This window comes from Elaeis guineensis, chromosome 1 (assembly GCF_000442705.2).
Source record: "Elaeis guineensis isolate ETL-2024a chromosome 1, EG11, whole genome shotgun sequence".
Classification (NCBI taxonomy): domain Eukaryota; kingdom Viridiplantae; phylum Streptophyta; class Magnoliopsida; order Arecales; family Arecaceae; genus Elaeis; species Elaeis guineensis.
In genome coordinates this window covers 1117374-1189462 of record NC_025993.2, presented here as the reverse complement: position 1 = coordinate 1189462, position 72089 = coordinate 1117374, and the positions used below count along the sequence as shown (strand labels likewise).

General features: G+C 36.8%; 4 protein-coding genes across 5 annotated transcripts; 1 reads left to right on the top strand and 3 right to left on the bottom strand.

The window, feature by feature from the left end:
- Window positions 1–21944: 21944 nt before the first annotated feature.
- LOC105035555 (protoporphyrinogen oxidase, chloroplastic) lies at window positions 21945–32358 on the bottom strand. The gene is given in 10 exon segments (XM_010911151.4): window positions 21945–22593; window positions 23238–23254; window positions 23257–23340; window positions 26023–26182; window positions 27344–27515; window positions 27794–27874; window positions 27966–28113; window positions 28873–28957; window positions 29049–29234; window positions 31946–32358. Coding segments are annotated over 10 exon segments (1599 nt in total). The 5' UTR covers window positions 32312–32358; the 3' UTR covers window positions 21945–22293.
- An 11289-nt stretch (window positions 32359–43647) lies between these two features.
- On the top strand, window positions 43648–47750 carry LOC105035562 (transcription factor PHYTOCHROME INTERACTING FACTOR-LIKE 15). Its single transcript, XM_073250673.1, is given in 9 exon segments — window positions 43648–44690; window positions 44830–45943; window positions 46026–46127; window positions 46227–46292; window positions 46393–46458; window positions 46558–47035; window positions 47038–47093; window positions 47255–47368; window positions 47451–47750. Coding segments are annotated over 9 exon segments (2121 nt in total). The 5' UTR covers window positions 43648–44601; the 3' UTR covers window positions 47487–47750.
- A 2745-nt stretch (window positions 47751–50495) lies between these two features.
- On the bottom strand, window positions 50496–53676 carry LOC105035568 (pentatricopeptide repeat-containing protein At3g16610-like). Its single transcript, XM_010911170.4, has one exon. It carries the CDS (start codon window positions 53402–53404, stop codon window positions 51095–51097), a length of 2310 nt encoding a protein of 769 aa, XP_010909472.2. The 5' UTR covers window positions 53405–53676; the 3' UTR covers window positions 50496–51094.
- An 850-nt stretch (window positions 53677–54526) lies between these two features.
- LOC105035575 (uncharacterized) lies at window positions 54527–63569 on the bottom strand. 2 transcript variants are annotated; one of them, XM_010911179.4, is made up of 8 exons: window positions 63250–63569; window positions 61383–61442; window positions 56780–56950; window positions 56510–56692; window positions 56244–56374; window positions 55349–55517; window positions 55130–55259; window positions 54527–54899 (listed from the first exon to the last, which is right to left on the bottom strand). In XM_010911179.4, exons 2-8 carry the CDS (start codon window positions 61395–61397, stop codon window positions 54697–54699), a joined length of 1002 nt encoding a protein of 333 aa, XP_010909481.2. In that variant the 5' UTR covers window positions 61398–61442; window positions 63250–63569; the 3' UTR covers window positions 54527–54696. The 2 variants fall into 2 exon arrangements, with proteins under 2 accessions (XP_010909481.2, XP_073106653.1); XM_073250552.1 differs by lacking the exon at window positions 63250–63569 and adding an exon at window positions 61761–63231.
- Window positions 63570–72089: the final 8520 nt, after the last annotated feature.

Sequence of the window (72089 nt, the reverse complement as noted above, 5' to 3'; positions counted from 1 at the left end):
AGCATGTATTCCGTGGACTCCTTGGATCTCTACAAGCTCTTTCTTTCCTTTCCATCTCCCATAATGTCAATATCAATCAATCAAAGCCTCTCGATTGATCAATCAAAAACAAGTAAGGTTGTCAGGTGGCCTTCAAGAAAATCATTAATGGGTAGAAATTATCAAAAACTGGGGAGCTTTTCCGGAGAAATTATCTCTCTACCTATGGATTTTAACTTGGAGACCTTTTTGGAGATTGTGAGTACAATGTATGCGAACTCCAAGTCAGCATGAGGACACGAGGGAGGGGGATGTCGGATGAATGCGGTTGGCATGAGAGGAATGGCCTTGTATGATGTGCACTAGAGTCCTAGTCCCCATGGGCCACTTTCCCTACATCTCATCACATTGCCTCCATAATCCCATACATTGGATTCTTTATTTCATCTTTCCAGCCCTTTGCAAGCCCAATAGAAAGGGGCAAGGACAAGCAAGCAGCCCCCTGCACTCAAACCCACTTTTCTTCCCTTCCAAGCTGTTAATTCCTAGTCAAGTCTCTCATCATAATGATGATGTCCAACCTCCCCTCCCTCGGTCCTTTTCACCCCTCCCACCCCTCTTAAGCTTTGATTTCACCAGTCGAGACTAAAGGATTGGATCGGAGTTCCCCAGAGAGACAACTTTCCCCATGGTGGGGCCTCTCTTGGATCCCACTTCCTGGCATCTGCTTTCGCGGACTCTGTTGGCATATCCCCTTGAGAATGTCTGGGTGATGTTTTTCCTGCACTGGACTTCTAGAAAAAGTGCATGTAGTTTGATTAAAATAATAATGACAATGGAGGTGTGGTTCTGCTACGAGTTCCATCCTCACACGCAAGACCTCCGACCCACTTGGTGATACCAATGTGACCGTGTTCTTCTAACTTGAGAAAAAAAAAAAAAAGTTAACCATGAAGTTGGGGTGCTGGTGGCAAGGCCAGTCACGTTCATACATTATGCATCGTTCGCAGTTCTTGGTCCAGACTTTGCCAAATCACACTCGATATCAATCCTAACAATATGATCTAAGATTAACTTTGCCAAATCACACTCAATATCAATCTGTTCTAGTACCCGAGGGAAAAAGATATCTAGTTAGAGGATGGACTCATGGTTACTAGTTTAATTTCATGGGCATACGCATGTGGAAGTCCAAAATTAATTTAGTGTCATGATAACAAATGTTTGGATTTCGTACTTTAATAAAAGTCGGGTGGCTTTTTAGCTTCCCTATTCCTCCAAAAAAAAAAAAAACACATAGTTGCTAAGTCAATGTGAAGGCAAAATTGTAGACAAAAAGCTTTACTTTATCAATTTGATACTTACATAGGTTGAAGCACTAACACAGGGTTGTCGGTATTGCTTTTAAGAGTTTTATCTTGGGTTGTATGTGCTCCTCTTCCCTTGCCATCCTAGTCAATGGTACTCCGATGATTTTCTTTCACTCCACAATCGGATTTCCCCAAGATTATCCTCTTTCTCCTTATATTTTTGTTCTCTATGCTGATGCCCTCTCTCGTGTTCTCCATACTGCAATCCAAAGTCAAGACCTTGATACATATACTCTTCCTTTATGGGCCCAACTAATATCCTCACTTACTCTTGACAAATGACTATTTCTTGCTAGGTTGGGCGATGGTATAGGAAGCCATGATCTTCATGAGAATTCTAAGGGATTATTGTACTGTCTCTGAGCAAAAAGTGAACCCACTAAAGTTGGTTATCTACTTTAGCCTAAAGATTAAACCTCATCGAAGGCAGACGATCAGGGAGTATTTGGGCATGGGAGTAGGTCAAAGTGTGGCACTACGTAGGGGTCCCGATCATGGGTCAGAGATTGTGGAGATCAAAGTATATTAAGATGAAGTAAAGCATTAGGGAGAGGATGGAGGGCTGGCAAGTCAAGTCGCTATCTATGATGGATCAAGTGATGTTGGTCCAATCAGCCTATGCTCTATGCCAATTGTGATGGCCCAGCCCATATAACAAACTCAGCCCACCAAATATGAGAAATATGATATAAATAATAAAATATGAGAAAGAGAGTTTCTCTCTCTTTCCTCTCTCTCTTCAGCCTGAACTAGTATTTTCTCTCTCTAAAATTGAACTTTCTCTCTCTATTTTCTCTCTCTAAAATTCTCTCTCTAGATTATTTCTTTCTCCTAAGATTTTTAGAATTTTGAGAAGAATGATGATGAATTTAAATGATTCTCATGATGAATTTTTGATCTGTGATCGTCGGACGGTACACCGACATCCACTTTGATCAGATCAGATATTTTTAGATTTTATTTATCATGATTTTATTGAATTGTTCACGTGATAATCTTAACATGATTTGATCTGATCGATCGAATTTGTTGAATCATATTATCTAAAGAATTCAAGATGAGTTTTCTCTCTCTAGAATTTTCTCTCTCTAAAATTTTTTCTCTATAAAATATTCTCTCTTTTGATTGATTCTCTCTCTAAAAAGGTTAGTGAATGAAGAAATTTCTTTTAATAGTCCTGATCTGATTCTAATGAAGAACCCTGATCCATGGTTGTCAAACAGCGTACTGGCATCCACTTTAATCAGACCATGAATCTTTATATTTGATCATCCATGATTTCGATCTAGCCATGACTTGATTTGATTATGTTGATTTCACCAATCAAGATATTGGATCAATCGTAATGTTGGATTGTGTCACCTGATCAATTCGAATTGTACCTCATAAATTTTCTCTCCTCTGATTTTCTCTCTCCACTTGATTTTATGAAATCGATGAAGAAATCTCGATCCTATCACTTCTTATCCGATTTGATCTGATAGTCAAATTTTAGATCGTTTAGGTCCTAATTAGATTTTGATTAGATGAAATTAGATGATCGGATCCAATCTAAACCGTTGAAATATGGTATTCGTATTCTTTCTAATTATTGAAATTGATTCTGTATAGGATTGTGGATATTTAATCATGGGATATCGCGATATAATCTACGAACAAAATTTTTGAAAAAAAATTTATAGAATTATGTAGATTTATTGGAATGCGTTCGAGGTAAGTAATGTTTCACTTTTTCTAGATTTATCGGCAAATTATAATATATTTTTCTGACATGATTTGTGAAACAATGCATGAATTAGATGAATGATATTTTGTTATGAAAATATCTTATTTGAAATGTTATGATGAAGCATGATTGAACATATTGATTCCATGATGTATTATATTGATTGATTTCGATACTACATGTTTATATGTTTTATTATCAAAATTAGAATAAGAAATATGATTTATGAAGAATTATGATATAAGAAATATGATGGATTGACAACCTGACTATGTAAAGGACCCTATCAATGGGGCATATACGTTGGCAATTGATTTGTCTTCAGGGTTTATGTCACCAGAGAAACCAGCGACAAACCGCCAGAGAGATCAGTGGTTCCGAAGGACTTTGCTACCAGATGATTCACAGCTCACCGCAAGAAGATACGCGGTGTTATGATCCTGCCATAGGAAAAATATGGTCATAGCTCATGGTTGATGAAAAAAATTTAAGAACGAAAGAAATTGAAATCTCGAAAGAAACTTGAATTTTCGAAAAAGAAATGAAATTGACATGAATTATGTTGCATAATTGAAATTGATTTCGAATTGATGAACTCTATATATTTATTTTCTATAAATGATTATTTACTTAAATACCTGATGAAATCTTTTGAGAAGTGATCATTGCTTACTGGGTTGTCTAGCTCATTACCTCATATTTTACTATTTTTACAGATGTTGAGGAATTAAGATGATACGAGATGTGAATGGAAGAGTGATCAGAAGCAGAATCTTCATACTTTTATTTTAGGTTGAAAGGCCTAATGAATTTGATGTAAAGCCTATGAATCATTGTTGAATTTATTGAGACATTAAAGAAAAAATTTAGGTCATTATATTTTGGATTCAAATTATTGACTAATTATTCCGCTGTTGTTTTAAAATAACATGATAAGATGCCTTGCATGCTTATGGGAAGAGTTTTCTATGAGTATGCGGCGGTTGTCATGACCCTCGATTCACAATCTCGAGTCGGGGGCGTGACAATTAAAGTGGTATCAGAGCATAAGTGGATAAATTATGAAACATAGAATCAGATATAGAATGGGTGTAAGTGGATAGACACCAGGGATATTATAGTGTAGATCTTTGATGATTGTAGTGGAGAAAATATTTATAAATTTTGATTAAATATTGTGATTATGTATGAAAGGATCACAAGAGATTGTAATATATAGAATTTGAAATATGATGGATGATCTATTGATCATGATATGATTAGTTAGATTTGGATCGAAAGTAATCACAAAAGGATTGACATAAAATTTTATTGTGCATTATGGTTATTAATTTGATCATTGATTATTCAAGTGAATCGTAAGTTCAAATTCGATGTGAGAATAATATTATGATATTACTTCTAGTTGAGAAGTTGACTATTATTGGCAAGATAAAGATTTGACGATAAAATATTGTTTCAGGATGGACTAAGAAAAAAAATCTTTTATGATGCTTGATTGGAATATTTATCGAAATTGAATTTGGTATGTGGATTATATATAAAGTGGCATATTAGGATGAATGCATTGCAAAGAAACCTATTTCTTATTGATGAAATCGATTATGAGGTTGTAGAATATTCATCATACTGGAATCTTGAATCATCATCCTTAGATCTAGATAATGGATCTTATTATGTCTCTTGGAGAGTACATGATGTATATAAAATTTTAATTTAAAGATTTCGTATCTAAGTTGATCAAGAGATTTTTTTATATTATTATTGAGGTTGTTAATAAAAAATTGATATCTTTAGATTAAGATAAAAGATCTGATTTATATTTATTTCAGATTAAGGGATCCATGTGAATTTACAATTTAGAAATTTTGGATTTAGGAATTGATAGGAGTTCCTTTGCTTTTGTTAACGAGGTCCCTAATTGAATCTATTATTAAATGGAGATTTGATTTTTGAAGCTTGTATGATTGTTATGAAAGGATATTTGATAGATATTGAAGATCCTGATGATAGAAATTTTAGAAAAAAAATAATGATTTAAAATTTTTATATATTCTGATTATATCCAAATTTGGTGGAGCATCGAAGAATTTTTTTTTTCATTGATTTGACTTATAAAGATTTTTTGGTTTGAAAATTATCGAATTGAATTGATATGAGAATTAAGATTTGATTCATATTGATTATAGTAAATCTATATGATGGTTCAAATATGATATTGGACTCAAGGGTTAATCAAAATTATTGTACACCAGTAAAAGTATGAATGAAAATCGAAAGTTAATTTTTGGCTTCAATTACAATTTAAAATTTTAGATCTTTTTTATTGATAAGATAAAAAAATAATTTGATCAAACTTTTTTTTTGGTGAACCTAAGAAATTTTGATTGTTAGATCAGAGTGCGCAGCGGAAGCATGATAATTTGGATTACTTTGAGTAAGTCAGGAATGTTGATCCTTTGAGTTAAAGAATTATGATAGATGATATAGTTTGATACAAAAAAAAATTTATTGATATCTGAAAGAATAATATTTAAAAAATTTTTGAATTATTTTAGATATCCTAATGTAATTTTTAAAAGTGGTGCTTCCACCTACTATGCTACAAAAATAATTAGCATCCTAATTCTAGGATGAGTGGACCTTTGATTTTTGATTTTTGATTTAGAATATCCTAAAATTAAATTTTATAATTCTCTATTTATTAGTAAGAATTTGAGATTGTTTATCGAATAATGATTTTGATCTTAGATTATTATACTCAAATATTTATCTCCAGGATATAATTAAATTTGAAGTTTGAACTCTTTTGATCATTATTATTTTTCTGACTGAATGAAAAAGATTGAGGTTATCTATTGATATTGATGATTGTTCTACAAAAGATAAATTAGAGTTATTTATAATTTAATTTGATAATGAATCGATTAATTAAGAGTTGTTAATTTTAGATAAAGTAAATTGATATACTTACTTAGAATAGAGACATTGATTTTGATTATAAGAAAAATAGAGTTTTGATTGAGATCAATTTTTGAGTTATTGAATGACTTAATGATAAAATTTGCTTCAAGAATTAGAATATTTAAGAGTTTGAGGTTTGAGTAAGAAAATTTCGATGACTAGAAATAGTGATATTGATTCAATCAACAATGGTGATATTGATCTTTATGAAATGACTTAATGATGAAGTTGTATTGAGAATTAAAATATCAAAAGTTCGAGAATGAGATTGAAATGATAAATCTTCAACCTTTGAAAGTACGAATAAGAAAAAATATTTTTGAATTTTGATTGATTGGGATATCATCAAATGATTCACATAAGTATATTTTTCCTAGCTTATGATGGGTTGAAATTAAGAGTGGTTAATATTTAAAATATATATATATATATATAAATAAATGAATGATGATGAATGAAGTTCTTATGCAAGAATAGAGATATTGACTTTCTTCTATTCACAAGAGATAGATTTGATTTTAATTTGAGCCGTGAGATATTGAATATTAATTTTTATAGGAAATGAGATCATAATTTTGAAATCTTGAAATATTAAAAATTTTTGAGATGTTGATCTTGATAAATAAGAAAATGAATGGTTCCGTTTTAGATAGATATTTGATGTACCAACTTTTTCTTTATGAAATGATTTAAGAATGAATTTACATCAAGAATTAGAATATTAAAATATTTATGGATGAGATTCAAGTAAGAAACTATGAAGACTCAAGCAAGAAAAATTTCGAGAACGAAAATTTTTTTAGAGGGAAAGAATGTGATGGCCCAGCCCATATAACAAACTCAGCCCACCAAAGCCCAAAAAAAAAAAAAAGAGAAGAAAACAGGGGAGAAGACTCCCAAAGGGGAGTCTTCTTCCTCCTCTCGTCGGCTCCCAATCGGAGTCAGAAACGAGCTCCCTTCGGCCCTATTTAAGGAGGAGATCCCTCCTCTCTCCCTTCCACCGAAGATCCTAAGCCCAGTCGGCGGCAATCGCCAGAAAACCACCGCGGAAGACTGACTTGTGCCTGTCCAATTTTCGTCGGAAAAGCCTCGCCGGCGTCGGAGGTAAGCCTCCTCTCCTTCCTCTCTTCTCCCCTTTCCTTCCCGTGTCGGTGTGCACGCTCGCCGGTGACCGAAGTCGTCGGATTTTGTTGCGGAAGAACCTCTATATTTTTGTCGTTTTTCTTTAATTTTCGACGTCGGTGGTCACCGCCGACCATCGGTTTGGCCCTCCTCCTACTGACGGCCGCCTCACGCTGGTTGCACCGTCGGCTGGCCAGCCAACAGGGGATTGTGAGATCTCCTGTTTCGGCCCAAAAGAACCCACGGGAAGAAGAAGAAAGAAGAAAAAGAAAAGAAGAAGAAGAAGAAGGAAAAGAAAAAGAAAAGAAAAAGAAGGAAAAAAAAAGAAAAAGAAAAGAAAAAGGAAAAAAAAAGAAAGAAGAAAAATAAAATAATAATAATATAATAATAATAAATAAGATTTTCTCTCCTCTCTTTCGTGAAGAAAAAGAAAAAAAAAAAAAGAAAGAAAAATAAAATAAAATAAATTAATAAATAATGATATAAATAATAAAATATGAGAAAGAGAGTTTCTTTCTCTTCCCTCTCTCTCTTCAGCCTGAACTAGTATTTTCTCTCTCTAGAATTGAACTTTCTCTCTCTACTTTCTCTCTCTAAAATCTTCTCTCTAGATTATTTCTCTCTCTTAAGATTTTTAAAATTTTGAGAAGAATGATGATGAATGTAAATGATTCTCATGATGGATTTTTGATCTGTGATCGTCGGACGATACACCGACATCCATTTTGATCAGATCAGGTATTTTTAGATTTTATTTTTCATGATTTTATTGAATTATCCATATGATAATCTTAACATGATTTAATCTGATCGATCGAATTTGTTGAATCATATTGTCTAAAGAATTCAAGATGAGTTTTCTCTCTCTAGAATTTTCTCTCTCTAAAATATTCTCTCTCTTGATTGATTCTCTCTCTAAAAAGGTTAGTGAATGAAGAAATTTTTTTTAATAGTCCTGATCTGATTCTAATGAAGAATCCTGATCCATGGTTGTCAGACAGCGTACTCGCACCCACCTTAATCAGACCATGAATCTTTAGATTTGATCATCCATGATTTCGATCTAGTCATTACTTGATTTGATCATGTTGATTTCACCAATCAAGATATTGGACCAATCGTAATGTTGGATTGTGTCATCTGATCAATTCGAATTGTACCTCATGAATTCTTTCTCCTCTGATTTTCTCTCTCCACTTGATTTTATGAAATCGATGAAGAAATTTTGATCCTATCACTTCTTATCCGATTTGATCTGATAGTCAAATTTTGGATCGTTTAGGTCCTAAGCCGTTGAAATATGGTATTTGTATTCTTTCTAATTATTGAAATTGATTCTGTATAGGATTGTGGATATTTGATCATGGAATATCGCGATATGATCTACGAACAGAATTTTTGAAAGAAAATTTATAGAATTATGTGGATTTATTGGAATGCATTTGAGGTAAGTAATGTTTCATTTTTTCTAGATTTATCGATAAATTATAATATATTTTTCTGACATGATTTGTGAAATGATGCATGAATTGGATGAATGATATTTTGTTATGAAAATATCTTATTTGAAATGTTATGATGAAGCATGATTGAACATATTGATTCCATGATGTATTATATTGATTGATTTCGATACTACATATTTATATATTTTATTATCGAAATTAGAATATGAAATATGATTTATGAAGAATTATGATATAAGAAACATGATGAATTGACAACCTGACTATGTAAAGGACCCTGCCAATGGGGGCATATACGTTGGCAATTGATTTGTCCTGAGAATTTATGTCGCTAGAGAAACCAGCGACAAACTGCCAGAGAGACCAGCGGTTCTAAAGGATTTTGCTGCCAGATGATTCGCAGCTCACCGCAAGAAGATACGCGGTATTATGACCCTGCCACAGAAAAAATGTGGTCATAGCTCATGGTTGACGAAAAAAATTTAAGAACGAAAGAAATTGAAATCTCGAAAGAAATTGAATTTTCGAAAAAGAAATGAAATTGGCATGAATTATGTTGCATAATTGAAATTGATTTCGAATTGATAAACTCTATATATTTATTTTCTATAAATGATTATTTACTTAAATGCCTGATGAAATCTGTTGAGAAGTGATCATTGCTTACTGGGCTGTCTAGCTCATTACCTTCTATTTTACTGTTTTTACAGATATTGAGGAATTAAAATGATACGAGATGTGAATGGAAGAGTGATCAGAAGCAGAATCTTCATACTTTTATTTTAGGTTGAAAGGCTTAATGAATTTGATGTAAAGCCTATGTGTCATTATTGAATTTATTGAGACATTAAAGAAAAAATTTAGGTCATTATATTTTGGATTCAAATTATTGACTAATTATTCTACTGTTGTTTTAAGATAATATGATAAGATGCCTTGCATGCTTATGGGAAGAGTTTTCTATGAGTATGCGGCGGTTGTCATGACTCTCGATTCACAATCTCGGATCGGGGCGTGACTAATCTACCTTATGTCCAGCACCATTCTACAAAGGGCCTCATTGTTGAAGCTAGAGCAGTTTCTTTGGGGGTTCTTGTGGAGCTTGCACAAGAGTAGAGGGGAAGTCCAGCTTATTGCCTAGGATGTTCTCTACTAGCCGATGGTGGCGATGGGTTGGGTATCTAGTTCTTGGTGGCCATGTGTGAGGTATTGATAGCTAGTCATTTTTTGTTGGAGCTAAGGAGTCTTTGAAGCCCAATAATGAGAGCTAATCACTATAAGAAATTTGACTTTTAACGACGAAATTTTAGCGACGAAATTTATTTCGTCACAAATAATTAAGCTTTTGCAACGAAATTTAAATTTCGTCCTCAAAAATCAGGTATTTGCGACGAAAAAAAATTCGTTGCAAAAAGTTATATCTTTTGCAACGAAAATTTTGTTTTTGTTGCTAGAAGTTGATATTTAGCGATAAAATTTTTTTTCGTTGTAAAAAATAATTTTTTTTACGATGAAAAATTTTTTTCGTAGCAAAAAAATATTTTTCTGCATTGAAAAAAAATTTTATCGCAAACAAAATTACATTGTTTGCGACAAAATTGATATTTCATTGCAAAAAATAAGAACTTTTTCGATCAATTTTATTTATATTTAGTGACGAAACTATTTCATCGTTAAATTTTATTTTATTAAAAAAATTTGAATATTTTGTGATGAAATTTTAATTTTCGTTGCTAGAAATCGATCTTTAGCGACGAAACTTTTTTTCATCACAAAAAAATTTTTTTTTTAGCGACGAAAAAATTTTTTGTTGCTAAATTTTTTTTTGCGACGAAAATAATTGCATTGTGAAAATTTTGATTTTGTGCAATGAATATTTATTTCGTTGTAAAAAATTTGATTTTTACGATAATTTTTTTATATTTGAATGAACTTAAATTTTTGTTGCAAAAAATTAATCATTTGGGATGAAAAAAATTTTATTGCAAAAAATATATTTTTTTATGATAAAATATTTACTTTTCGCAATGAATTGATTTCATCACTAAATATTTTTTAATTAAAAAAAAATACTTTGAAATAAGGCAAAAATTTACCCCAATTCAAAATAAACCTCTTGTTCTTTCCTTTGCCCACGCCGCCGCGGTCGTCAAAGATCTTTCTCCCTCCCCAATCTCCAGCGACAGTCCTCCCTCCTCGGTCATCGATCATCTTTCTCGGTAAGTGCTCTCCCTCCCCACCACCATCCTCTCTCTCTCCCTCCCCGCCACCGTCGAGCCCTCCCTCCCCACCACCGTCGTCGCTCGAGACCGCCCCCCGTCGTCGATTAAGCCCACCCCCCAGCGCACTGTCTCCCTCCCGCCTCGCACCCTCTCCTCCGCACACCATCCTATTTCTTTCTCTCCCTCTCGGTCTCTACTGTGTCACCACCGGTCGAGTCCTCCCTCCCCGCCACCATCATCGGTCGAGGCCTCCCTCCCCCATGGGCGGTGAAAAGCATCACTCCTCCGCCGCCACCACCTCCGGGAAGACGGGTAGGCCCTCTCCCAGTCCCCCCTTCACCGCAGAGGACCTCACGCTGTCCTCTCCCTCCTCGCCTCCGCCATCTCCCTCTCCCTCCACTTCCTCTCCGACTCCGACCTCCTCCTTCTCCCCTCCCAAACCCTGTCCCTCGAATCCTCCCTCTTCTCCACCTCCTTCTCCCTCTCTCGCCTCCTCTCCCTCCTTCCCTCCAGTTCCCTCCAATCCCTCGAAACCCTAAGCCTAGAGCCCTCTCCTTCATCTTCTTCCTCCTCTTCTACCCCTCTTCCGTCTCGCCCACGCTGCCCCCTTCCACGGCATCGCCCGCCGCTTCGGCCTCCCATCCCCCGCCACCGCCTGCCGTGCATTCTACCTAGTCTGCAAGGCTGTCGTTGCCGCCGATCGACCCCTCCCTACCCTGTCTCCCTCCCTCATTTACTTTCTCAGTCTCCCTCCCTTACTTTCTCTATCACTCTCCCTTACCTGGCTTGTTTGGTTTCGTAGGGGTGCTGCCATCGGACCACCACCACCATCGCCGGTTGCCGTCACCATCACTGCATAGCTGTCGGATTCACGGAAGAGTTGAAGGTGAGAACAATTTTTTTAATTTATATTTTTTTAATTTTTATTCTTTTTTTCAATTAATTTTAGCCATTAGAAGTAATTATTTATTATTTTAGTAATTAGATATAATGTTAGATATAATTATTTGTTTGATATAATTAATTTTAATCATTATTTAAAAATATTTTAAAAATAAAAATAATTATAATAATAATATATTAATTGTAGCATAACAAATTTATAAGTCTTAGAATTTTTGTTCAAGGATAGCATGCATAAACAAATATATTTTTTTTATGAAAAAAATATGGATGCTTTACACACTATTCTAGAATTGTCCTCATGGACAGTTTGGACACGTGAATAAATTTAATATTGCAACACATGTGCTTCTACATCGCAGAGTTTTGTCAGTATTTTCGATCATATTCTCTGGATACATAGCACAACTTTAATGCTTGTGTATCTGGAGAACTGCATTGAAATGCTGCCAAAATTTTTTTAGTATAGAAGACATGTATTGCAATATTAAATTTTTACATTCTTGAATGGAATAGGACCATCACCCTATAGGTAGGAGATATAAGACGTTAGTCAACTATTATTACATAAAATTGATTGTATAGTTTGCATCATAAATATGTAGGTATAGATCGTGGTTGGATGTCATTGCGTGATAAGTTCTGTCCCGAGTAAATTACGGGTGTGACGTCTTTTATGAATGTAGCATCCAATCATACTAAAGAAGATGGAAAAGCTCGTTGTCCATGTCATCGATGTAGGAATTTATTTTGGTGTACCTTATCGGACATTCAGAATCATTTATACGAACATGGTATAGATGTGACTTACAAGAGATGGACTTGTCATGGTGAAGATTTACCGACTAGCTCGAGCATGTTGTCCAGGAGTCCCATAAATCCATCGTCAGTCGGTGGATCATGCAGTCGTGAAAGACAAATACTCGATGCAGAAGATAGAGAAATTTTAGAGGATCTCCATCCGAAATTATTTGAAGTAAATGTAGAAGCGAGAGCAGAACATAAGCATCCCATTCTAAGACAAGAAGCTGAAGAGGACAGTAACATATCTATAAATGATAGATTCGAGCATCTATTAAGAGATGCACAAAGTGATGTTTATCTTAGTTGTAAGAAGTACTCTCTGTTGTCTGCCGTAATAAAGTTATTACACATGAAGATACTTGGTAAGTGGTCAAACAACTCGTTTAATTGGTTGCTCAAATTTTTGAAGGACTTACTACCAGAGGGAGAGTTACTTCCGTCAAGTCATTATGAAGCCAAAAAATTATTGAAATGACTCGGTTTGGGAGTCGATGACTTGGGCCTATGCTATGAAAAGATATATGCATGTCCGAATGATTGTGTTCTATTTTGGAAGGAAAAAAAAGATCTACAAGCATGTCCGATTTGTCATTCAAGCAGATGGAAAGAAAGTCGTGATAAGGATAAGAAGAAAAAGAAAATACCATGCAAGATTTTACGGTACTTTCCAATTACACCATGATTGCATCAATTGTTCATGTCGAGGCATACTGCTTGTGACATACGATGGCATAAGGAGAAAAATAATATCGACGACGATGTCATGAGACATCCATCAGATGGAGATGCGTGGAAACATTTTGATCGTGAACATCTATGGTTTGCAGCTGATTCACGAAATGTCAGGCTAGGGTTGGCAACAGACGGATTTAATCCATATGGTAATCTTAATACTACTTATAGTATGTGGCCTGTTATGGTATTTCTTTATAATTTACCACCATAGAAGTGCATGAAATCACCTTTTAATCTACTGGCCTTGTTGATCCCGGGTCCCCATGCCCCTGGAAGAGACATAGACATATTTTTAGAGCCGTTGATCGAAGAGTTACAATATTTGTGGGAAGAATGATGCAAAACGTATGATCATGTTGCAGGAGGCATCTTCGCATGCATGCAGCACTGCTTTGGACAGTTAACGATTTTTCTGCATATGGCGATATTTCTGGATGGTGCATGAAAGGGTATAAAGCATGCCCAACTTGTAATGATGATATTACATCGGACCGTATTGTGAAAAGATTTGTTTTACCGGCCATCGACGTTTCTTGCCAAATGATCATAGATGGAGGAGAAGTCTTAAGTTCAACGGCAAGCATGAATGATGTGTGCAGTCAAGATTCTGATCTACGGATAATATTTTAAATCAGTTACCCAACCTACAGGATATCATATTTGGTAAGGGTTTGGCCAGCCAAGTAGGGGTGCAAACAAGTATCGAAAATTGAAGAAAAAGGAGCAAGTTGTTTGATCTTCCATATTGGAAAATACTTCTTCTTCGACATAATCTTGACGTCATGCATATTGAAAAGAATATATTTGATAATGTATTTTATACCATTCTCAATATCGAAGGAAGAACGAAGGATACCGTGAAGGATCATCTTGACTTAGAGGATATGCGGATTAGAAAGGAATTACATTTGATTCGACGGGGGGATAGGCTGGTGAAGCCATTGGCATGTTATATACTGAATCGAAGAGAAAGAAATCAATTTCTTTCATATTTGAGATCAGTGAGGTTTCCTGATGGATACGCCTCAAACTTGAAACGGTGCATCAAGTCAAAAGATGGAAAGATCGTCGGGATGAAAAGTCATGATTGTCATGTCTTTTACAACATGTGCTCCCAGTTGGTTTGAGTGGATTGTTGCCGGATAATGTGTGTGATGCATTACTTGATCTGAAAACTTATTTTCGGGACTTATGTGCGAAGACATTGAGACGAAGTCAGATCGACGTATTAGAGAAGAAGATTATCATTACTCTCTGTAAGCTCGAGATGATATTCCCTCCCGCCTTCTTTGATATCATGGTGCATCTTTCTGTTCATCTTCCACATGAGGCTAGATTGGGTAGGCCAGTACATACAAGATGGATGTACCCAATTGAAAGGTAATTGCATGATATTGTAATATTTATTATTCATTATTATATTCTTATTATATGTGATATCAATTGATAATTTATTGAATATGGAGATGCGAGAATACAAGAGTGCCATCACTAACAAAGCACGGCCTGAAGGTTCAATAGCAGAGGCACATGTTATGAATGAATGTCTGACATTCTGCTCTATGTACCTTCGGAGAGTGGAGACCAAATTTACAAGGCCACAATGGAATATCGATGTTGACGAGATTCTAACCGATGGATTGTCCGTGTTCTCCAATGTTGCCCGACCATATGGTAAAAAAGATTTTCGAATATTGACACCACAAGAAATAGATGACATGCGTTGGTATGTGTTAAACAATTACGAGGAGATAGAAGCGTACATGATGTGAGTATATATATTTAATTTTTATTTATTGATATATCAATGAATGTATGTGGACTCTAAATTAAAATATACATGGTATTATTGTATCGCTTCAGTGAGCACGAAAATGAGCTCAGAAGAATCAATCCTACATTAGCAACGACACGACATAGGAATCAATTCGCATCATAGTTTGACGAACGGATAAGTTATGTTAATGTTCATCCATGATTAAAAGTTTGTTTATATAGTATTTATTTTGTTAAATTTAACCTGCTTATTGTTCTTTTAATTGTAGATAGCTCAACTACGTATAGATAATCCTAACTGTATCAATAATAACTTAGCTGCACTTGCACAAAATCTGACAGACGTGTATCAGTATATTTAGCATGCATAGTCAATGGTGTGCGGTTCTTAACAAAAAATTACGATCGCGATCGAACCACACAGAATTGTGGAATAAGCGTGGAGGGCAAGCACAAGGGTGAAATAATAGATTTTTTTGGTGTTCTGCATGAGGTTATAGAGTTGAGATATAGTGGTCTTCGACGGATTGTGTTATTCAAGTATCGATGATATGACTTAGGACGACACAGACCAATTGTTATAGATCCTCAACTCATCAATGTCCACACTAATCATGTATGGTACGAAAGTGATCCTTATATTTTTGCAAAGCAAGCGAGACTAGTGTGGTATATTAATGATAACAAAATGAAAGAGCCTTGGCGAGTTGCAATAAGGGCTCAGCATAGGCATTTGTTTGATCCCGCACTTTTCACATGTCCGAACGATAAAGATCTAGAGAATGAAGTCCGTACAATTATTGAAAATAAAGCATATCAAATGCAAGCACCAGATAACATATTAGTGCCGGATGATACGATTGACATAGGATAATTACAAAGAGACGACTATGAACCTGAGGATGTTTCTATTGTTGGATCGTCGATAAGGGCACGGACACGAGCACGATCCAATAATGACTTCATTAACGATGATGATGATAGCACTTCAAGGTCGAAGTCTTCTATGACTCCCGTCGAAAATGACTATATAGATACGAGTTCAGAATCTGAGAATAATAATATTATATGAATAAGTAATTCAATTTATTTTTTTTTGTTACATCATGTAATACTTGAGTTTTTTTTATTACGTGCTGATTTAAATTATTTTAATCATTGTAGCATCATGACTGGTCCTGGACGTAGACGTTCACGGGGTAGGCAGCAGGCTCCGCTTGATGATACACATCTTCACTTTAGCATTTTGCATGATGAGTCAAAGGATTTAGATGAGACTCAGTTGTCTGAGTCCACAGAGCAGACTAGTACTCAACTAGAGCTTGCCCAGTCGGAGGTCATGGCACCGCAGCATCATCTCCTTACAGGTATATCTCTATCAATTTATAAACCATATTTTTTTTTTGTTATATGCATTTAGTGATACATGATATATGTTCATTTCATCAATTTTTACATGCAGGAACACAGCATCGACGTGCAGTGCGTGGTCCTCGTAGGGGTTTTGTTTTGAAAAAATATGTGCATACGCACAATGAAAAGCCGAAGGTACAGATATTTTGAGATCATCCAGTTGGCACAGAGGCTAGTATCGTCGCAAATGAGATCAGTTTGTATATGTGGAATCATTTTCTATGGACTGCTGAAAGTTTCAAGCATGTAGCTTCTCGATACCGTGATGCTCTAGTCTCTCACATCAAGGTAAGAATTAAATTTGGATGTCTTGCATATCATTACATGATCCATATTATTTTTGGTTATATAAATAAATTTTTTATTATATGAATAATTTCATGTATTTGCTTTTTGGTATGATGACTGTGTAAGATAATATTGACTTCGAAGATTGCACCGATGAAAAAGTGATGGCATGTATTCTCAAAATGACTGCAAATAGATATAGAGATCGACGATGTAGGCTTCATAAATACTGCAATGAGCTGTAGGCGAAGGGGATTGATCCTGTGACCCAGCCATACAGAAATTGGGCTAGGTCTAGTGACGATTGACGGTGGTTATGTGAGCATTTTGGAAGTGAGGCATTTCAGGTATGTCTAGTGTTTCAAGTTATTTTAATTTTGTTATGTCCTTTATTGGTTATAATTGTATGTATTTTGTAGTAACGATCGGAGGCGAATAAGGTGAATAGGAGTAAGATTGATTCTATTCACACGCAAAGAAGTGTCTCTTTTGCATAGGGAATGAAGAGGATGGTATGTAACTATATTTACAATCATACTTTGTAACTTCTTATTAAATATTTATATTATTTTGATTTTTTTTTTTTTGAATAGGGACTATCCAGAGTCGACGCCTATGCTAAATTCTATCAAAATAAGAGTGACGAGTTCGTGATCAAGGAGGCGAGGCAGCATCATGTAAGTATCATTACTCTACATTTTGAATACTTTTAAAGAGTTTGAAAAAAATTTATGATTTTATTTGATTTATTGTGAAGAAAAAAATGTTACAATTGAGAGAGTAGGCGATAAGGGAGGTTGGATCTGACGGTGATACTGGATCGCAGCAGGTTTGTTTGATGACAAATGATACGATTTTGGATACCATCCTTAGGTGGCAGCTAGGATCTGATCATAGCATGCGGTCCAAAAAATCATGCAGTTCGTCATCCGGTCGGTCTGATGATGCATCGGTGCCAGAGATAGTTAGGATATCCATGAGCATGATGCAAGATCAGATTAATTACTGGATGAATCGTAGTCAAATGCTCGAGAGGATAGTAGCTGCGATGGCGGAACGGCTCGGTATTGATACTTCTGAGTTAGCACCTCTAGAGTCACATGATGCCGCCTTTGCACCACCATCGCGACACATATCGGGTTAGGGATCGATGCCTGAAGAAGGGAATGGGGCCAACAAGTCAGATCTTACCTAGTTTGTAGTTTTTTTAAATTTAAAATGGTGTATGGACTTATATTTTTGCATATGACAACGATGGTTATGAAACTTTTTGTTACTTAAAATTGATATTTTGAATTAGAATATTTCTATTGTGTTAATATATTGTTATGTAAAATATGTTTGATCTGAGAATTTGTATTTGAGCAGATTTTTTTTGATAAAAAAATAAAAATTAAATTTTTTATCTAAAATTTAATTTAGCGATGAAATATTAATTTCGTTGTAAAAAAAAAATTGTGAACCCAAAAAAATAAAATTTTTATTATACATTGCGATGAAATTTTTTATTTCATTACTAATTTTGCGATAAAAAAATAGTTTCGTCGCTAAAAATTTTAATTTTTTGCGATAAAATTTTTATTTTGTCGTAATTATTGTGATGAAATTTTTATTTCTTTGCCATTATCGCGATGAAATTTTAATTTCATCGCAATTATAGCAACGAATATTTTATTTCATCATAATTATCGTGATGAAATTTTTATGATAAATTATTTTTGCGACGAATTTCATCGCCATGTTTTACGATGAATTTATTTTTTATCATAAAAATTACGACGAAAGAAAAGTTTCGTCTAAAAAATAAGAGGATATTTTTTTTTAATCACTATATTTAGCGACAAAATTATTTTCGTCGCTAATATTTGTGATGAAATTCAATTTTCATCATTAAGATAAAAAAATTAAAAAATAAAAAATTATTTTTTACGATGAAATTATTTTTCGTTGTAATTTTAGCGACGAAAATTTAAGCTCTTGCGATAAAATTTTTTCATCGCTAATACAGTGAATACTTCGTCGTCTAGGTTTACTATTTTTTGCGATGAAATAAAATCGTTTCGTCGCTAAGGTCTTTTGCTATGAGACTTTCTCTACAAATTTTTAGCGACGATAAATTTCGTCGCAAATACTATTAGCGACGAAAATATGATTTTTAGCGATGAAAAAATTTTATCACAAAAAATTAAATTTGTTGTAGTGTAAGTATGGGTATTAGACCATTGGAGCTGATATCGTGCCCCCAAAAGTAGCTCTTTTCTGTAGCAGGACATATGTGCTCATGTACTAGAGGTTTTTTCTTATACTAGGTGGCTGATTGGTGATAGGTGAATAGTGGATGTTTTATCAGATGCATGGTTAATTGACCTCTTGCTTGTTCAAAGGCCGATCTTGATCTGTATAGAGGAGATGATGGGTGGTCAAGTCAATGATTTTCTTTACCCTAGGGAAGAGAGGTAGAACACTGACTTAGTGAACCATTTGTTTAGAGCTTAGTTGGTAGAGCGGATTCTAAATCTATCGATTCTGATCTAAGAGTATTAGGATGTGAGAGTTTGGAGATCTACCTATAGTTCCAAGGCACCGTTCAAGGATTTATATGAGCTATATAAAAGGAAGCTACCTAAGAGACTGGAGGCATATTAGATTTGGAGACTTCTAGTACATCCGAGTGTTAGCCTCTTCCTTTGGAATGTGACATGCTACCGGAGTATTGAGGGAGTGAAAGATGAATATTCCTCTAACATGCCTATGCTGCAAGGGTGACACAGAGACAGTCATGCACATGTTGTTCTAATAACCGAGGGCTATGCCGGTGTGGAGCCTCATTATGTTTACTCAGGGGTATGCATTAGTTCATGCTCTCCTTTAGCTACTACAGAGGAGTATATGTGGTGATTCCTTCACATCTTGGGGCATCATAGCAGCGTACATGGCTTTTTGAATCTAGCTAACTAGGAATTGCTAGGTGTTTGAGGGTAGAAGACAATTAGCTAGATTCATCTTGGAGAGAATTTTGATTTAGGTTGTAGAGATCATCAGTCTCTTCTCCGACAAAGTGACTTTGACAAATCAGGACATCTCGGACTCCCTCCTACTCATGGAATGAGCCACATGATCTTCATCACTTGGGAGGTCCCATCTTTGACCTTTCTTATAGTCAACTTCAACGTTAACTTAACTGGTGGTAGCAATAGTGCTGGTTTTATGATCCGTGGCCTAAATGTGGGCTTTGTGGTGGCAGCAGGGAACCATTTTTTTGACACCTTGGTTTCTGAAGCCGAGCTGAGGGTGGGCAAGCATCATTTATGGATGGTGAGTCCTTCGAGCTAATCGATTGATTGTTGAGGGGAGACTTAATCACAGTCATAAGGTGGATCCAGGATTAGGTGGAGGCGACTCACAGCCATCCATTGCTATGTGATATTCAGATGATTTTGAGGGGTTGTGCCTCACTAGCCATCCAATATGTCTACCATGAGGTGAGCAATGGCAATGGATTGGATTGCTTCCTTCACGGTGCAACATTTGGATGTCGTCCTATGGACTGATGTGACGACTGTTCTAGAAATTTTCAAAAATATTTTATTTTTTGATTTATTGTATGTGCTTATACAAGATTTGTATGAATTATCTATTTTCACCACAAAAAAAATATATATATCTTGAAATAGTATCTGCCTCAATAAAGATTGATTTTTTTATAAAATCTATTTTATGTTTCGATGGAATTGATAACTTTGATCGGACAAACTCAAGCATATGCAAGATTAAATATTTTTTTAAAAACAACAAAGACCATTTTCTTTACAAAAAAAACAAAGACTACTTCAGATAATAATAAAAATTTGCTGGAGAAAAAAAGATCATCATGAGATTCAAAATTTTCAGTGGAGATCTATTATTTTCATAGTTAAACTTTTTATTTTGTTTGACAGTTTCTCTTATTGCACATTACATGTGGGAACCGTGGCTTGCACTAGTGATTACACTCCTCTACTTGTCTGGTTCTAAATTTGATTTTTGTATGATGCATCTTTAAAAATATGATCATACACTATATATATATATATATATATATATATATATATATATATATATATATATATATATAGATCATTAGATCTCGATCCAACAGCTTGTATTGTGTGGAGACTAGGGCTTAGATGCTGCCGTGGTTCTCTCTTGGTGCCCCCAAATCCCCCATTTCTCGCATTTTGCCCCCCCACCGACCATTCTTCTCTCAAAAGTCAAACGTTTAACTTTTGGATTGCTCTTCCCTACCTCGATCCTTCAAGCACCTTCAAGATGAAACTTGCAAGTAATTCTTCTACCCCTCCTCTTCTTGTTTCCTGACAGTTGTGATGGTGATTTAGCTCAGCCTTCCTGGCTCGTGATGAGCTCAGCCTGACCGGTCGAATAGAGTTTCAAGCCAAGCTTGAGCTCCTGGTCAGCAAAAAGTCGGACTCCACCATGTGGGTGGGTCACAACCTAGCATACGACAGATGAGAAAGCTTAACATCTGAACCAGCAGCGTAAGCACCTACCCCAGGTGGATTACAACTTTCTCATACTTCCAGCTATCAGGTCTCAATTCAGGAGCGAAAGGACCACAAATTTCAGCAACTTTCTCGTAACTGAATCCATGCCTGCACCTTGCAAATTTTCAAAAAGTGACGGTTGGTCTAATAAATTTAATAGATCTAACCTTGAACTTGATGACTCTTCTACCTAGCTCACACTCTAATGCATAACATGTGCTCCTTTAGAGACTTCTTAAAAGTATTCTACTTTATCTTCAATAATTCTTATTCATCAGTCCTTGTTTTACTCGGCCTGCGATCCAAATCCAAAACCCTCTTCTTACCCACAACTCATACCTTAGCTTAGGCTTAACATGGTCCATATCATTGCTTGATATATTAGCAAAATTAATTTCAATTGTGCACCGCGAATAAATTTCTGCCATGCATTAGAACAACGTTCTCAGATGGATTATCTATTTTCATCCACTATCTTTGAAATTGAAAAAAAAGAGGAATCTATTCAATTTGCCGCGGTTCACAAAGAGTATCCACTCTTTTTGGTAGGCAAATATTCAGGCATCATTTATGCCAAAAGAACATTGATGGTGACAAGGAAAATAAAGAAAAGCTAAAATGACTATCAAGGGGTGCTCGGTGAAATTGGTCTTTCATGCGCATACGATGTTGAAGTTAAGATAAGAATTACAAATACAAAATAAACCCTCAAGAGGAACTTGTACGAAAGTTCCACCTATTATTTTGGAATTCAAGTCGAACTACAGAGTCTTCTCAAAAAAGAAAAATAAATAAGAAAAAGAGAGAGAGAAGAAAGCAAAACTAAAAAGAATACAGAACAGCAATCCTGAGTCTCATAAGTTGACCATAGAAATCTTATGACAAAAAACAGAAGTAAAACGAAAAAACTAAAAGAGAATGTTTTCTCGAGGGCTGCTGCCACAACTGACTTCGAAATGTCGACTCTGTAGTCTGTATCGTTGGTCACTTGAATGCACGCGTGGCTAAAAACTCCGATACTTGAGAGGCACTCTCATATGCACCCTCTACACATCGGCCCAAGGCAACACCTGCCACATAGTTGCCTCCAAGAAAAAATCCCTCATAACCATCTTTGTGGAGGGCATTCTTTGCAGCTTCAAGATGGTCGAGATGACCGACCAAGAATTGAGGTATGGCCTGTGGCCAAACTCTCACACCAAGAACCTGGGGTTCCTCAGCACTTGGATTTATCAGAATTTTTCTAAGGTCACGGTCAACTGCTTCCACCAGTTCACTCTCAGTCTTCAAGCATGAAATATGAAAATTAGCAAGGATGTCAATTTGCCTTTTTTTTTTTTGTGTGTGTGTGATGTGTGTGTGTGATGCGTGTGTGTGCATGTGCGCACAAAATTAACGAATACAAACATGAGAACAAAGAGGACAAATCCTGAAAAAAGATGGAACAGCCAGTCATACTTCACCATTCAGATACAGGATCACTTGCTCTCATATAAAACGGTGATAATGTGAGAAATATTTTTTTGTTGAAAATATAGAAAATAAAGTTCCTTGGAGGCAGAAGTAACAAGCAATATCCAACAACATATAGATGTATGAAAATAGCGTATGAAGAGAACTAGAGGAATATAACCATATGAGGTGTATGTGGAAAGTTTTCAGTATGAGAAATTTGTGCACCTTGTGTAAGTATGCAAAAATAGCAGTAAGAAAATGTGCAGTCAGACATCTTAGACTAGATAGCCATGTCCGCTACAAATATTTCTATCCATGGAAAATCCATTCAAGGATTTTTGTGCTTAAGAACGTCATCAACCTAGTAACTTATATCTTCTATAAATTAGATTTTGCATCTGCAATGGATGATCAACGCAGTTAAGGACATCTTAATATAACTTGAAAATGACACAGCTAGATGGACGGATTACCTTGGAAATGATTCCATATTAGTAGCACCTCCAATGTAGTTCAGAAGCAATACTCTTCCAGGGGGAGCTCGATTGGGAAAGAGTGATGAACTATAGATTGTTCCTGTATGGCAACACGAGGATGTAATATCATATCTCAGAAGTCTCGAAGCAATGACAGTGCATTTAAGTACAAGGAAAAGGAAAAAAGAACAAGTGGTATCCTGTCCTAGTCTTGATTAAAGGAAAAATGTAGAAACATAACACAATGAGGTTGCCAGTTTAAACCTAAGCCTTCATGCAGATTGTGCAGCATGTATGCTTCAGATATATGAAATGATGAAAGCAAAGATAGACAAGAGAAGAAATAATTTTTTGCCACCTAATCCAAGTACAAATTCTAGTTGGACTATTTAAAGAACTTGATTAACTCTTGCACAGTAAGTCTGCAATTTTAAGCAGCTATTGTTCATACATCTGTAAGTCTCAAATCATTTTTCCTAAAAATATGGAATTCTCCATTCTAGAATTTGGGAAACTCATGCGCCCAACGATATATAGTTCTTGACCAACAGCATTTAGAATATTGAGTGATGCCTAGGAGGTCACAAGCATTATGAACATCGATAGAATCTCCACTAGCATAACATAAATCACGGTTTTAAGTTTCAGCAGAAAGTCCAAAAATCAGAGGTCGAACAATTTGGTCTTGCTTGGAAGCAAGCCAAAACTATACTCTTTTTTTTTTTTTTTTCCAAACATATTTTACTCAAAATTTTACCAATTAACGATACCAAGCATTTAGATGCTTTGTTGCAAGAGATTATGAGAAAGGTATTTATACAAGGTTTTTAAGATTTTTTTTGAGCATTTCTGAGAGACTTTTTTTAAAAGGAAATAGGTGGGTTTGTGGATTAGATTGGGCTCCTGAATACTGAATTTACAAAAATTTAAGCCCAAATTTGTGATATGAGCTCAATTATCCACTATAGGATTCCAAGTTTCAAAACCCAAAAGAGTTTTAACCTTGAACTATATTTCTCAAACCATCTCTACAAATTTAGCACATCAATGTTTTCATGTACAAATTCTGGGAATCGATCATCAAGTTTTTTTTTGAATTTTTACTTATTTTAATGAAAATATGAGTTTATTGAACATATTTCTTGCTTCTTGTAAACTTAAAATATCTCAAGTTGAGACCTCGTAGCCTTGTGCTATTTTATTGACATTTATTTCGTCATATGTATGATTATAAACAAACAATTGAATGATACACACCAAAAAATGACATGGTAAATGCATTCTGATATTTTTATTCTTTATTATTCATATTTGATTAATAATTTCAGCCTGAAACAATTAATACAATACATTTTAAAATTGGGAGACAAACATAATATACATTAACGTGATGTTTACAAATTTTCTGGTTTTATTTCATTAATTTTTGAATTTTTAAGAATTATTTTTAGCTTTCTTAACCAAAACTTCGGAACCTGAATTGGAACCATTGAAGCTGTTAAAATCAAAACTAAATCGACTTCCCAGAAACCAAAACCAATGTCAAGCAGTTAATCCTTGCCATAAATATCTGATATACTGCAATACTAGCAGGATACAAGGGGAAAATAAGACTGATATGAGTGCAAAATAGCCAAACTAAACAACGCAATGGCCACAGCTATAAGCAGTTTCTAGAGATAATAAAGTCCTGGTGATAAATTTCTGGAATGGAAGTAATTTTTTTTTAACAAGGATATAGTGCGTCTTAAAGACAAAACTTGAAAGATGAATTTCAGTTCTATATTATACTTGAAAAAGATAGAATTCCTAAGCAGATAGATCTAAAGATTGCAAATTCCAAGTAAATAAGCATAAACACATAGGATCTTTTTGGATGCCTGTCTTCCCTGTTTGTGCAATAATATTCTAATGCTTGGGAAGTTTGACTTGGGGTAGAAAGTGGTAGATGTTAGCAGAATGAAGGGCGCCAATCTTGTTATCTAAAGACTTATTTTTAGGTGCCAGAACCAAAGAAAATAGGGGAAGCGGACATTTTAAAAACTTTCAATGTAAGGAAGCACTTAAGGAGCAGATGTAGGTTCGAATTTCTAGGGAGTTCCCAAAACAGGTTCATTACATAGGTTGAAAGTTTTTTCTACTAATGATTTATCTGAGATTGAAATCCATCTGAAAGTTTTCCAAAAAAATTGAAAATATAAGGACCAGAAGACTAGTGATGTTCCCCAATTTAAAGTATAAAGAAAAGCATCATCTGCCAATTTAAAGTAAAAGGACCTAAAACTACCTAAGACCCATCCACCATAGCTATCAATTTATTTCCATAAAATAATTGCTTCAAAAGCTTGACATTGCTTCTATATGGAAGTCTCAATGATCTTGGTATAACAATATGGCAAACGTTCCTAAATGACTGAAATTTCCTTTTCTTGGGACTATATTACATGCTTTCCACAGTCATAAACAGAAAAACATTTAAACTTTATCACCTTCCAGTGGATCTGATTGCACATAAGTAAATAAAGCAGATACACTTTATGAATTCAAAAAGATTTAGAAAAAAAAAAAAAGAGAGAGAGAGAATGCCTAGATTGTAGTACAAATCATTATAGAGACAAATCTGCAGCAAAATTTTTGAACTTGAATATATGAACAGGAACGACTGATATAACTATGGCTAATTGGCTATAGCAGATAAAACGGACATATTTACTAGAAAATTTAAGAAGCATTAAGATATAAATGCATCACTGGTGGTACAAGTAACATAGAGGAATTGTACCTAATGTCTCCAATCCTTGACTGCGTGGATGTAACTGGCCAAACCCCTTAAGCTCACCATCTATCAAGCATTCTTTACGAATTGCTTCCTTTGAGTATGAAATAGAAACTGCTGCAACTGGAGGGTAATAAAACTTTGACAGAGAATCTGCAGCATCACTCTGGCAGGAATCACAAGAATAAAATTCAAAAGTTTTTTTGCTAACAGTGAGCTTTCAAGCAGTAATTGGTGAAAACTTAAGTCATAGCCCTCTGTTTGACTTCAGCTAGGATGCATCTGAACTTAAGTAAGTTATAGCCCTCTGTATGACTCCAGCTAGGATACATCTGAAGTGATTGCCGTAACTTATTCATGCATGATACAAGTTCTACAGTTTAGCAGCCAAAATCAATTATACTCGATTATAAAGTAACATGTTCAACTGGTAGCATAAGAGACACCGTATTGTATAAAGACAAGGAATTTCAGTCACATTTGGGAATGAATAAGTTACTGAGGTCAAGAACTCCCCTTCAGAGAATTGAAATGACTACTTAAAAAGGTCTCCCTCTATGTTAAGCTGCAGTACTTATCCTTTCTCTCTGCAGACCCCTTAAAAAAAATCACCAGATGCGACAAGAGACCTATTAAGTGAACATGCAGACAATGGTTTTCTACAGAGTGCAGTATGCAATTTTTCACTCAGCAGAACATCTAAAATGGAAGAAAAAAGCCACAATATATTATGGATGGTAGTTTCTAAATGTTCAGTTTAAGCATGCTTATATAAATATCATGGTTGTTGCTTCTAAATTACTACTGAACACCACATAGGCATTAGCAGTTACAAAAATAAGCAGCAAGAAGTCTAATAACAAAATCCTTTCATCTAGATGATGGTCACAGATGTCAACTATTCAGAGATCCTAACTGGCCAGAAATAAAAAAGTCAAAATAAGATTCTGCATGATCAAAAGAAAAAGATAAATATTGGACTTTAAAATATTAGTTGGCATTTATCTGCAAGGAAAGAAAAGATGAAATATTAAACTGAGGACACTGCCACAGGATTCAGAACAATAAGATATAAGCATCAGCTACATGTTATTGCTTCTTATATATCATGAACCTGCAACATGGCTATTGCAAGTTGTGTAATAAATGACAAGCAGATACCATGCTTCAGAGTTTCCAAAAATGATGCAAGTGTTATCAAGGTAACTAATGACTACTCGAAGTATAAATGTGTTTATTCAGGAAACTATTTTCTTAATGAGAAAAGTGGCGGGACAATTTTACAACCACATTGATTCTGAAACATAATTCAACATGGAATACATACAGAAATAGGCCGTAACAAACTGCTAGCAATATAAGATGGAATCGTCAGGACAACACTTCTGGTCTGCACTGCAATCAATCCATCTGGTGTTTCATATGTTAACATATACCCCTGGCCGTCCAATTTCTCAATGCTTGTAAGTTTCCATGATAGTTTGACTTTGCTACCCAACCTGGAAATAGAAGGAAAGTTAAGAGATTTTGTGTGTGAGGTCATCAACATAAATTTCTGTAGTTAAGTTAGATGCCGCAAGACCTTGAACCCAAGATAGTTCTTGACCCATTAGTCTGCGGACCAAGAATACACTTTTTGTGAAGACTAAACTTAAAAAGCATCACTATTTTTAATTAAATAGGTGTATGGACAAGTTTAAATTCTGTTAGGCATTGGTAACATTAATATTACAATTAACATGAGTGCAGAAAGATATGGATAGCACAACAGACATACCTAGAAAAGATGGCATTAGGTAGCATGGCAAGCCCTTTACTAAAAGATGCAACAGTCTGCCCTTTTGGTTTCGGCAGGCGTCTACATATTAGCCAGCAGATGACTAGAACATTGAGTAACTCATCAAATTAAGATATAAAAAATATTCAACTTTGGTAATTCAATATCTTACGGATCTCTAGGTGGTTTGGGACTTTTGTTCTTCTCCTGAATTGCCTTTATAGTTCCACCAATAATACTACCACCATTCTGCTCTAGCCTCCAAACCTTTCCAAAAGCTGCTTTCATACTAAGCTTTGCAGGATCACCAGCATATACACCTGCATGCGAAGTTATTCTGCACCAGAATGAAAAATGAAAGCATTCACCCAAGAATATAAAAGCTGTGTTGCATAATCTTAAGTAGTTGATAATACAAATGACTGGAGGAAATGGTATCACCAAAAAGGGAATTAGGCCGTTGGTACCTAGACATTTGTAAACTCAGACTATTTATAGAGACCCTTTTTTTATAAGTCTGGTGTTCAACAAAAACAGACATTGCAATCATCAACTTAGCGATGCCCCAGAATCACACCCCACCAATGTTAGTTCTGAGTGATCTTCCCTCCCTCTCTCTCTCTTTCTTTCACAGACACAAAAAATAAAATAAAAAAATAAAATAAAAAATAAAGGTCTTAAAGGAAAAATGCTAATAAATGCAATGGAAGCATGTACACACAGCTAAAGAACTGGAAGCTTCTGCACAACATTTAATATTGTGGTCAGATGCAGATAAAATTCTCAAGACCAGGTGAGCAATGAAAAGAAAAGAGCGATCATATATGAAAACGTGGAACAGATGTATAAAAGGAAATACATAATTCAAAACGGTCATTGGGAAGAAGATTTCTCAAAGCGGCAGATGTCAAATTTACAAGCATAAAGAATGACTAGGGAAATCCCACAATAGTAAATTAACTAATTTAACCATTTTCCTGAAATCTATATTGCCATACCACAGAAACAGTATTTTACACTTTCTAACACAAACATTCTGTACATGCATCTGATAAAATATATAAGCACATTTTGTGAACCTGAACAAAATGGCTCTATCAGGCGTTCAAAAACCTCATCTCCAAGATTACGGCGCACAAAGTCTTCAACCGATTCCTCATGACCCTGAAACCTTTGTAAAACACTGGAAATGAGGGGCAATCTAGCACAAATGAATAATCCAAAGCATGTATAAAAAGGAAAGGGAAGGACAAACTGGTGGAGGAGGCCGAATGCCGATAGCACCAAGTCCAGCCCTCAGTTTACCAGCAAAGCTCATCAAGTCAAAGAAAGGCAAGTCAGTTGGCTTAGAAGGTACTGGCCTCAAATTTCCATTCCACAAAACAAAACGTGGAGCATTTGGATCACCAAACACAAGATCATCCTTTAAACCACTATCCACCTGCAACAACAATGTGAGCAAGTTGCACCAATTAGCTTTATAAAACTTTACAGTGTGCAGAGAATGGATCTAGCAAATTATAATTAGCCTATGCAGGCATTATGAGGATGTCAGCAGCCACCTAAACAAAGCTTCAACTTTTCTAGATCCCCAACAAAAAGGATTCAGTAAAGGATTCAATCAAGTTCAGTGTCATGTAAAGATCACATAGAGCCAAAATTTGACAGTGCAGATGATAAGAGAAGACCAGCCCATTGATGATGGTCTTGCTGGCTGGAATCTTCCATCTTGGGTGCTACCCACATCTGAACCTCTCCATAATTTGACTTCCACACCAAATGTAATTCTTCTAGAGTTATGATTTCTCACTCCTGCACTTGAAGTGACACCTGCCCCTGGTTAAGTGATGAATATTCGTTTCTACAAGAAGTTCATTTTTCTATCAAAAGTGTGGTGTATGGGTTGACCTCATAGCAGAATGGCTCTTCTCCGGGCTTCCACTATCTCAGTACTGGCTTACTGTGCATCATCAACCCAACTCAGCACCATCCTTGCTCGCTAACTTGGCAAAGGTCCTTGAGCTCCATCTCAGGGCTTCTGGTGCTTCCTCATGATGGCTCTCTATGCTCTAGTTCAGTACTTCCCTCCACAATGTTGTGATCACCGTACTTGTCTCCGGTAAGGCTTAGACACCATTACCCTTTATCTGATCTTGATGCTATGCTCTCCCCCAAAAATTGTTTGCTTGATAGGTCTGATTCATCTCAGGAATTTGTGGCTTTCTCCCCTGATTTTGTTTTTGCCATTTGTGGGTTCGACCATGAAGTTTCGGATGACTGTGGGTTTAATGAACAAGTTTGGATGTCTATGGGTTTGATGATGGGATTTTGAATGTCTTATTGATGGTTTTTGGCCCATTGCCCATTGCAGTAGCACATTTTTGATATTTTTGTATACCTGATGATGATCAGCTCTTTATGCTTGGCATCAGGTTAGCAGCCATGATGATTCACTTATGTTGTAAATCCTTCTACTATATGCCCCAGAAAAGAAAGACTCTTGGCATACATTTTCCCGGAATTAGTTTATATTCAGTTGTATTTTAAGCATCAATAGATTTAGTGTACCATTTCTGTTTTTTATAGCAATCTGGTATAGTTTTCCTGCTGGTGTACCCAACGTATGCATGGCATAATTTGTTAGAAATACGCTTTCGGTTCATAACTGGCATAGATGCAACACCTGATAATTTATTTACATATAGCTATATTAAACTATCTCTAATTCCCATTCCTAATTTATATGACATTAAGCATATTCAAATGCAGGTAGTATTTATTATCAATTTACCATTATATGCATTACTAAAAGATTATTGTGCAAGGCTGCTGATCTGACAGGTGGGAACCAAATAATTCTATGTTTATACGTGTAGCAATTTTGTCATAGAAAAGGAAATGGACTCCCTCTATAGGCCAAGGGGATCGGACATGGGAGTTCATGCTTTTGGGGGGTGGATGGGGGGTGTGGGGTGCTGGTGGCTCTTCATATTTCTACAATGTACAGCCTCTATGCTTGGTCATTTGCCAACAGCTAGTAGAGGCTCAATTCTATATATAGAACATAAAAATCTACTTATTCCCTCAAATTATTCTGCAACGTCATGGCAGCACATCCCCCACCCCACCACAACAAAAAAAATAAAAATAAAAATAATCCACCAACCAAACACCATAAATTCTTTAACTCACGGAATAAATCCTATACCCTCTACATTACCCAGATTGTTATTTCTCATTCCCTCAAAAAGTTATTCTGCAACCAAAAACTACCTATGAGCCTAAAAGGTAATTATAGCAGCAACACCTGATTGTCTGAAATTACAAGAATTGTTATCCCTGAATAGACTTGGCATGATCATCTCAGGTATGAAAAAGATGAAATATAGATACCATGCTCAGCAAAATGCAGGAGACGAATGAGATTTGAAATTCTAATTTATCTCTAAATATGTTGAAGTATAGAGATGCGGGCATGAATAAGGGAAGAAGATAATATTGATATTCGAACTATTAAGAACAAATTATGAAAAAAAAAAAGTCAATCACTTGGTATGAAGACTAATTGTCCTGAGATCAGTAAAGTTCCTCTGAATTAGGGAACATGAAAGAATAGGCACAGAATTGACGGCCGCCTTCACATTGTTCTTCTAAGATAAACATGACATCAGAAATTGCATATTCACAATGGAGAACAAACAAGGATGGTATAATGCTAAAGTATGATGCTAGGGTATGCAAGCTCATGTGTCATATCGATTAGAACATTGCAACATCGATCAAGGATCATATCCGATGAACTCGTTAGACTCAAAAATAATGCTAAATTTGAACAGTGAATCTTAACCTAGAAATTTTAGTTAACTTTTCAAATTGCCCAAAGCAAAATGATTCATGCTACGTCAAAGGCCTCTAATACACATACATATATGTATGGTGACTAGTTTGGATAGTTGTATAGGATTGTTGCAATTTCGAGAGAGAGGCACTAATTATTTTCTCCAGCAATTAGCTCAAATATTTCTAGAAAAACCTTATAATTAGCTCAAATCATAAGACGATTCCTTTTTTTCTCGCAATTGCATCGTTCCTAACAACATCGGGGACTAGCGAATAAGAAAGAAAGAAAGAAAAGAAATTGGAGCTACGTACGGCCATGGAGAGGACGGGATCGGAGGGCTGGAAGCTGTTGGGGCCTTCCTCCCAGAGGTACCCGTCACGCTCGACGGTGGTGATATTGCCGCCCACCCGGTCTCGCGCCTCCGTCACCAGCACCTCCCCCCGCCCATGCCGCGTCGCCAGCGCCTGCGCCGTGCACAGCCCGCTGATCCCCCCGCCCACCACCACGCACTCCGCCGTCAGGCGGTCCCCCACCGCCGCCTCCGCTTCGCCGCCGGCCACGGCGCGGTCGCTGGCGACGGAGCACCGGATCCGACGGCGAGGGCATCGGCCGCCGATAGGCTTGGCCGAGAAGGGGAGTGCCGCGGCGGTGGAGAGGGTGGAAGCCGCCATTGCCATCGCGATTCGAGAAGCGACGCCAGGGGGAAGCGGCCTGTTATCTGATGCCTGGCCGCAGGATTTTCTCCTCTCGCAATCGCATGATCCGTTACTTGGGCCCGGGTAGTGCTTTGAAATTCGTGTTGGTGCAGGTAATTACATTCTTGCCAGGAAAAAAAAAAGGGTATATAAGTAACATAATTATCAAGCCTTTTGTACAGCAGCCAATATATAATGGGATTGCAATCCCATTCACGATTAACATGGAAACATATTATTCCTGTATTGCTATATTTGTGTATACAAATATTAATATTAAGAGTAAATAATGCATCTAATATAAAAGTTTTGTAAAGTAGCATTTTCACGTTCTGTTGTTTGTATTCTCCAAAAAAAAAAAAAAAAAAATCTTTTATTTCAATTTACTATTATTAAAAATAATAATAAAATTCAAATCCATAGATATTCGATTCGATTGGGCCAGATAATCAATATGTTTATGATTTTGAGCCAAATTTGGATACAATTCGAATACTTAAATTTGGATTTGGATCAAAACTGGGTAGTTATGCATTCGACCTTATATCCAATCCGAAATCGGTCTGAATTATTTTAATATTTTAAAAATATATATTATATTAAATATATTTTATTAAGACAGTTTAAATTTTATTTTGATTGAATATAGAACTAAGTATTGTTAAATTTTATTTGTTTAAGATGGGTATGATTTATAGAATGGTAGTATGGCTTTAGAGTTGACAGAAATGAAAAAAAAATATTTAATATGACTCAATTGGGTTCGGAATGAATAAATTCAAATTATCCGATATCCCATTAAGATGGGTTTGGACAAAAAAAAATTCAATCCCGATAGTATTTGAGCCAGATTTAAATAATTTATTAGATATATGAATTTAAATTTGGATAGTTAGAAATTCATCTTGGATTTGGCCCAATGCTATCCCTAATTATTATAATGGTTTAGATGGTGGAGGACCATATTATGTGATTAGGGTAATACTACAGGCAACTAATTATGTATATAAGAAAAATTCACTTGCCAGAGTTGTTAGCATCCTCAGGATTCATGCCACTCACGCGAGAGGTTTTGATTATGAAGTTGCCAAGCCAATATTTTGTTGGCTTGATGAATTTTTCTATATATAACAAATATTTTTTATCCGATTAGACACACTTAAGAAGAAAACAGAACAAGAAGATCTGTTGAAGAGACTCTTCCTTTGTTCGGAAGAATAGAAGATCCAGAAAAATAGATAAAGGAAGAATCGAGTGAATGGAAAAAAAAAAAAAAATTCACTTTTACTTAAAGAGACATACTATAAAGATAGCTAGTTACGAAGATTCTTATCTGATTCTATCAAATAATGAGAATGAGAAAAAAGAAGAAAAAATAAAAGGCTTATTTTATTTAAAAATCTCTTATGACTTTTCTTGAAGCAGTATTAAGGATTCATTTTCGGCCTCTTGTTTCATTTTCTTTTTCGAACGCTGATTATTACTTGCCAAGAAATAGTTGTGTAGGTTTCCGTAGACTATTGATCTTGTGTTAAGGGGTGAGATTTTATTGATCTTGCATGATTTATATTCACCCAAACACACAATGAATGGCTTAGATCCATTAGTAATTTATTGCATTCCTTCCACTAAAATTTAGAATTTAAACAAAAGTTGATAGAACGTTAGATTAGATTGGGGGACAATCCAACAGGCGTAGCCCATTCAAGATAATATTTGATCGCTTGAATTCAATCTGAACTCATTTATACCTTCTTGGGCTGAGCTTGGACTTGATGTCTGGTACCAAATGAACCGGACCACGTGAGGCCCAACCCGAGCTGTCTAATGAGCATATCCAAGAGCAATGTTGAAGGACATAATAATGAGATCGATACATATGTTATTGCATACCGACAAAATAAATATGTTATTGAGAAAATAGACCTCTTACACCCTCCTTTTGGAACAAAATTCATATGGGGCGGATTTCATAATATGTCACATTTTTTTTAATATTAATTTTAAAAATAAATCTAAAAATTAAAAAAAAATTACTAATGAAATTATTAGTCTCGTGATTAAAATACTCTCTTTCTTCTTCATTTTTTCAGCATACAGTAATATATACTATATGACCATATGATAGATATTAAATACATAACCAGATGATATATATTGTAAACTTTTTTGATACGCATTCAGCAACGATCCAAAATACACCTACAGCTAAATTGATATATAGTTTATCGAACTTAGTATTCACTAGTATATAATATATAACTAGTTAATATACACCTATCAAAATATTCATCCAACATCCCAATACACATCTCTAGATAAACTGATATATAGTTTGCAAAACATAACATTCATCAGTATACAACACATCAGCAAATAATACATATTAGATGACTTATTGATATATACCGTAAGCTTTTTTGATACACACTTAGCAACGACCCAATATACACATTGAGGCCATTCTCCTCTTCCAAATCTTTTTTTTTCTAAAATTTTGCATCTAAAAATTCACAAAAACTGTATATTAATTTACTTAGAGGTGTGTATTAGAACGTCGGATGAATATTATACTAGATATATATCGACTAGCCATATACTGTGTACTAATGGATATTAAGTTTGATAAATTATGTATCAATTTATCTATAAGTATGTATTGGATTGTTGCTAGGTATGTATCAAAAAAGCTTATAGTATATATCAATAAGCCGTTTAGTATGCATCATTTGTTCATATACTGTGCACTGATAAATGCTATGTTTTGAAAATTGTGTATCGTTTTACCTACAAATGTGTATTGAGACATTGGATGAATATTTTACTAGGTGTATATCAACTAGTCATATACTCTGTATTGGTGAAATTAAATTCAGTAAATTATGTATCAATTTAGTTGTAGGTGTGTATAGAATCGTTGTTTGGGTATATATCACAAAAGCGTATAGTATGTATCACTTGACTATATATTTAATGTGTATTATATAGTAATATAATATATATCGCTACATGCTGTGATAATATAATATGTATCGCTACATGCTGAAAATGTAAAAAAAAAAAGAATATCTTAATCATAGAACTAATAACTTCGTTAATAAAAAAATTTTTAACTTTTAAACTTATTTTTTAAAATTATTATTAAGAGAAACGTGATATACTATGAAGGCCACCCCATATGATATTTTATAGTGTCCACCCCATATGATTTTTATTCCTTCTTTTTTGTGGAGGAGACACAATGTTCAATTCTAAATATTTTCACTAATCTATACAAATATATTAATGAAAAATTTAGTGATCCCCAGTATCGCACATCCACAATGTCACGTGTTACAAATATAAGATGCCACATGTCGTACATTAAATGATCTACTGATTTTATTTTATGGCTGAACCCATTTAAGAAATAGGAAAAAGTTTCCATATATACAAATATAAAGTTTCCATATGCCATTACATAGATACAAAGATGTGCTAAAAGTTTCTGTTGGGTATAAAATAATCCTAGCCGAAGTTCGTAAGAGGTCGATCCTCGCAGGGCTCTTCTGACTTCCAACCTCGTGCGATGTCTTTCTAAACTTCCCCGACCTTCCGAGCTTCCACAGTACCGTCCGGACTCCTCCAGCAGTCGGCCTTCCATAGTGTCCTCCAGATTCCTCCAACGATCGACTTTACTCTGAGCTTCTTCCGGACTTCGTCAATGTCTGTGTTTCTCCAGCAACAGGACTTCTACAATAACCGGATTCCATCCAAGTTTCTACAGCGGTCGACCGCTTTCCGAATTTCATCCGAGCTCCTACAAGAATCGGATTCCGTCCGAACTTCTGCAGCGGTTGGATTTCGGACGAACTTCTACAACGGATGGGCTCCAGCAGCCGGATTTCTACTCCAAACTCCTATTGCAAGCAGACTTCATCTGAGCTTCTACAATGAGCGGTCTCCATCCGGCATTCCACGACAATCGATCTCCATCCGAACTTCTACAATGAGCGGTCTTCATCCAAGCTTCCATGACAATCGATCTCCATCCGAACTTCTACAATGAGCGGTCTTCATCCGAGCTTCCACGGCAACCGGTCTTCATCCGAACTTCTACAATAAGCGGCCTCCTTTCGGACTCCTACAAGAACCGGACTCCGTCCGAACTTCTACAATAGAATTGAATTCCAGACTCCTCCATCGATCGACCTTCCACAGTGTCCTCAAGACTCCTCCAGCGGACGAACTTCTATAATGCCTTTCGAACTCCACTATCGATCGACCTTCTGCTGGATTCCTCATGAAATCGGATCTTTTCAGTGGACAGTCTTCAGACGAGCTTCTACATCAGACAAATTGCAGACGGACTTCTCTAGCAATCGGACTCCTGCCGGACTTCTCCAACAGAAAGTTTCCGTCCGAGCTTCTACAGTAGATGACTTCCGCCTGCAGCATCAACACCTAAGGCACCCAATCACAGTTAACCCGTCAGTAACCTCGAAAATATCCGAGCTTCTCTTAAATTGCTGAGACAGAGAGATATTTCGCTCCATATCAGACGTCCCAATCGAGCTTCAGCCATCCGGCCCGAACTCTCTGGCAAGTCACAACAACGGACACTACCCCACTCTCTATAACAGCCTCCACGTGGCCCCACCACTTTCCGACAAGTCACGACAACGGACACTACCCCACTCTTTGTAACAGCCTCCACGTGACCCCACCACTCTCCGGCAAGTCGCGATAACGGATACTACCCCACTCTCTGTAACAGACTCCACGTGGCCCCACCACTCTCCAGCAAGTCGCGACAACGGACACCATTCCACTCTCCATAACAAACTTCACGTGGTCCTGAACGGCCCACTACCAGGCAGTTATGGACGTCGCTGTCAAGCGTTACGCTCTCCCGTCTATAAAAGAGACCCACCAGATACGTTCTCCTCTAAACTCAAAACTCTATCTCGAAACTCAGCTAAAATCTCATTCGAGTGCTCCATTTCTGTTGAAGCAGAGTACTGACTTGAGCGTCAGAGCACCTCCAACTCCGATTTAGACTTTTTTGCAGGTTCCGACGGCAGCCGCGATCCCCTCGACTCCAGCTTCTCCGGCATCGATGAAATTCTGCACCAATAATTTTTATTTAATATTAAAAAAAAAAATATATATATATATATATATATATATATATATATATATGCTATGAATCCACTTTGTGGCAGAGATATGGATATGCTATGAATCCACTTTGTGGCAGAGATATGGAAGACAAGAGCCAGACATTGAGTTGCAGGACAGGACTGTTTTCAATGGAGTGATTTTTAGATAATCCTCCTAATTGATGGTCAGGAGGAATAAAATTTTTGAACTATGGGATAATATGCTATTTGAGAGGTACTTAACGAATTTAGATAAGAAGTCAGACGTGCTGGTTACGCGTGAATTAGAGCGAGGCGCAAGAAAAGAAATGCACAGGAAAGCCGCGATCCACTGTAGTATACATGCATATAATATGATAAATGTACACTCAATTTAAAGAAGTGCACTTCCCTTTATTTTAGTCAAAGTAATAATTTGGTTTGGAAGATTCGAGACGAGCAACCCCATACTATTTGAGGTTTGGTTTAATATTAAAATAGATAATTAGACAACTAAAAAAATAATATTTATCATATGCGATGGCTCAACCGGACTGAAACGATATGAGACGTGGCACCAACTCCCAGGCCATGGTCGTCGTCGTTCCAAAACGCAGTCAGGCTTGCCTCCAAAAAAGCCCATTTACGGCTCGGTGCTGGGCCCAACTTGAATTGGCTCGACGTGGGCCAAGCTGCTTGGCTCGACGTGAAAGTCATGGTGGAAGAAGAAGATTAATGAATAATGATATCAATTATTTCATACTCTCATGTGCATTGCATGCCAACTTTCAAAAAAACTTTTTGAGGGGTCAAAGTTAGCAACCAAGTTTGACGTTCCAATTTATTATTTGGGCAAATTATCTTTCTCTGAGGAAAATAAGTTATGGCAGTCTTTGTTGTTCCCATCGAACAGTTCGAACAAGTCATATCATTCTTCCTTGAATAATCTTGGATGTGATTGAAATACATGAATGGATTCATGTGATGATCTTGTTCCATCATTAAAACAATGGATGGAGAATAACTAAACCTATTATTGGAAGCAAAGCTACCCGGATCCCTCAATCTAGAGTGATCTTGCCAAAAAAAGCAGAATAATCTTTTCTTTCTTTCTTTTGGGTAATGCGGAACAATCTTTTAGGCTTCTAAGAATCTGCCGGATAAAAATTACGCTGCATAAGCTTCTAAGAATCTTTGTTGAAGGGGTATAACTAAAATTCTTTTTTATAGGTTATTCTCTTATCTTTGAGCACTAAATCACATTCAAAACTTCCTTTTCAAGCCCTCGAAGCAATGGAGGATCTGCCGGTGATGCCAAAATGAGCATCGAAACAGGTCCCACACCAACTCCTGCAATAATGTATAAATCCAGAATCTGACAATGCCTGGACTGATAATAATTCCTTGTTCTCGTGCCTTAATTGAACAGTGCACTATGCGTAAAAATTTTTGATCTACGGTATTCTGAGACAAGCATAAGGTTTCAAACGACACTAATCAATATAGTTAACCATGGGAAAAGAGTGTTTAATTCCAATTTTCAGTTTGGTCATTCTTTTCTCAATTCTTAATCGCTGAACAACGAAGAATCATAATTTTTTTTATGAAAAGAGAAAATCAAAGAAAATCACACCAAATTTATCAAATAAATATTTTTTTATGTGTAATTTACTAAAATTCCAAGAGAGAAGAATGAAGATGAAGGAATCCAAACTTACAACAAATTAATAGGTGAAGGAAGGTGCATCAAATTGATCATAGGTGCAAGGGAGAACAATTTGAAAATTTAATGATAGCCACTATTCGTAGAGAAGCAAGGCTATCAGTTATGTTAACTTCAAAGTATCTTTTCTTCTTAGGTTGCGTTTGGTGCATCGCCAGATAATTTTGAAAGATAATTTAAATTGCCTTCAAGATAAATTACAATCATTAAATTATCAGTAATGTTGATTACTATGTTTGATACATGTAGGTAATATTGTAGTAAAATTACTGAAGATCTTGATTGACATGTTCGGTATGACAATCAAATTATCGATAATATGAAATTAAATTTCTAAAATACCCCCTTAATCTTATAATAATAATAATATAATATAATATATTATTACATATAATGATATTTATATAATTATTATAATATAATATATTTTAATATACTATATTATAATATTACATTATGATATTATTATATATATTATATCATTTTAATAATATAATATATTATACTATATATTATATATAATAATATTATATTATATATTATGTTATATTAATAAAAGATATTCTTATACTATATTATATATTAATATTAATATATTATAATATAATAGTATAACAATATAATTAATATATTGTTATATAGAATAATATTTATATAATATACATAACAATATATTAATATGATATATAATATTATATGATAATATAATAATAAATTATTATAATATAATATTATATACTATGTTATTATATATAATAATATTATGTTATATACTATATTATATTAATATAAGATATGAATATAATATTAATGATATTTTTATAATTAATATAATATAATATAATATATTTAATATAGTATAATATAATATTATAATATAATAAACAATTATAACATAATTTATTATATTGTTTTAAGATAATATACTAATATAATATATTATACTATATTATTATATATAATATTATATTATATATTATGTTATATTAATAAAAGATATTATTAAAATATATTATAATATTCATCTATTAATATATTACAATATATTTTAATATAATAATAAATAATAATATTATATAATATTAATGATATTTATATATTTAATTTAATATAATATTTTTAATATAGTATATTATAATATTATAATAAAGTATAAAATATTATTTTATTTTAATATAGTATACTAATATAATGTACTATACTATATTATTATATATTATGTTATATTAATAAAGATATTATTATAAATATTATAATATTAATATATTAATGTATTACAATATATGATAATATAATATAACAATATAATTAATATATTGTTATATAGAATAATATTTATATAATATATATTACAATATATTAATATAATATATAATAATATATGATAATATAATAATAAATTATTATAATATAGTATAATATACTATATTATATTAATATAAGATATTAATATAATATAATATATTATTATAATATATTATAATAATAATCAAATAATATATAGTAGTATAATATTGTAATAATATAATATAACATAATTTATTATTATATATAATAGGATTTATATAATATATATTATCATATTCTATATTATTGTAATATAATATGGTTACTATAAAATATAATAATAATAGGATAATAGTATATTATATTATAATATATTATATCATATTATTATATATAATAAGGGGAGGGTGAGAGTCGTCGAGGAAGGGGGTGGAGGGATGGATTTTGTGTGATTTTTTTTTTTGAGGGATAATTTTGTTTAAAATTTCTTTTGCAATATTACTAAATAAGTGGTAATCTGAATAGTCATCTCTCTCAAAGACAATCTAGATTGTCACCTAAAAAGCATATCAAATACAGTAATCTGATGGGCCCATTTTAAATTATCAGCAATTTGGATAGATTGCCGGCTGTCAGACGCAACCTTAGAATTTTTCTTTCATTAATTGCTATATTGATTTGGGTTAAGTGCTTCAAAGATATGGTGCTTGACGTTTATGTTTGGTTCCTTTGGCAACAGTTTAATCCATCATTGTTGTGCATCTGTTGTCATATTTCAATGTTGTCGGTCCCCATGTTCCAAGGGGACCACTTGTTGCAACGTTTCCAAATCTTGCAAAATCTTTGGTTGCACTCTGTCAGACAGCGATGGTTTCAATTTGATATTTATATTGACTTGGTAAAAAATACTTCAAAAGCACACTCTCTTAAATTAGCTTTCTGCGCTTGTTTCGCATCTTGGCTTCTAAGCAGATGAAGGATTAACACTCTTAGAAATAATGGATTGAAGTTTCAAAGATTAAATGCATAAAGTTCATCACTCTCCTTCACGGGGCAAAAAAAAAAAAAAAAAAAAAAACCTCAAAACCGATGCTGTTGAAGTATGAATTACTTACTATTTATGTAGTAGTTGTAACATTATGACCACAGCTTTTATTCCTCTTTCTGAAGCCGACCCACCTAAACTTTTTTTGGAAGGTTGACTCACCAATGCTAAAGCCATGCTGTGTCTTTTCAGAAATTCTCTTTCCATGAAAGGAGCAGAGCACCAAAAATATGCAGGAAAGGAGTTTTTAACTTGTACCAAGATAAGTATGTCTAGCACATCCCAGCCAAAGGGAACTGGGACTTTTCTTTGGTAGGTAGGTAAGGATTGGTATCGCTCATCGCCAGAAATGCTTGGACCGCAAGGGATGGTGACGATTGATTTGCTTGTTTGCTGTTGGTTTTAAATGGCCGGTGACAACTCCCACCACCCTCTCCCCTCCATGATTCCTTTAATCAATGCCTAATCTTTGGGCCAGGCCCAGTTCTGAAGTAGGAGGACTCGAGGCTGCTTCCACCACGCTGTTCGAAGTCCCACACCACAGTGCCTTCGGTCCCACACGCAACCATGTCTCCATTGGATGCATGAATTGGTGATGAGGCAAATCATTATCCTTGGTGTCCAGTAGTGCTGTGGAACAGAGACTTCCACAGCTGGCCATCTCTCTACCGCCTCTCTTCTGGTCATTGGAACTAAAGATTCTTGAGGAAAATGGCGAGTCCGGAGTGCATGACCACATGATCTCCAAGACCTGTAGCATGTAACTCGGCATGTCGATAAATGGCTGATGGACGGCCATGAATGGAGATTCCTCTCACCAAGACTTCTCTCTAGGACAAACAACCTAAGGACATTTCACGTCATAAAGTTGGAAGAAGATAAAAAGGGAGCTGGTCCACCTATGCACTCCTGTCTTCTCTCAGTTCTATGATATCTGGGGGACATATATACATGCATCAGGATGACATGATGTCATGTGAAGTGCAAATGCTATCTTCATTTCAGTCACTGTTTCTATTTGTCTTGCTTTAAGGCCTCCATGCTCTCTGGGCCTCAAACATATCTCTCCCCGAACTTCCATCCAGACAGCCTTTTCCTTTCTCTTATCCTCAGGACCATCCAACACTTAAAGACTAAAAAGTGGTTTTCAGGTCACTTGTTCTCTCCTTTCCTTGCACAAGTATGATAGGACAAAAATTTGGAGGGATAAAGTAGCTTATTTGCCCTAATGAAAGCGTTTTAGCTGGAACATTTGTTACAGCATCATGCAACATGTACTGCTGTAAGGAGTAGCCTTTGTGGTTGGACTCCCTCCTTCTGAACAGGGGTGTTCCACAATCAAATCTGAGTGACATTTGATTGGTTAATGTTGACATAGATTGATATGATGATTCAATCATTCTTTGAATCTAGTTTAGATGCAATTTATTTTGGTATAGATTTGTATCTGCTAAATAACCAGTCCATAACGCAAAGGAAACACAAGAAGAAAGAAAGAAACAGAACTGTTTTAAGTCCACAAAGTTGCTTCATTTTTCATCTTTTATCTATTGGCAAGCCTGATTGCTAACCCTACAAAGCGATCGAAAGAGTTAGCCGCTGAGGATCAGATTGGTATAACAAACGCCAAGGACCAGAAGAATACAAAAAGCCCGAATCTTTAAGGCATGTATTGACTTAAGGGCGACGCGTCTTGAGCCCTTCCATTTTACTTGGGCGGTGCCTCTTGTTTGAGGTGTATCGCGAGTCCCTCTCTAAATATTATATATCCAGCTCCATACCCAAAGAAACAAACCATAGTGCCACGTATACAGCTTACTGATCCTTCCAACAATCTAGCCTTTTTTAGGAATTAAAAGCTACTTAAACTATTCAATCAAAAAAAAAAAAAAAGGAAAAAGAAAAAGAAAAAGAAAAAGCTACTTGAACTATATGATTATATTAATGCAGGTCAATCTCTTTCTTTAATCTAATAATGATAGTAGTACAAGTTGACACTTCATAGCAGATGCTAGGGATAAAGGATCTCACAACAAGAATATATTTAATATATTTAATCTCTCCAGGGTAGCTTTCATTTTAATATGGCCAGAAGATCTTATCTCTTGTCCAAGAAACTCGCTGGCATTAGCAGTGCCAGCAAGCAATCCGGGCCACGGGATGGAAACCTTTGATTAATCCCCCAGCCAGTCAATTCAATAGAATGAAACGGGAAACCAAGTGCAGCATGTCTTAGGCATAGTTGATGGTCTTCTAAGCCATATAGCCGCTTTATCGGCAAAAAAAAGGCCATATAACTGCTTTATCCTCCCCTGCTGCCAGACTTTGGCCACCTTCTTCGGGAGGCTTTGGATCAAACGCTCCGTTGGAAATGGCGCTCGGGGATTTCAATAAAGAAAAGTCTTTGGGGATTTCAATAAAGATAAGTTTTAAGTTTTTGCTGCAGTTGAGCGTACTCTGAACGCCACTTGGTTCAAATCCAAAAGATTTTTGCTGGAAGAAGCTGTCTGAAGCCACAGGAGATGGCTTCATGGAAGTTCGTTTCTCTTTATTCGAATCTTTTTGCAATTTGTGGGCGCCTATGGTGATAGTTGTTGGAGTTGTTCCGCAAATTGAGCTGCCTTGATTGGTTGTATCAGGTGTTAATGAACGATTTTTTTTTTTTTTTTGAGGAACAAGTATCTAGGAGTCAGAAAAATTTTTTGTTTGGGTTTCTGTTACCGCTTGTTTGAATTCTCAAAAGCTTCCAAGTTTTGGTTCCGACTGGTTTTGATTTCGTTTCTTAATCTTAGCTAGGAGATTGGTCACTAAAATGATACTGGATTTCACTTGGTTGGTGGTTGGAATGGACAAGGAGCAATTTTGTTGCAAAATGGCTCAAATATAGAATTATAAAATTCCGTGCTTTGGAGAAAAAAAGGAAAAAAACGATGACTTTTATCAGTCTCTGTTCTTCAAGGTGTGACTAGAATGCGATCTTATAGATAATTCTGAGAAGTGGGTCTAAAAATTTTCGCATCAAAGTTTTAAGCCTCTTCTTTATGGTCCCCCCTTAGCTCAAGTGTCCATCTGAGTGTGTCGTCTTGTTCAATCCATCATGCCGCTCTCTGAGTTCCATCAGACAAGAAAAGTTGATACTAGCCAATCCAAGATGACCAATTGCTCATCTGATCTGCCTTCTTTTATGTAAGCATGCTCGCCTTATATATTACCTGGTAAATAGTGAAGCTTTTTCATTTACTTTTTGTTGGATGAGTGTTCCTGGTTTCATTCTGTTGATGTATGCTGATCTTTTCTGATTTTGATCCATGGCTGTTGAACAAAGGCCCGACAGTGAATTCGTCGAACTGCTGTGGGAGAATGGTCAGATCGTGATGCATGGCCAGTCCAACAGGCCTAGGAAGAGCTTCTTCTCCACCACCTTCTCTAGAGCTCAGGAGAAGGATAGCAGAGATGCCGTTATCTCGAAGACCGGACAGATCGAAGCTATGGATCCATTGGTGAATGATTTCTCTCCCACCGAGGCCTCGGGTAATGCAGGTTTGAATGCTCAGGATGATGATACCGTCCCCTGGATTAATTACTCGATCGAGGATTCTCTTCAAAACGATTACTGCCAAGATTACATGCTGGAATTCCCAGGGGCGAGCCTGAATTCTGTGTCTACTCATACCGAAACCGTGCTCGCGGATAGAAGCCATGGTTTCACTCAGACTTCCGCAAAGAGTTCACGTAACGTGGAACATGGGCGCACTTGTGAACAGCTTGCAGGAGGCTCGGATCCTAGCCGGATTAAGTGCAGCCAGTTGTTTCAGTTGTCGCCGGAACGGCGGAGTTCGGCCCCGAGTATGAAGTCGAGGGCGACAGAGTTGAGCACCAGAGCAACCAGTAGTACGCACCATGGTCTGGCTGGGTATTTGCTGAGCTCGAGGCTGGAAAAGCAAGGTCTTGCTAGTTCTACGTTGTCACAGTCAAGCGGTAGCATTGGTTTGACGAACTTCTCTCATTTCTCCGGACCTGCTGCACTGGCCAAAGCCAACCTCCTGAGTCTCGATAGGTTGAGAAACAATGAGAAAGCTTCCACCACCACCAGTAGCAACCCGATGGAGTCCACCAGTGGTTTCTTAGCAACTCCAGGGTTGGCTTCAGCGGCACCCAAAGTAGAGCGGAGATCAACTACAAAGCCTCAACAGGAAAGGGTCTCGGTCGAGAAGCCAGATGCCGATCATGATGGCAATGTGCATAACAATAATAGCATAGTGCCCGACTGCGTTAAGCGTCAGAGCTCAGGAAGGAATGAGACCGAAAAGGGTCCTGAAGCAGCTGTAGCATCTTCTTCTGTGTGTTCGGGCAACGGTGCTGGGGCAGCATCTAATGATCCTAAACACAGAGCGAAAAGGAAAAATTATGAAGGAGAAGAATCCGGTAACCAGAGTGAAGTAAGTCAAAAGAATCATAGATGCGTACTGCATTCTTCTACTTGGATTGTTGTGCTTAGAATCTGTTTAAATTTCTATGTAGGATCATGAGGATGAGTCTATGGGCCTAAAGAAGTCTGCTACTGTGCGAGGCACAAGCACAAAGCGAAGCCGTGCTGCAGAAGTGCATAATTTGTCTGAAAGAGTGAGTTTGGATGCAACTAACCTGCTGACTCGAATAATCCTTCTTAGTTTGGATTCATAACTTAGATGAAGAATGCCTGATATCTGAACTAATGAACAGAGGCGAAGGGATAGGATTAACGAGAAAATGCGTGCACTTCAAGAGCTCATACCCAACTGCAATAAGGTACAATTTTTGTCCATCTAATTTAGTGTTCATGTTTTTTAATGCAGTGGTGAATTTTGAAAGAGGTTGCCTGATTGATTTCGAATAACACTTTTACAAGGTGGACAAGGCTTCAATGCTCGACGAGGCCATCGAGTATCTTAAATCTCTCCAGCTTCAAGTCCAGGTGAATATTTTGGCCCTTTCTCCCCTTAAACATTTTTTTTTTTTTTTTCTTTTGGTTGGCTAGATTCTCAATGTAATCCTTTGTTTTGAAAATTTTCAGTTCTTGACGCAGATCATGTCAATGGGAAGTGGGTCATGCATGCTCCCCTTGATTCCACCGGCTGGTATTCAACAGCACATGCGCATGCCTCCCATGGCACATTTATCACAGATGGGTGTAGGCATGGGAATGGGCATGAGATTAGGTTATGGTATGGGGATGCTAGACATGAATGGTTCTGCAAGTTGCCCTCTACTTCCGCTTCCTCCCATGCATGGACCACAGTTTCCTTTCCCCTCAATTCCTGGAACCCAGGGTCTGCATGGGATGCCCGGTTCCACCGGTCTTCCAATGTTTGGAATTCCGGGGCAGGGGCTTCCGGCATCAATGCCTCACATTCCACCACTTGGTTCTCCGTCAGGCCTTTCTGCCACACCGGACTCGATGCCTGGCTCAGCAGGGATGACTAATAATCCATTACCAGTAACAGATACATCTCCCTCATCAACTTCCAAGGATCAACATCACCGAAGCCTAGACTTGAAAAAATACAGAAAACAAGAACCGACGACGCGCAGATTAAGAATTCTACTCAGGTTAAATCATTTTTCCTGACCCATAAGTACTCCCCGTCGCATGATATCCTACTTCAGATGATCAGAAAAAGACTAAAGTTCTTCTGGGTATTTCTGTTCATTTTTCTGTATTCTGTTTGATGCTCTCTCTGTCTTAACATACTGGTTTTTTTAACCACCAGGAAGCAAAAGAATCAGTCAAAAAGTCTGCCTTGGTGCAAATGAGTAATCAGACATTGCATGCTACCGGGAATGGAGTCCAGGCCAAAAAGGGAGTCCACCCACCAGCACAACTGGTGAGTGGGACACATGACATGGTTGGACGATCGATTCATGCTGAAATTGGGTTGTATTCTGAAAGGACTTGTACTTATGCAGGCGACGGTTGATTCATTTCAGGCACTGGCTGATTGAGATAGGCCTTGCATAATTTGGCAGAAGCCATCCACTTGACACATAAGATCCTTAGAACTTTCAAGTAGCCATCCGTTCTCCCAGAGCTTTCCGGGCAGCATTCACGGTCTGCCCTTTGTATATCGAGAGTAGCGGGATCCTCCGTGCAGTTTCTGTAAATTGGAGAGAAGATGAGGTTTCAGGGAGTGTAGAAAGAAAGGTGTGTTGTGCACCTCTGTAATTAAGCATTTCTATTCGTTAATGTAGCAGTGGCTCCTTCTAGCATGATTCTTGTTCAAGTTGGAAGACCTTTTGCTTGTGATAGATTTGTTCTGACATGCATTATTTACTGTTTTGGGCCTCCATTGCGTGCCATCTCTTCATACTATAGTCAAAAAGTATTGCCCAGCTACTTTCATAGATTAGTAGCTAATGAAACAGCAACTGCGTACCATAACGTGATTGCAGCATCGAAACAGTCAACTCGACAAGAAATCCGTTAAAGCTTATCCTATTGCAAATCAGCAAGTTAACACGCTAATTCTCGTTCGGAATAGCTTGTAACCGGTGACTGGTACGTTGGGCCACAACAAGATTCATCCCCTTCTAGGGTGGCTGTTGGTTGGAATTAGATGATAAACCGATATTGAAGCGGGACCAATAATAGAGCAGACCCCGAATGGATAGGATAAAGACTGTTTTTTTTTTTTTTTTTTTTTGGGTACAGGATAAAGACTGTTTTTGATGTATACATGTATGGTCTTCATCAAGCTTCAATTCCTTTTCGGAATATTCAGAATGCTAATGCTAGACATTGGAGAAATCACTGAATGATTCCATCCGAAATGACTTTCCTTTTCTAATTTTGGCAACTTCGTGGCTTGTCATATCATCCCATCCAAGTTTTTTTTTATTATTATTTTATTTTTTTTTTAAGGTGGAGAACAATTACCTAAATAAATGCATGCCAACTCATGGAAAGCACCTCCGTTATCTCTTTCTGCTTCCTCTATTTCTCCATCCTCCGTACATTCTTTAATTCAATTCATTGGGGGAAGTATCTTACTTTATTCCTTCCCTCAAAAAGGAATCTACTATGTGCATGCATCTCTGTAAAGATAGTTGCAGTTCGGTCTCGTCAACAATACTAGTCTTGTCACCAAACTGTTTCACATTTAACTTTCTTCAATCATGTTTCTCGCTGAATTGGTGTATTCTCACTCACGAACACTTAATAAAGGCTAACAGTACCTACTTCTGTCAGCATGTCTCTGATCGTTTGTCTTCTTTTCAGACACAAGTAATTGTCTTCTTTTCAAAACACAAGTAATTGACCCTTAAAAACAGAGCCAAGAGCTTTGTGGGCCAGTATTCTCCAGATGTGATGCAAGATTGGCATATGGAAAAGAATATCTCATCCACATTTTTTTAAACATACTAGGAGATTGGTCGAGTGCATAAATAAAATCTATTTTGAGATGAGATATAAAATAAAATCTTATAAACAAGAAAGAAGGTCATATCGAGTTACAAAGTTTAACATTTCATTTGTGATCAAGAGGCTGCAACGCCAATTTCATTTCCCAAGTGATCAGCAACCTTCTGGCTTCCTGAAGATCTCAAAGGCAGGCACAACTAGTGTAGCAATATTAAAAGAAAAAAAAAGGTCAAAGTCTTCAAATCTGTAGGCACTCCTGATGGTTTGTAAAGATTCTCTTCTCATATATCCTTCAATATCTTAGGAGAGATTGGCATCATCCTGCTGCTAGCAGAGCTAGGGGGAAAACTCAAACAGAATGGTCTGAATCATCTCTAGGAGCATTTTATAGGCCAAACTGCCCGGGGTTAACAGAAGTTAGATAGCCCCTAATTGTTCATTTGTTACAGAATCTTCCACATTTAGCCATTCATTTTTGTTAGGCCATCACATCTCAAGCATACTAACAGGTGACTTGCAACACATTAAAACAAACAAATGGAGGATACTAAAGGCTCCTTCAACAATTGTTTCCCCTTCTCCAATATAATTTTGTAGAACCTTAAATAGTTTGGGTTGAATTTGGGGGCAAACCACTGTTGCAGTTGGATGGAGCATTGTATATACTCTTCTCTCACAATCAAGGCCAATAAGATCTAGGATATCTACCCAGGAGACAATCATATTCAATGCCCATGTGATTGACATTAGCAATCATGCAAATGTCTCTATATCTCTATGGTAGCTGGCAGAGACAATCTAAGGAGAGGTGAGCATTTGAGAACCCAAAGTTTGAATATCGTCAATCATTCAGACAAACAGATTACCTAAATCAACCAGGATAGCAATGAAATTTGGCACTTAAGAGAAGTCTTGTTATTGTTTCAGTCTTCACTCTCATGTCTTTAGCTTGACTTCTTCTGGTAACACAGGTTTTTGCCAGCTGTAGTACTAATAATAGATGTTTCTTGGTTTCATATGTTCTTCAATTCTCCAGAAAGGTTTGGATGACATATCATGGCTGCTTAAAATCATGCATGCATTACCCTGCACAGTGCTAATAATTTCTAGATCTTACCACTTCATTTTGAGGCAACAAATTGATCATCATACCGCATATTACTCTAAAGCAGCTTCAGCAGCATGAATTTTGCCTTCTCCCTGAAGTCATCCAGAAATAAGCTGTATCACGCTAAGATGAAGAGTAACGGCTCATTGAATGCTCCAGCCATGAGGCAGGCTTGTGTCTTATAGGAATTTCCTAATGAACTGTATAGGGCACTGTCCAATCTCTCTCTCTCTCTCTCTCTCTCACCACACACACACACACACACACACAAAAAGAAATAAATGAAAAAACTGTGCTAGTCGAGTACGTCCATGACAACAAGCAGAAGATCTTTCCTCAAGGGATTACACCAATGGCTGGTTTTTAACTGTAACAAAAATAAAGGATACATGACAGGAATGTAGTTTGATAGTGAAGTCTTCCAGTTCGTCCTCTTGTAAGTAGAATTGAACAAAATCTAGTAGGCACTAAACAGAACCGGAGCTGTAAGAAGAGAATATTGACATATATGAATTAAAATAAAAAGAGAACACATACATACGTAGAAGTTCAAAAGAAACTGGTGCAATAAAACTCCCACGGAAAACTTTGCCTTTGTAGCCAAAAAGACTTCTAAGACAAATTTTAGATGCTTTAGACATTCTTACATATATTGATCGGTATGATATATAAGTGAAATGATTCATTAAAAAGAATATGACTTTACAACAACTTGAGACAGGAGATTCAATTCAAAGAGATCTTCAGGATAAGTAGGAACTGGATATGATGCTTGAGACTCTAAATAAATGAGTCAGACATGTCCCTACAAGACTCCATGGAGTCCCTGCACTGCGCAAACAATAAATCCCATTTGCTACAATCACCCTGCTCATCTAAGATCAATCAGGTTTCACCATGGTTAGGTTTAATCATGGTTCCTTTCTTGATAAGACCAAAACAGTTTGCCGCTGCACATGTTAAGCATCGTGGTTGAAGCACCGCAGATCAAACCAAGAATGAACAAGCAATATGAAGCTTGTATCCTGTATCTGATTGAAAAGAAACAGAAACAGAAGATATCTGCTATAATTGGCCCTTCCCTTAATCCACATAAGTGAAATCATCCTCTGCTAAATTATGAGGGAAGCTCATGTCAGGAACATAACCTTCCTCCCTCATCTCTAAAAGTAGGATGCCAATAATGTCATAAATCTGATCAAATTCTGCAAGTGACCGATCTCTAGCAAGAAATGGATGAATAGAAGATCCAATCTGAATCCAGCTACTGCCTGGTTTCTTCATCAAACCCCTGTCTTTTACCATTGTTCTTACATTCATTACATCTGCCCATCTCCCAGCAGCAGCATATATATTAGACAGCAGAATATAGTACCCTGGATCTTCAGGCTTCCTTTCAAAAATCTGTTTACTAACAAGCTCAGCAAGGTCTAGTCTTTTATAAACTCTACAAGCTCCCAGAAGGCTTCCCAATACATCAATATCTGGTTTCACTGGCATCTTTCTGATAAACTCCCATGCCTCATCCAGGTACCCAGATCTGCTGTAAAGGTCCACCATGCATGAGTAGTGCTCCATTTCTGGAAGAATACCATAGTCTTCTATCATGGAATTGTAGTAGTGCAAGCCTCTTCTGAGAAGACCAGCATGGCTGCAAGCTGAAAGCAGCGCTATAAATGTAACTTTATCTGGCACAATTCTCTCTCCCTCCATATGGCTGAAGAATGAAAATGCCTCAATACCATGACCATGCATTCCAAATGCAGCAATTATAGTGTTATAAGTAACAATATCCCTTTTTGTCATCTGCTCAAAAACCTTCTTCCCAAGGTCTAGACACCCACACTTGCAGTACATATCTATCAGCGAATTATTCACAGAAATCATGCAATCCAGACTGGCTCTAGTCACGTAACCATGCAGTTCCTTTCCTTGGTTGAGCATAGTGAAGCGATTGCACAAAGGAAGAACAGTCACCATGGTCACAGAATTTGGATGTAATCCTGATTCCCGGATCCTTCGCAATGTTTGGAAGGCAAAATCCACATTTCCATTCGTGGCATATCCTGCTAGTATTGAGTTCCCTATTGCGATATCTCTATCCGACATGATTTCAAAAATGAACTCCGCTTCTCTCATCGACCCACTTTGGCAATAAAGATCAACCAGTGCACTCGCAATAAATACATCAAACTCAAAACCATGTCTAATGGCATAGCCATGGATCTCTTTTCCTTGCTTGAGCAGCTTCCCTTCTGAAAAACTAGGAAGAACACTAGCTATAGTGACCGAACTGGGTCTTACACCTGACCCCATCATCTCAATGAACAAATCCACACTCTCACTATATTCACAGTTCTGGGAATACCCTGCGATTAAGCTACTCCAAGAGACTACGTCATTGTATTCCATAGAACGGAACAGATGATGAGCTAATGGAGTATATCCACATTTACAGTACATGTCTATCAAAGCATTTGAAACACAGAGATCATCACCAAATCCACTTCTGATGGCACAGCCATGCAACCCCATTCCCACATGCAAAGCTCCTAACCTACCGCATGCCGGAAGAACAGTCGCTACGATCACCGAATCGGTCTGTATACCTTCCAACCTCATACTTCTAAACAGATTCAAGGCCTCCAACCAATCTCCATGATGCATAGTTCCACAGATCATCGCTCCCCACGAGACCACATCTCTCATCGGCATATCGTCAAATACTCTCCGAGCTTCTCTTAAGCTGCCACACTTTGCAAACATGTCTATGAGGGCGCATCGCACATAAAGATTGGATTTTGAATCGCAATGAACGCTGTTGGATTCGATCGATTCCTGGACCTGTCTGCCCTGCTCGAGAGCCGATAATTCTGAACATGCCTTCAGAACGAGCGGGTAAGTGAAATTATCGGCCGGCAGGCCTTCAGTCGTCATCTTGCGATAAAACGCCAATACCTCAGAGAACCGACCCGCATTGACAAAGCCTTTGAGGATCGAGTTCCAGGCAAAGGAGTTTCTTTTCGGCAGTTGGTGGAAGACAAGCAGGGCTTCATCAAAGCAGTCAAGGCTGACATAGATGTTGACAAGTTGCGAGCCTAACACGAGGCTGGGTTTCTGGTGGAGATAGCCGTGAACTAGTATGAGGCCATGCAGCTTTCTAGCTTCATGGGGACTGGTCGTTGATCTCAGGTGAAGGAAGAGGGTACGGTGGGAGAAGGAAGACGGTTTTGGCAGATGAGATTCCTGGTACTGGCTCGTGGGAGATGGACTTGGAGGCGAATTTGCGATGGAATTCGAATGTGGCGAAGGCGGAAGTCTGGGTCTGGTTCTGGGTGGCGCTGAGAATTGGTAAAGGCCAAGGCATGTGGTGATGGTTTCTCTCGGTTTCATGGCAGCAGTTTGGAATTACCGTTGGGCATGGCTATTGACTTCCAATTTGTCAGAGTGTCGCTTGCCCCCAAAAAAAAAAAAAAAAATTCTAATGTTGCACTGCAATGGTAGAGAGCTTCCGGAACAAATGGTGGCTCTGTACCTCACACCCACACACATACATTAAAAAGAAAAAAAAGAAAAATCATGGTGGCTAATATTGTATTCTTTGTGGTTGCAGAAGCATTTTATAAAATTCTTATTTTTTAATCTGTGTTATTTTTTTAAAATTTTTCTGAACTTGTTACCAAAGAAAAATTCTGAACTTGAAAAAAATGAAGAACTCCATCTTTTTTAATTATGGTGATCACAACATAAGAACACAGGATGGTGGTAAGCGGTAACTACTCTGACTTTGCCACCTTACGATAGGCACTTTTTCTTCTTTTTTTTTTTTTCCATTTGCATATATCCGTTTGCTTCTTCTCTGCGGTGAGTTTGGACCCTCTCCGGTCGGCGTTTGGACTGGAAAGAGTCTATTTATTCGGACTGGACAGAGGCTCTCCATATCATATAAATTTAAATTGTGGAGAACTTAGACCAAGCATTACCCATCGCACTATATATAAATAGCCCCAGTAGATTCTAATTACTCTCGCATTTGCGCCTTCGTTATCCACTCTATGTTAGTGCCGCTAATGGCAGTAGCTATAATTATTAAAACACATCGTGTTGGCCTATGTCTGTTTTCCTTGCAGCTACATAGATTTAACAAAATCCTAAATGTCAATCACCGTATACGAGGAATAAACCCCTAAAAACTAAAGGTGGTGGAGGGACCGGACCAAGAATAATCTCCAGTTGGCAACGGTGAGAATTCTGTGAAGGCAGTCCATAGCAACCAAACTGTAACAACCAACATCAACATCCTAGCCTATAATCATCAGTGCTTAGGTCAGAAAAGAAAAGAAAACAAAAAAAAAAGAAAAAAGAAAAGATGGTCTTTTCCAGCAGGCTTGTCAAAATACCATTTTCTGGATACTGTTCCATGCAGGCACAAGGCTAAATCTCTGACATAGTTTAGCAAATACAACTTCCTCAGAAAATTCTAAGCGGGCATCCAGAAGATAGCATCGTCCCATGTGAGGTTGCTTAACAAGGAGGAGAAACTGCAAATCATAAGATAAACACTGCAATGAACCCTTTTTTACAATCTCTGCATAACAATGTGTTCCCTACAAAGGCCTGCAAATGATTTGTTCTTCTGTCAAACATATTGCAGACAAAATGATCAGAAGCCCAGTAGGCACGAACTAAACAGCCTCAAGATTGAGAGTTGACAGAGTTTTGCTCAGGGAATCAACAGACTCTTGAGCCTTCACTTCCTCTGCACCTTTTGCAACAGGTTCCACCACTTGAGGCTGAGGCATTTCGTCTGCAAGTTCCATTTCCAGCATCTTAAACTCTTCTTCGACATCTTCACCATCAATATCCATAGACTGAAGTGGCATTGATTCTGCAAGAAATGCAAAGGAATTAATACCATATGGAAAAACTAGGACATGCAAGAAAGCCAGATAGACAGGCCCAATCCAAAGCCAGGGCTGGCAAGCCTGACACTGTAACAATCATATATAGCTTCTACATGATACCATAAGGAATGAAATGTGATTCAAAGTCATGATTTTTCCAAACAAATTATATGATTTTTATACAAGTGGCTCAAGCAGAGATGAAGCACGTTACCCAAGGCTTCCTCAACTTGCTTTTGAGCAGCAACTTGCTCATCAAGCTCTTGAAGATGGAGATGAACTTCTTCCACACTGATCCTGTGTTCCTTGATTGCTTGAGCACCTATTTGGATAGCCTCAGAAACCTGATGTACAATGATGAAAGAAATTGAATTTATGAATCCAAGTTACAAGAAAAGAGTAGCAGTCATGACAGAAACTTCTCCCACACTACCTTCTTCGTCGATTCAGCATCTGTAATGACACCAAGAACTACTTCCACCCGTTCCAAAAGTGATGTACATTTAGCCCTGCTTTCTGATAATAACTTGGACTGCCGTATATGCCTATAAGCAGTTTGTTTATTCCCTGCTTTAAAGGAAGCTAATGCCATTTTTCTTGAACTGCAGCAACAGCAATGTTTCATAAGGATACAACATTTTCAAAGGTTCTAAATTCCAAAGGATGTTAAGCACAAATACTGAAATCATGGAGACCCAAGTCTTCAAAGTTTTTCATCATACTTTATTTTAACATAGTTTCATATTTTGGAATGAACACCTTGGGCAAATATGGAGCTTTGCTATCCATGACCAGAAAAGTTAAATTATACAGCATGAATAAATTGTATTTAATACAACTGAATAAGAACAACTGTGTATTCATTAGGCTGTGAATACACAACTACACAGGAACCATTTATTTGAAATATACCCAACAACTACTCCATATGCCATAATATCAACCATGAGTCTATGACTAATATGCTCTAACTCTTACCATGCATGCTATACAGTAAAGGGCTGCAGGCTGACATGTTAAGGACAAATACAACCATGGCATAAAATGGACCTCTTAGAGAAAAAGGATATGAAATTTGCATTCATATGATATGTTCAACACCGACCAGATTACTTGTGTTGCTAGCTCTCCTAAATTATACTTATAAAGCAGTAGACATACAGTATAAGTCAGGCCTGTTGGTTTCCCAATTTCTGCCATGCCACTGTCAACAGGCATTCAGAAGATGATAAGAAGGTGAAACTTAGAATTGTAACTTTAGCATTGTACCAGTTCCTGTCTAAAATGCTCTAGCTTAGGAATTACTATCAAGTTCATAGGACAATTACATCTCCCAACGGCGATCAATCACATCAAGTTGTTGCTGCAACTTTTCTGTTGTCCAATTCAAGTGCAAAGCATCATAGTCAAGCCTTGAGATGCTGGAAACAGATACTGGCACGAGAGACAGTTTGACACCCTGAAGACAGCAACTGAACTAAGTATTTGTCCTGGCAAAAACTGTAAAAATCAACATAAATGTAATAGAACTAAAACAGACCACAAAACAAATGCATTGCCATCAAAATAACAGACAAAGATCAAAACAGTCTACCTCAATAAAATCTTCCTTTCTGATCGAGAAGTATCGTGCCTTCCCACATTCACACAGAAAACTTAAGATTGTGGCAGCTTCATCAGATCCCTTGCAGATGCTCTGGAACTTCCCGATTGTAATAACACAAGCAGAAGTCCAATGGTTCTCATTTAAAATCTTAATAATCTCAGCAGCTCTTTCCTGCAATTTGACATGGACAGAATCTGCCAAATGAGTTGGCTAAAAGCCGAAGGAAGGAAAACTGTGAAAATAAGATTTGGTATGCACCTGAAGCAATGGCCTTAAGATGAGAAGATCTTCAAAGTTATCTTGTAAAGCCAATGATCTGGAGATACCTATCATGTGTCCCACTCTTCTAAGCATCTGATATAGATGCCCACTTGTTGGATCAATTAGATCCCCTCTTAATAAGATATCACCATTGATATGCATTTCATGCTGACAGAGGTAAAAGAAAGATGAGAAACAAAGCAGAAAACTTCACATTGACGCTGAAAGCAGACATGAAGATCTCAAGCATTTATTACAAGGACTGTGACCATAACTTACAAATCAACATTTAGAAAAAGCAAAACACTACCACTGATGCTACTTTATACGCATATATAGATCACAAATTGCATGGAAGAATTTCTGGTTTAATTCTAAAAATAACCTGAGGATTAACCAACATGCCTCATCCATCTACTTCAGCTTGGCTTTAAATCCTTCATTACCATTCATTTTATCCACCAGCTCTCTACCTAACACCAACCCTCCACTTTCTTCATCTGATTGGTGTTGTCTATCCAGTGATCTTCAGCACACATTAAATATATTTATGGATCACAGCTGAGGGTGGAAATAAAACTAGAGAAAAGAGAAGAAGATAGATGATTAAGAAGAAACTTTCAGAAAGTCTAGGGAAGAACATAGAAATGAGAGAAAAAAGAGCCTGGCCCTTAATATTTTCCCAAAACAGTATCTTAAAACACCACAGAAAACAGCAAGGCTATTACTCCTTTTGAGGCTTGGTCAGCCACAAACAAATTATGCTTCTACCAGGACTCTTTTGAAGGAAATAGTAATTACAGAACTACCAACTAATGCTCTCGTAAATAAGTAAACTAACTAGCCATGTAAATTCCCTGACTGAGCCCTTTTGGGACCCTATAATCAATCTAGAAACTTTTTAGAATTTAGACACATAAAACATGATCACATGCAATGTTATTAAGGTGCTCGTCTAGGCGCGCCTAGGTGCTCAAGCGAGGCGCCCTTGGCTGAAAGCACCTCAGCCTCCTCCAGACAAGCGCCTCTACCGCCTAAGCGCTCGCTTGGAGCAAGGCGCAAGGCTCTCGCCTTTGGCGCCCAATTAAAATTGATTTTGTTCTCCTGGCTGTTCAATTTCTAATTTAACAGCTGTAATTCACTTTAATTTGAAATTACAGCTGTGGGTAATAGATAAATCCTTTAAAAGAATAAAAAAAAGGTACTTAAGTAATTTATTAAAAGAAATTAAGAAACAAATAGGTTTTAAAAAGAGATTAAAAGTCACAACTACATGCACCCTGTACGGCTATACCCCTTCAACTTCCCTGGACTTTGGACGGCTAGAGTAGTTCCCTTCCCTCCATTGAAGTTGACAGCGCCCAAGCAAAAAAAAAGATATGAATTTTGTTCTCTTTTTCACCCACTTTTCACAATTTATTTTCTCCTCTCCCTCTCTTAATCTCCTCTCCTTCTTCTCTATTTGTTTCTATTTTTTATTCAATAAAACAAAGCATGTTTGTATTTGTCTTCAATAAAACAGTTCACAAAGCAGGTCAACAGTGCATTGGTTTTACAATGGCACTATTTATTCTCTATTCTTCTTCTCTTAATCTCCTTCTCCTTCTCCTTTCCTGTTCGTGACTGTTTTTTATTCAATAAAATAGAGTATGTTTGTATTTTTTTTTTCAATAAAACAGTTCTCTGTTCATCTCTGACTCTCTACTTTGTGCAGTCAGCAGTGCACTAGTTTTACAATGGCAGCAGCAAAGGGTACAACGACCAATGCTAGCAGTAAAAAGGACCCTGGTTGGAAATATAATTTCTTGAAAGATCCTAAAGATCCCAATTCTGTTACATGTATGTTCTATTCTAAGGTGACAAAAGGTGGGATATATAGGGCAAAATAGCTTCAAATCGGAAAGTTTAAAAATGCTAAAGCATGTCTCAAATGCCCTGAGAATGTGAGAGAAGAGCTGCTGAATTACATATCCAAGAGAAAGAACCACAAAGAGAATTATCATAAAGTGCCAGACTTTGATGATTTTGTCAACATGATTGAGATTGAAGATGATGACAATGAAGCTGAAAACCAAACTTCCAGAAAAAGGTTAGCATCTGGTTCAGCCACGAATAAAGGGATGGATAATGTCAAGAAGCCATGGCATAAAGGTCCAATGGATTCCTTTGTGTATCAGAAGCCAGAGAAAGTGGTTCAACTTCGAAAGCAAGGAAAATTGAAGCAAACAAACATTCAAGATGCATGTGACAAGAAGAAAAAAAGAAGAAGCTTGTCAATATATTGCTTGTCTGTTCTACCAAGCTGGAATACCATTCAATGTTGCAAATTTAGACACATTTAAACATGCAGTTGAAGCAATTGGGCAGTATGGTCCTAATTTAAAACCCCCAAGCTACCATGAGTTAAGAGTTTCACTGCTTAAGAAAGAATTGGCATACACAGATGATTTGTTCAAGAGTCATAAGGAAGCTTGGGTAAAACATGGATGTTCTGTGATGTCAGATGGATGGACTAATCAGAGGGATCGAAGTTTAATGAATTTTCTGGTGAACTACCCTGCTGGAACAATGTTCGTAAAATCTATTGATGCTTCATCATATGTTACAACTGGAGAGAAAATGTTTGAGTTGTTAGACTCTTTTGTGGAACATGTGGGAAAGGCAAATGTTGTCCAAGTAATTACCGATAATGCAACTAATTTCATCATGGCTGGTATGACTTTCTAATCCTGATTTTTAATGCCAATATTCTAGATTTCTAGTTGTACATTGTGATGTATAAAAGACTTTCTAATTCTAATTTCTAATTCTACATTGCAAATTGTTTTTGCATTTGTTTAAAATAGGAAAGCTTTTACAAGTAAAGAGGCCACATATTTATTGGACACCATGTGCAGCACATTGCATAGATCTAATGTTGGAAGATATTGGGGAGATTCCACAAGTTAAACGAACTATTGATAGAGGAGTTGCACTTACCGGTTTTATTTTTACAACCACGTTGGTGCTCTAAACATTATGAGGGAGTTCACAAAAAGGAGGGACTTAGTTAGGGCTGGAAAAATCATATTTTGCACATTATATCTTACTTTGCAAAGCATTCACAAACAAAAGGTTAACTTGAGAACAATGTTTACTTCTCAAGGATGGGTGTCCAGCAAATGGGTAAAAGATCAGAAGGGTAAACGGATTTCAGAAACTGTTCTCTCCCCTATTTTTTGGAATGGTGTGCATCTGGTTGTGAGCGTAATTGGAGTGTGTTTGAACAGGTTAGTTACTTACATCATGTGCTGCACATGCAAATCTTATTAAATAATAGTAATATTATATTTTTAAACAAATTTTGATAAATGATTGATTGGTACTTGCAGATTCATACAAAGAGAAGGAATAGGCTAAAGCAAAAGAAGCTTAGTGATTTAGTGTACGTCAAGTACAATCAAAAGCTTAAAGAGAGATATGATCGGTGCAATGTTATTGATCCTATTTCTTTGCAAGAAATTGATGATTGTAATGAGTGGTTGATTGGAAAGTCTGGCATGCAAGGAGTCAATTCTATGGATGTTAAGGATGATTTGGTGTTTGTTGATGATGATGACTTGACATGGGGTGCAGTAGCTAGGGCAGCAAGTGTTAGAGAAGGAAGGAAAAATATCAAATTGCAAGCAAGATCAAGATCAACAGCAGCTTCAACTTCACATTCAAAGCCACCAAACTTAAATCATGAAGAGATTCGTTCTAGTTCAGAAGAAGAGATTGAGGAGAACGTAGAGAATGACCTATCTGATGATGGAGGAGATGATCATTAATGACAACTTAGGCATAAAATCTGATGAAGACTTTTAGTTTTAGACTTTTAGAATAGAATAGTAGGCTGCCTTGTGTAAGTAATGGAGACAGAAACTCAGAAAAGTTTTAGTCTTTTGGGTATGGTGTTTAGACAAAAAATCAGATGAAAACTTTTAGTTTTGGATTAGATCATTAGAACAATAGGCTGTAATTAAGACTTAGTTTAGAATAGACTATATTTATTTTCTATTTTTCCTAAAAACATGGCATCTGACTTCAATCAGGTTTTCGCTTTTTCAGCGCCTAGTACCTCAGGCGCCAGACTGGGTTTAGCACCTTGAGGGCGTCTAGCACCCTTAACAACCTTGATCACATGGGTTCACTGCAATTCTGAAATGTTTAAATAGCTTATCCATATAAGTGAAAAAGCTTGAACATAATTTGGTTTGAACATAAACCCATATAGAAAATGAAACCTTCAATGAGGGAACAATTTAAGCAATGGTACTTTAGTTTGTATACAATATAATCAGTCACATATGTGCCTGTGCTGAAACAAGCACACCTGCACACACATGCACCCACACACATGCGAGAAAACAGCTCACAATATGGGAACAATATTAATAAATTTGTATTTGTAGCTTGCATACATGCATAACATCCATGTGCATGCGTATGCATGCACACACCCACACCAACACGTACACAAAGAGATATGAGAAAAGATATACTGTATTGAATTTAAACGTAACAGAAATTAAAATGATGTATTATAACTAAAATAAATATGATGCAAGAAGAAGCTCACCAAAACCCTATCCATGCACAAGGGGGTCAGACCTCCACGAGCAAACCAAACATTCTTGACCTATAGAAATATAAATAGAATACTTTTGAGAAAACATGAATAAAAAGTTAAGCAGTGATAAAGATTTATATGTGCAAAGTATAAAGTTTTAATTTTCACATATTTTCTTGTCATGTTTGCAACATCAATAGGATCAAAAGCAATCACCAAGGTGATGAAAACTAGGGACTAGCCCCAACTTAAATAGATCCATGATTAGACCTCCCATAGCGGTCCAAACATTTACTTAAGAAGCAGACCGGGTCCAATTTCTCGTACTTGCTCAGTGTGATAACTTTCATGAATTGCACTGCCAGTTCAGTGGGGCTGTTGGCCTACCATGCAGTTGCCCGCTGCTCCTGCCACCTATCTGGTAAGCAGAGCAATTGTTATCCTTACTGTTCTCTCTGCTTGGGGCCCCCTCCTATTGCTCTAGTCATCAGCTATGACAGCTCCAGCTCGCACCCACTACGTAAGGCCACAGTGAGCACTGTGGCCTGCCTCAGAAATTAGGGGGTCATATTGCAAAGTTTACAACCATATCTCATGCTGTTATCTAGGAGATGTATGGCTCATAATTTCTTTAAGAAAAGGTCAAATCATAAATCCCATCTTGTTAAGAAAAATCATCATACAGAATGCTTTGTTCATAAAGCTTGTCATCTTCTCCCAGTGTTCCCGACATGGTGCATGCAACATGAACCAAAAGGCAAAAGTAGTTTAAGTAAAAAGAAAACACAATCAAAATGATAATTTTTATAAAGCAATCTCACTAACTGAATGTAAAACCTAATAAAGACATCTCATTACATATTTGGGAGTACAACACAAACATTGAAAAGAGGGCAAATATTTTCAATGTATCGCATGACCATGATTTCAAATTGTAGGCAATAGGCACTGTTTGTTGGACATGCACAATGCATTCATGCAATATCAATGATGTATGTTGTTACAGTGACATTTTGTTTGCCAATCATGCATGTTTTTTTTGGTCGCAAATTATGCATGCTTTTCGGTAATCTAATTTTGTTGGCATGTAGCCGATACTCCAACATAAGCCATCACAGTACTAAGATACCGCAGTCAACAAGACAATTGAATATCTAAAAACAATAACTCAGTATATTTCTCCACCAGTGTATCACCAGAAGATAGATAGAGTTAGCCAGTTAAAATTGAATTTAAATTATTATGGATAAAATTTTTGCAGTCTACCAAGCGGCATCCATAGCCACTGCCCAATAACAAATCCTCTAACATAAGAATGAAACTGCATGGCTGGAGTCATATCTCACATTGAAAAACCAATAATAAGTTCTTCACCATTTTAAGGGTCAAGGCTTTGTGTGGGCTATGATTCTAACAGCAGTCACAGAACCGAACTCCTCTTACCAACTATCAACCAACAAAAACATAGAACATAGCTGCTACAATGGTAGCCGATATATTAAAAAACAAATTGCTTGTTAATGAAATCAATCTTCTCGCAGAAAGCAACACCCCAAATAATTCCAAAACCCCAAAACTCCTAGTCAGAAAAACCTCTAAATAAGTAGAACCACAAATGCATCCATTGTGAATATTTAAAAATCAAAACAAGCACTTCTGAAATACAACTTGCGGAAGAGAACACATCAAGAACTATGTAATTCCAGACAAATACCTAAAATACCAAGTAATAACACCGAGTTGGATCGAAACCAACACCTTGTACCTAATTGAATTACATTTTAAGCAAAATTGTGATTAAAGTTATCAATTTGTAGAGAGAAGATAGATATAAACCCCAAATGAAAAAGATTTGAGGAATTCGTAAAGCACTGGCCTCGGAGGATCGGACGACGCAGAGGCCGAGGCTACGAGCGACCTTGAGGATGAGATCCCTCCAGATAAGGAAGCGGTGCTCCCAATCCGACCGCTGGCCGCTGAAGGCCTTGAAGCGCGCGGCCGACGCCACCTCGTCGTCCCAATCCGGCACTTCTCTCCTCACCACTTCCTCCACCGCCGCCGACGAAGGAAGGGAAGAGGAGGAGACGAACTACTCATTCAGATCAACCCAGAGAAACCTAGGATTTCTAATCGCAGGAAATGGATTGAGAGAGAGAGACGGGGACTCGGGGAGGGAACGAGCGTTCCGCTTAACCAATTGACGCCATCAGAAAAATTAGTGCAATTTAGCACGGTGGGTCACACCGATTTCAGGAACATAGCTCGTATAAGGACAAATGAGTCGGGATTTCCTCTTGATCCAAGATTGAACCAGAAGGTGTAATCTCTCAATCATAGCTACGCATTTTAAAACCAAAGGGCCTCGACTTAGAACAATCAAGGGGTTAGATTAGGACTTGACCGAACTTGACCCAACCCGGTCTCCGAACTTTTGCTACGAGAAAAGTTGGAAACCAGCATGCTCTCATCCCGCCCTCCCTGACTCCCCTGCCCTTTTCTTCATTGTTTCTAATTAGGTCTGTCGATTTGAGTTGGGCCGTTAGGTTGGCCCGTCCCACCATATAAATAAAATAGATTGAGTTCATATTTTAACAATCCATTTAAAAACAGGTCAAATAATCCATCCCATTTGGGTTGGCAAATTGAAAGAGGTCGGGGCAGGTTGGGACGAGCTGGTTCACCTATTTTGTTTAGTAAAAAAAATATTACCAAATCTCCTTGAGGCTTTGATCCTTATCTAGTTATCCACCTATTTTGTTTAGTAAAAAATTACAAACCCTCCAAAGATTGTGGAGAAGATGGGAGAGGAGAGAAAAGAGTTAACAGTTTTTTTTTTTTTGAGGGGAGAAATTTTGGCGAGTTGGCTCATTTAACCCGCAGACCATGACGGATCGGATCGGGTTGGAGTTTTTCCAACCCACCAATTAAACGGATCAGCCTGCCCTACCCCGTTTAGAAGTGGGTCGGGGTGGATCGGTCCGTCTTGACAGCTCTATCTCTAATATAGAATTAGAAGGTTCATCAGACCTTTCATGGATCACTTGGACGAGGTTTGGCAATAAGATCTATTACATCCAAAACTTAATTATAAAATGAAACTCAAAAAGCCATAACTTATATTTTGAAAGGATTTGGTAAGCTTGATGTACAAATCGAGGACTAACTTCTAATAAAATCTAGAAATTTTTATGATATCTTCTATTTTTAAAAAATTTAGCCTGAACTATAAGAGGGATCTATTTCTTAAAAAAATAGATTTCAATCGTATAAATAGAGTTTGTATCACAATTTTGTACATAAGAATGAAAATAAAAAAGATTTTATCCTACTTTCTGCCTAATCTCTCTTTTAAATAGAAGAGAAATCCATCACAATTATAAAATCATGGACCTTTCTAATATAAATAGAACGTGTAACAAATTTCTCTATCTTTAATGAAAATAAATGGCTTAAAACCCTGCTTTTAAAAAATATCTTATTTATTTATTATTTTGAGAGCTCTATATTAAGATGGTTGAAAGAAATTCTTGCTTTGATCAAGTTCGTATTAGAATTTTAGTCTTAAATATACGAGGCATTAGTCTCGACTCGAGAGTATTACAAGCAAATAGGAAAATCATTATCAAGTGTATTAAAGAGTAAAAGCAAATGTAGCCATTGCTTTTGCCTCATCAAGTAGCGATGTGAAGAATGCCTTACACAATTGGATGAGAAGACCACCTAACTCACTGTTCTTATATCTTAGTTAGCAATACCTTCAACTCAAGCACTAGTTACTCCTATTACATAGTTCTTCGTTTATAAAAAAGATGAATAATTGTCAAGAGAGGAGGATAAGCAACTTATAGGTACTCAAAATTTCCCTCTTCAGCTCTTTTAAGTTAAAGCTTGCAATGAGATTTGTGTTCAACTCTTCGATATAAAGAATTTCAGTCTTGTAACTGAACTGCTAGTTTCCTTGGTGACTTTTCACATTCCATGATATCTAGAAATTTGCTGACTTCATAATCAACTCCAAAAGAAATATCACTTGTCAGGCTTCTAAAACTGCCATCAGCTCTACAGCTTAAATGAAAATGTCACTTGGCACCAGGTATGAGAGATGTGAATGATCCTTGATCTTGACTATCACCTAGAATGCTAAAATACAACTCGTTAATATAATTTTATATAGCCTAAGGAACTGGAAATTACAATCTTTACCTAGGAAGAGGGATGTGTCTCTTGTGACTTGGAGAAGGTATTGAAAATAACAATATTTTCCAAATCAGGGTGATATATCTGAGATTCATTACTTGGAGTTGACCAAGCCTTCCCTCCTGCCACATAGCCTTGTAGGTTTTATGGCAGGCCCTCCATTTAAGTGCGATGCATTGGCTGTAATCCCGCAACATTTTGAAGATTGATGTTGAGAGGCAATACTACAATGTTCCCAAACTTTGGTGGCTCATTTTCCCTTTTGCTGACACATAAGAGGTAGATAATTATAAGGCCTGTAGGTTAGGATCATCGCTATTAAATAGATAAACTTGGATCCAGAACCTGATGATACATATACTCGCCTGAGATGGGCATATTTGGTATCTATATTAGACTCACCATTTACACCAAAAAAAAATAGAAGGAAAAAGAAAACTATATCAGGCCATGGAGGTGAGACATGCCTAAATGCCTATGAAAAATAAAACCACTCGATCCTCATTCACCAACCACTTCATGATCAAAAATTAAGTTCCTTTCATATTCCCAGGCATAATCCTAATCCCTGAATTAACTTTTTGTCCTAAATATATCCATATGGCATTAATGGAGGGTGAAGATTGCCTTCTAACAAAAAAAAAAAAAAAAAAAAGGAAAAAGAAACCGACAATAATCTAACAGAAGGTTATCTTCTTCTTTGGGTGGTAAATAGCCCATTTTTCTCCTATACTCGTAGCCATTGGGTTGCATGTCATTCTTGGACATAGGTCTTACAAACAGCCAGTCACCTCGGATGCTGAAAAAGCTTCTACCCTAAAAAGGACAAGTTTAAGTTTTCTCTGGTAGAAAATTATTGAGTTTTGATTTAATGGCGGCCATATGACCATGGTTTGCAAATGATCTGAATAAGAGCAAACAGGTCAAAAGTTCTTATTTAAGCGGTAACAAGGTGCAGAATGGCAGCAACAGCAGAATCAAATTTCGAAGTCTTTCTGGTGCCAGTCCGATTCAAAGAGATAGATTAATTAATCTGCCCGCATGACAACCTTAATTTGTCTTGTTTCCCTCTCTTTTTCCTAAGCCTTTAGTTTGCATATGGCATCTGAATTAAATAATCATCATGATTTGAATGTCAAAATCACGCTCCTATTTTCTTTTCTTTTAAAGGCTATCATGTGCTTTCTTTTTGAAGGCTAGCAATGATGTACAAGCACAACCTTTCTAATGATGTAGAATACCAAGTCTTGCAGTAAAAATGAACATGTATATATCCACATGATGCACATGAGAATGGCATGAATGTAGAAAACAATCATCAAGTCCACTGATGTAACCTAACTGAAAAATGAAAGAAAATTCAGCTGCCATTAAAAATATGTATCTATGATAACTCAAGCAACATGCTTACTATAGTAGGGTAAAACAGACATTTGCCTGCTCAAAAATTCATCACCTAAACATTATGAGAAATAAAATTATTTAGTACATTATCCATATAGCCCTATTTCAAAGGTAGAGTAGAGCAAGACTTCAAAGAGCAACTAGCAAAAACATATTTTAAGTTACAAACTATAAGTAGAATCACACACATCACATGATCAACCAAAAGAATTCTATACATACAGGCAAAAATATCACAAGGCAAATACAAGCATACATACTGAAAGAAAAATAACAACAATACAAAGAGATATTCCATTTTATATCTTCACAGGTATCGAGCAAAGACCAAGACCTCTTGTGAATCCTTCCCTGCATGTGACTTGGTTGCTGAAGTAGAAATCCTCTTGAATTGCCATCTAATCTTCTATATACACATGCACTAGTTACACTGCACTTTCTTCTGCAGAAACATTGGCATAGGCAGGATGCCAACATATGCAAGGATGAGCTTTATAGCATAGAAAAACAAATATATTAAAATCTTATATTAAAAGCCAATCTGCATCTACACCTCCTCTCCGCTCTATTTTTTTTTCAACTGTTGAAATGAGCTGTAGATCTCTGTAATTGGGAATGTAATCTTCCTAATTATAGAAAAATATGATTGTCTAATTAGAGAAAAATATGGTTGTAAAATTTTCTCTAATTGAAAATGTAATCTTCTTAATTAGAAAAAAATATGGTTGTAAAATTCTTAAGTTGAGATTCTGAAAATTAATAAAAAGGAACTTATAGATCCTAGAGGAAAGCAATTCCTCATTCCTTCGAAATCCCATCTTCCTCTCTTCCTCTATCTCTCTTCTTCCATCTCTGCTTTTCAATATGGTATCAGAGCCTTAACCCATATATCCCTCTGCAACCTCCACCGATCCTCTGCAACCTCTTTTCCTCCTACGCAACATCCACCCTGCCGCCCGCCTCTGTCGCCGACCTCCTCGCCATTCGCCACTGTGACGATCGTGTTGCACACATCCTCTGACTCCAGCAGTACCGGTCCTTCACCCTCATCGACCCATCTATTACTCCCATGTTGCCGATGTCTTCACCATCGACATCTATCCCATCGGCCGTGACCTCCTGTTGTCCACAATCCGAAGAAGCTGATGAGAAGATGAACAATGAAATCTTCTGTTGATTTTCTGTAGAAAAAAAAAGAAAGAAAAAAAAAGAGATAAAAAAAATTGGAGCAACTATCATATGTGCCTTCACTCTCAGGATGCTGCGGCTTGTTCTGGAGTAGCGATGGAGCATCTTCCTTGGGGATTTCTGAATATGTCGAAGTGCCTTTCATGCAAGTAGGCATTCGATCCTTTTTATTCGTCATCTGAGTTTATCTCAGATTGTTGGAGAGAAATTCTTCTTTCAAGATTGCATTTGTTTTTTTTGGTAATGGATGATAAAACTCCTTTAACCATGGAGAATTTGGAAAAGTTCATGATTAGGATGATGAAGTCTCGTATCTTGGGTGGTGAATCTTCAAAGATCACCCTAGAAGCTAACCCGATCAAATTGGATGGGTCAGGTATCTACTTAAGTTGGATGCGACATGTTCGTCTAATTTTAGATTCTCACAATCTTGAGGGGTTCATAAGTGGTACTAAAAAAAGGCCAAAAGGAGATGGGATAGCTGTCAGACAATGAAATTCTAATAACTCCCGGATGGTAGCATGGCTCCTTGCCTCTATGGTACCAAGTGTTACTCACACGGTAGAGGCACTTACGAATGCTTATGAGTTGTGGCAGACCGTGGCCATAACTTATTCCTATGAAGGTAATAATATGCATGCCCATAAGATCTAGCGAGAGCTTCGAAGACTTACTCAAGGTGCCCGATCTGTAACAGAGTATGTTGGAGAGTTAAAAAAGTTGTGGAAAGATTTTGATTTTTATAATCCCTTTACTCCTACTCATCCTGGTGATGTTGATGTGTTCAGCAAATGGATAGAGTATCAATGCCTTGTGGATTTTTTGGATGGGCTTATGCCAGAGTTTGAGTTTCGATGCTCTTCTATTCTTAGTACACAGGAGTGGCCAACTCTAGATGAAGCTATTGCCTTGGTTCTCAGTGAAGAAACTCAATTAGTCACCATGTCTTTTCTATAAACACAGCTATATACTCTGCACTTGTGGTACAACCAACTACTCTCAAAAGCTCTTTTCCTCTCAATTTTGCCCAAGAGATTCAGTCTCAACCTTGTAGGGTCAAGATTTGTGACCACTGTCATAAGCCGGACCACATCAAAGCTTTCTACTATGAGCTGTATGGTCGTCCGACTAGAGGCCGTGGTCATGGAGGTGATCGTTTTGGTAGAGGCCGAGGCCAGCATAATGGGCCCATTTTTCTTCTATGGGAGAATTATCAGTCAAAAAAATGCAACTTCTGAAGAAATTCAGATCTAGTACAAATATTTCTGTACAACGCTTCCACAGGAAATTCTCCGAATCAACCAACCAATTCTCTCTTTCAGGATAATTTTGCCCAAATATGTATCAGTGATCAAGTTCATGTTCTCAACTGTAGTAACTCTTTTCCATGGGTAGTTGACTCTGGAGCATCCAATCATATGACTGGATCCTTTAGAAATTTTGTGTCTTATATTCCTTGTTTCGGTCGTGATAAAGTTCATCTTATTGATGGCTCTTTTGCCCTCGATTTCTGAGAAAATATCTATCAAATGCACTTCCGAATTATCCTTATCATCTGTTCTACATGTCCCTAGATTCTCTATCAATCTCCTATCCATTAGTACTATTACAAATGATCTTGATTGTACCGTAACTTTTTTCAAAACACATTGTGTCTTTCAAGAGCCAAAGACAGGAAGAAAACTTGGGACTAGTATAATGCGTAATGGGCTCTACTATTTAGAGGAAATAATTTTCGTAGGCTACTCAAGGACCAGTTTGGCAGTGTCATCTTCACAAGAGAGAGACTTGTTATTCCAGCACTATAGGCTTGGTCATCTTCCATTTACTCTCTTAGCTCGTATGTTTTCAACTACTTTTGAATCATATAATAAAGAGAAGCTAGTTTGTGATGCCTGTGAACTAGCTAAACACACTAGAAGTATTTATCCAAGCTCTAGCCTGCGTAGTAAAACAATGTTTGAGGTAGTTTACTTTGATGTGTGGGGACCTTATGGGACCACTGCTATTTCTGGTCATCGGTGGTTCATTACTTTTATTGATTATTTTAGCCGTTGCACTTGGGTTTATCTATTAAAAATAAGAATGAAGTATTTCAGTAATTTAGAGATTTTCATAAAATAATTGGTACTCAATATGGAGCAACTCTTAAAATTTTTTGCTGTCATAATGGGACAGAGTATTTTAATAAAGACTTTGAGGAGTATACACATAATAATGGTATTATACATCAAACGACCTGTGTTGACACACCAGCTCAAAATGGAGTTGCTGAAAGGAAGAACAGGCACTTGCTTGAAGTTACAAGGTGTTTGATGTTTTATATGAATGTTCCTAAATTTTTATGGGAAGAAGCAGTGCTAACTGCAACGTATCTGATTAACCGAATGCCTCTTTGAACTCTGGACTATAAGACACCTCTTGAATGCCTGCAGGAAACTAATTCTTTCATAGTTCCCCCCAAGGTATTTGGTTGTATTTATTTTGTTTGGGATCATCGACCTTCAGTTGGAAAGCTTGACGCTCGTGCCCTCAAGTGCATTTTTGTAGGCTATCCTTCCACACAGAAAGGGTACAAATGTTGGTGTCTAATAGAGCGAAAGTTGCTTATCAGTATGGATGTAACATTTCGGGAGTCTGAGTCATTCTATATATCTTCTGCATCTTCTTCCGTCACCTCTAGTGTTGGTCGAGAAGGAGAGTTCTCTACTGAAGGGAATCCTATTACTATGGATGTTGGCAGTTCTACTACTACAGATGATGGTTCTAACACTCAGGGAGAACCTAGTTCTAAGCCTAGTTCTGCTGGCTCCGACACTCAAGGGGAAGCATCTAAGTCTATGTCACAGCCTGTTACTCCATTTACCTGTTTCACCTTCCCTTTCAGCGCCTGTTACTCCAAATTCACCTATTTCACCTTCCCTCTCAGAGCCTATTACGCATTCTCCAATCTCCAGGTCTTCCTCTTCTATCCCAACGGCTTCGTCTTCTACGTCCCCTTCCAAGATGAATGGTAATTCTCCTGTATCTTCCATTCATTTTATATTAAATAATAATGATTTAAATATTTCTATTACTTTACGTAAGCCTACTCGTCATGCTGGTATTTTTGCTCGACTTAAGGATGGAGTGGGGTATAAACATGACATCACTAACTTTGTATCCTATAAATCTTTCTTGTCATCTTATCAGAGTTTCATAGCTTCTCTGTCTTCTATCTCCATACCCAAGAATTGAAAGGTTGCTAAGGAAGATCCCAAGTGAAAAGTCGTGATGCTTGAGGAGATGCGAGCACTAGAAAAAAATGATACATGGGAACTTGTATCTTTGCTAGTCGAAAAATAAACTGTGGGATGTAAATGGGTTTTCACAGTTGAGCAGACATCTGAGGGTACTGTTGAACATTACAAAGCTTGTTTGGTAGCAAAAGGGTATACACAGACTTATGGCATCGACTATGATAAAATTTTTGCACCCGTTGCAAAAATAAACTCTATAAGGACCCTTATATCATGTGCTGCTAATTTTGGATGGGATCTATTCCAGCTAGATGTAAAGAATGCTTTTTTTCATGAAAAACTTCAGGAGGAGGTGTATATGGAGATTCCACCAGGGTTTGCTACTGCTCAGACAGTGGGCAAAGTATGCCGGTTACGACGTTCTCTTTATGGTCTGAAGCAGTCACCTCGTGCTTGGTTTGATCGCTTCCGACAGGCAATTATTCAGATGGGATATAAACAGAGCAATGCTGATCACATACTCTTCTTTCGGCACAACAGAGGTAAGATTGCTGTTTTAATTGTCTATGTTGACGATATTATGGTCACAGGAGATGATTTTGAGGAGATAACTCGTTTAAAAGATCAGCTAGTACAAGTATTTGAGGTGAAGGATTTTGGACGTCTTCGATATTTTTTTGGGATAGAG

Excerpts from the sequence above, each read along its gene's own strand:
- LOC105035568 (XM_010911170.4), bottom strand. The coding sequence starts at position 53,404 with ATGAAACCGAGAGAAACCATCACCACATGCCTTGGCCTTTACCAATTC.
- LOC105035575 (XM_073250552.1), bottom strand. Across the intron at positions 56,951-61,382 it reads TGTGCATGGATAGGGTTTTG|CATGAAATGCATATCAATGG; the intron begins GTGAGCTTCTTC and ends TACCTCTGTCAG. Across the intron at positions 56,693-56,779 it reads TCTTAAGGCCATTGCTTCAG|GAAAGAGCTGCTGAGATTAT; the intron begins GTGCATACCAAA and ends GTCAAATTGCAG.